This window comes from Bidens hawaiensis, unplaced genomic scaffold (genome assembly GCF_021521415.1).
Source record: "Bidens hawaiensis isolate Kalapana, Puna unplaced genomic scaffold, B.hawaiensis_p1.1 tig00030670_1, whole genome shotgun sequence".
In the NCBI taxonomy this organism is placed as follows: domain Eukaryota; kingdom Viridiplantae; phylum Streptophyta; class Magnoliopsida; order Asterales; family Asteraceae; genus Bidens; species Bidens hawaiensis.
This window is the reverse complement of record NW_027495123.1, coordinates 3,757-75,845: the sequence shown is the minus strand read 5'-3', so window position 1 is coordinate 75,845 and position 72,089 is coordinate 3,757. Positions and strand designations below refer to the sequence as shown.

At 35.7% G+C, this 72,089-nt stretch overlaps 4 protein-coding genes and 1 pseudogene across 4 annotated transcripts; 3 read left to right on the top strand and 2 right to left on the bottom strand.

Annotated features, from left to right (window-relative positions):
- The first annotated feature begins 3,852 nt into the window (after positions 1-3,852).
- Positions 3,853-6,938, top strand: LOC143580839 (endoglucanase 1-like). Its single transcript, XM_077063770.1, has 5 exons — positions 3,853-4,063; positions 4,671-4,880; positions 5,321-5,521; positions 5,612-5,704; positions 6,204-6,938. Exons 1-5 carry the CDS (start codon positions 3,857-3,859, stop codon positions 6,936-6,938), a joined length of 1,446 nt encoding a protein of 481 aa, XP_076919885.1. The 5' UTR covers positions 3,853-3,856.
- A 9,675-nt stretch (positions 6,939-16,613) lies between these two features.
- On the top strand, positions 16,614-18,655 carry LOC143580830 (uncharacterized). The gene is made up of 4 exons (XM_077063763.1): positions 16,614-16,761; positions 16,847-16,990; positions 17,850-18,093; positions 18,202-18,655. The coding sequence occupies exons 1-4, from the start codon at positions 16,614-16,616 to the stop codon at positions 18,653-18,655; spliced, it is 990 nt and encodes a 329-aa protein (XP_076919878.1).
- Positions 18,656-18,818: 163 nt separating this feature from the next.
- Positions 18,819-25,790, bottom strand: LOC143580838 (protein IQ-DOMAIN 17-like). The gene is made up of 4 exons (XM_077063769.1): positions 25,440-25,790; positions 20,354-20,605; positions 19,654-19,740; positions 18,819-19,600 (listed from the first exon to the last, which is right to left on the bottom strand). Exons 1-4 carry the CDS (start codon positions 25,788-25,790, stop codon positions 18,908-18,910), a joined length of 1,383 nt encoding a protein of 460 aa, XP_076919884.1. The 3' UTR covers positions 18,819-18,907.
- Positions 25,791-32,930: 7,140 nt separating this feature from the next.
- LOC143580837 (NAC domain-containing protein 12-like) lies at positions 32,931-34,698 on the bottom strand. The gene is made up of 3 exons (XM_077063768.1): positions 34,202-34,698; positions 33,834-34,111; positions 32,931-33,473 (listed from the first exon to the last, which is right to left on the bottom strand). The coding sequence occupies exons 1-3, from the start codon at positions 34,449-34,451 to the stop codon at positions 32,931-32,933; spliced, it is 1,071 nt and encodes a 356-aa protein (XP_076919883.1). The 5' UTR covers positions 34,452-34,698.
- A 15,982-nt stretch (positions 34,699-50,680) lies between these two features.
- Positions 50,681-64,314, top strand: LOC143580836 (metal tolerance protein A2 pseudogene; annotated as a pseudogene).
- The last annotated feature ends 7,775 nt before the right edge of the window (positions 64,315-72,089 follow it).

Below are 72,089 nucleotides of genomic sequence, written 5' to 3'. Positions count from 1 at the left end.
TGAATATATGGTAAAAAAGAATTTGAAATACCCTTAAAATTCTATTCTAGACCCGTCACTGTTTACTGTTTCGGTTTTTTATATTGTTATTTTGAATTTTATTAATTTCAGGGCATATTTCTTGTTTAGGTTTCTAAACTTTGTTCATACAATGATAAAAACGAGAGTCCAATTTTAATAGTTTTTATGTCAAATCATAATTCAAATTGTTTGACATGTGATTTCAGTTGAATTCTATAATTTACAGTTGAGTCAGTTGATTATACAAGACACAAACTTATTGCCATTTTCAAAGTAATTCCAACAATTACGCCACCCAACATTCCTTCTTCAACGTAAATCATGTCCATTTTAACACAATAGAATGAAGTTAGAAAATTACAATTACAATATTAATATTATCATAATATATTTATATAAATTTTTTAAACGTCAGAGGTCTTATGTGTAAACGTATTCTTTTCGGGGCTATGTCTAAGGTCGACTCCTAGCTGTGAGACCATACCCGTCTGATGTGCGGAAACCAGATGGAATCTGTAAACTCTCACCCACCCCTTATCGGGTTCGAACCCGGGATTAAAACCATGATTCGTCCCTGCATCCGGATGCCCATAGTAATGGTTGAAGTGGGAATCGGACCTGCATCTTCACTGAGGCGGGCAGACCAACTAACCACTAGACCAAATTCGCAAGATTAATAAAGAGACGTTCATCTCAAAATTAAAAAATAAATATTTAGATTACCACAAGATCGTGAGATACAATAACTAAAGTAATTGTATTGATATTATAATAATTATTATTACTATACAGTTTTTCTATTAGAATAACTAGTTTTAGAGTCCGTGTCACACATGTGATTATTCAAATTATAAAATTACAAGTAAAACAAATAACTACATAACGTTTTTGAAAAAATATATTACATCTATGTCCGAATCTATAATATTTGTACATAAATTAATTTTATTTATATCATAAAATGATTTTTTTTTAAATTAACTTAATAAAAAAAATGCACGTACAAATTCTAACTTTCATCTGTTTGACATTTTTAAGACAACACTTTGAACCCATAACAAATTTGATGATAAATCTATTTGCATTCTCAAACTTTTAAAAATACTCAGATTTCTCATTTGTTACCTGTAACAAATTTTGATCCTAACTGTAGTTAACATGTACCAAACAATTTATTTACCAACTTTTGACCTATAAAAATCAAATTTAAGTTTCACAAAAAACCCGGAACAATCCCAGATAGAAATACTAAGAAATAAAATATAATAAACCTTGTTATGTCTGAAAGTGATTGGTACATACTTTCTTTACGTTTTAACATATATATAGTTTACTAAATTAACAAAAAAATAAATGAATAGATTTAAAGTATAGATTTATAATTTATAAATTTATATGACAATTTATAATAATAATAATAATAGATAAATTGATTGATTTAAAAAAAAATAGATCGACTTTTAAGCATATATTTACAATTTAATGATTAAAAAATAACTTTGAAAAATGAAAGCATATTCGAGTTTTATTTTTCTTTACAATCTTCCACAATATACATAGTACAATATATTAATGATAACATTTAAAATTATATGATTTTTCAATCTTTGACAAACATTGTTTATTGTTGTTTTTTTAATTCACCAACTATTTTGGAATATACAGTAAAAAAATATTTTAATATTTATTTTTATAAAAAGATAAATATAAATAGAGTATAAAAGGAAAGTGAATAATTATTGATCTATTACATACTAGATTTAGATCCCGTGTGATGCACGGGAATCTCAAAAGAAATACAATTAAATTATAGAAATTAAAAAAACCTATATTTTATCAAATTAAATAATTTAATAAGTTCAAATTATATTTTCTATGTAATATTTATACGAATATGTGATGCATTCTCACACAATTTATTCATAATCACGAAAAGATTAACCTAGTGATTTTATAAGCTGTAATTATATTTTTTAATTGAATAGCGAATTCTAAAAGAGATGATAAGATATATCATTATAAATGACATAAAAAGAGAACATATATAAAATTAGCATGATTAAAACACGTTTTTGCTACAGATTTGAAAGATATGGATGAAAACTCCATTGATCCATGGAGGTTGAATGAATAAGTGAAAATAAAATTATTATTCATTCATAATTTGTTCTTGTTTTTATCTTCTTAGACCTATAAATATCGTTTATTAATTTTTCCACAGTCATCTTCTACCCTGAAAAGTTTTTATAAATTGATTTAATAAAAAAAGATAGATATGATTTCATTAAAGATATAAATATTTTTATTATACTGAAATAAATATCCACATATTTTTAATTTCTATAATTTAGGTAATTAGTTATTTGATTAAATGATTAATTGATATGTTTTGATTACACTGACATAAACAAAATTAATTAAAAATAGAAAAATAGTTTTAGTGGGAAAATTTGGCTAAGAGTGAATCTCCCAGTGACATATGTCCCAGTTATTTTAATTTATTAGAATAGGTAGATATTAGGAAGTTAGTTTTGGAGGGAAAAGAAGGGTGAGAATTAACCAAAACATGAAAAATATCCACAATTATTTTAAATTATTAGAATAGACAGATTAAAATTCTAGTTATTTGTATATTTAGTAAGTTAATTTTATTTGTACCAGATAGTCGGATGCCACCTCATTATACCGATTATTGAACTCGAAATATAGAACTCGTTACTTTCTCTAAATTTGAAGAATTCTTTTTGGGTTTAGAACTGGTTGGTCCGTTCCTATGAATTAACAATAAATAAATTTATTTTAGGTTTGTATATTATTTTCCTTTATTAGCATTAAATTAATTTATTTTAAGTGTATATTACTATCCTTTATTAGCAATAAGTAAGTAAATTTATTTTGGGTGTATATTCTTATCCTTTATTAGCAATAATAAATTTATTTATTGCTAAAAATATTAGGGATGGACCCATGGGCAGGTCAAATGCAGCATGGAACCCGTGCTTACTTGTAGGCTTACAATTCTTCTAAAAGTAGTAAATTCCCTAAAGTTATGGGCAAAATTATGGCACCATATTTATAAAACTTGGCACAAACGGTCATAATTCATTCTTCTTATTGAAACTTTGAAAGTAAAAACAAGCCACCGAAAAACAGTCCATAACGTAAGAAACAAATTATTAACTTAAGAAGAAATTAACTAACGGTACGCATGAAACTGAAAAACTGATCCAAAACACATACAAAAATAAAAAAAAGGACCAAACCGTAACATTTTTTTTCCGAAAGGAAACATAAACTATGGATTTGGTTTATGTTTTTTGAAAAACCGAATTTACGCCACGCTTTAGGTTTTACATGCAATAAAAACCACAAAAATTGAGCCGAACCAAATTTTTAGATTTTTTTATTTTATAAATATTTAACTCAAAATATTATTATATCCAGTAGTATAATAACCAATGAACTATTAATTAACAAAATAATTTAGTACAAAATTCATTATTTTTGGCCAAACTGTTTTTACACCTTGAAATTTTTTTTAACACAAATGGCAAAACCAAAATCTAACAGTTAAAAAAATTCAAAAACAAAAATTTCTATTTTATTCTAAAACCAAACCAAACTATGCTAACCCTAAAATCGAGAATCATCGTGAATTGACTTATTGACTTATATATCCATAATTCAAACTAGTCACGCTTGTTTCTTAAATTGAATTCTTTTTGTATGTTAACTCCGTGATTTCATCTAATTACAACCACCCATCATCAACTCTATAAAATAAACACACTCACAAACATATTATTCACACAATCAAAATTCACAACCAACCAAAATGGTTCAGTCATACATTTGTGTCACATTGTTCATCATTTCCACCTTAACATGTTCTTTTATATCCGCTTTCACTTCCCAACAATACTCGGATGCCCTCACTAAATCGATCATGTTCTTCGAGGGCCAACGGTCCGGAAAGTTACCCGCTAACCAACGTCTTAAATGGCGTGCTGATTCGGCATTACACGACGGTTCTTCTGACAATGTACCTTTGCATTTACACTTATTTTGATATTTTGTTATTGTACACTTCGGTTCCTCATTGGCCTATAAATTGTGAACGAATTAAAAACAGTGAATTGTTTATGAACCATTTGGCAGGACGTTTGTTTATATGTTCACTCATTTACTAAACTGAGAAACATCAACATAAAGTTTTAGTTCATTTAATTAAACGAATGAATATGAACACACGTTCATAGATATTCGTTTATGTTTGTTTACGTTTGTTCATGTATGTTTGTTAAACCAGCAGCGAATTGTTTATTAACCATTTGGCTAGAAGTTTGTTTCTGTTCGCTCATTTACTAAAACGAGGAACATCAACTTAAAGTTTGTGTTCATTTAATTAAACGAATTAATATGAACACACGTTCATATATATTTGTTTACTTTTGTTCATGCATGTTCATTTATCTTTATATGGTTAAATTCATTTATGTTAGTTCTTTATATGAAAAAATATGAATACATCAGTTGTTTGATTAAGTGTTTATGTTCATTTTATTCGTTATTATAGATGGTCCTATGGACCCTAATTTGATTATGCATTCCAATAGTTTTTTATGTTATAACTTTTTTGTTGTTTTTAGGTGGATCTAGTTGGAGGTTATTATGATGCAGGAGATAATGTGAAGTTTGGGCTGCCTATGGCTTTCACTACTACAATGCTTGCATGGAGCATTATCGAGTTCGGTGAGAAGATGAAATCGGAATTAGGGAATGCGAAAGAAGCTCTTCGTTGGGGTTCCGATTATCTCTTGAAAGCGGCCATGGCCAAGCCTGGTACCTTATATGTCCAGGTGCGAGTTCTAATATTCAAACTAGAGATGAAATAATGATATCTTATGCATAACTTACAAATTTATGATAGCTTTTGGCCGAGGCTGGTTGTTATTAGTTTTTCAAACTCAAGTTAAGCTTACTTATTTATAATTTATAGACATATACTTTAAACTACTATAGTTTATAACTTTTTAATATTATTAAAACCGTATCGTAATTCTATATTTGATGATTACTATTTAAATATATTTAATATATTAATCGTAATTCTATATTTGATGATTATTATATAAATATATTTAATATATTAATATATTAAATAAAATTTATATAAACAATATTTTTTTAAGTTTCATAAGTCAGTTCAAGCATAATAAGTAAAGCTTGGGTTTCGGACTTGTTTGTGTAACAAACTTGTTTTTAGGCAGACTTAGTCATTTAAGCTCGGTTTTGACAGGTGGGTGAGCCTTATTCGGATCATCGTTGCTGGGAGAGGCCGGAGGATATGGACACACCACGTAACGTATACAAGGTGTCGTCCAAGAACCCGGGATCTGATGTGGCAGCTGAGACCGCAGCGGCACTAGCTGCCGCTTCAATTGTGTTTCAAGACTCTGACTCTTCATACTCACATAAACTACTACAAACAGCAAAGAATGTATGAACTTTGTCATCATGATCATTACTACATTCTTTTATAAAATTAACATTTAATAATATGTACTAATTATTTAATCAAATGTATCAGGTGTTTGAGTTGGCAAACCAGTATAGAGGCTCATATAGTGACTCCCTTAGCTCTGTTATCTGCCCTTTTTATTGCTCGTACTCCGGATACAATGTAAGACTCGGGGTTTGATTTTCTGACATGACTAGAACACATGACACGAATGTAACATTTTATTTTTTTTGGTGTCAATGTGTTTTGGTTAGTTTTTGTGAGTTTGCGGGTTGACTTGTTTAATCCGTGTGTTTTTAAAAAATATATTTTGTAAAATAAATTAAAATTTTGGGTGTTAAATTTAATTTATACAATAAATTTAATTTAAGCTAGGATTTAAAACTAAAAAAAGAACTAAAAAAGTAATTAACATAAGATTTTATGAATAAAATGTGTTTGTTTTATTAAAATTTGAATTTTTATTCTTTAAAAAGGTAAATTAAAGAATTAAATTGTGAAAAAAATTGGAAGAACAAAAACTTTCTGGTCAAACGTGTTGTGTTTGGGTCAACCTGCGAATATGCATGTTGTGTCTCGATTCACTTGTTTGACACAATTTTGGGTTAGCGTCAGGTTCATGTTCGTGTTAAATTTAATATCTAACGATTAACGAATTTAGGATGAATTGTTGTGGGGAGCTTCATGGATCCACAAAGCTTCCAAGGATGCTTCATATTTATCATACATTCAATCAAATGGTCCCTCAATGGGCTCGGACGAAGATGATTTCTCCTTTAGTTGGGACGATAAACGAGCCGCAACCAAAGTTCTTCTCGCAAAAGACCAATTTCAGACATACAAACAACACTCAGATAATTACATTTGTTCACTTATCCCAGGATCATCAAACGCGCAACACTTCACACACGGCGGGTTGTTTTATAAACAAGGCGAGAGCAACCTCCAATATGTGACAACCTCGACGTTCTTGTTATTAACTTATGCAAAGTATCTTAGCTCGAATGGTGGGCACGCTTCGTGCGGGGTGTCAACCGTGCCATCAGAGGCACTTATAGTGCAAGCCAAGAAGCAGATTGATTATATTTTGGGGGATAATCCGATGAAAATGTCGTATATGGTTGGATTCGGTGACAAGTACCCGACGCGTGTCCACCATAGGGGATCATCTATACCATCGGTTCGTGATCATCCTGATCGCATATCTTGTGATGCGGGGCATCAGTATTTTAATTCTGGGTCGCCTAACCCGAATGCACTTGTGGGTGCGATTGTGGGGGGTCCGGATAGTAACGATAGTTATGGTGACGAACGGGGTAATTATAGTGAGTCCGAACCGGCTACGTATATTAACGCTCCGTTTGTGGGGGCCGTGGCGTTCTTTTCGGGGCATTGAGTTATGGTTTGATGATAAGTTTGTTGATCATGGGATGTTTTGAGGATTGAAAGATGTTAGTTGTGACATGTATGATCCCAGATCCTTGGGTAGTTAAGGTTTTGTTGTTTTGTATTCTCATCTTATTTAACTGTTGGTTGGTGAATTAATCAAGTGGCTTGTTAATTGTTATGATGAAATGGCTACTTTGTTGTCATATTGCATTGAATTAAGCTAACTAATTAAGACCTTTCAAAGGCCCAATAAGCCATCTACTGACTAAGAGTTTCAAAAGCCCACTGTGAGTGTAAGCGTGTTAAAGTTGGTTAGAATGTGAGACTTGAGGGTAGAGTGTGCAAACAGCAAAAGGTGTATATCAAATTTGGGTTCGTTTTTGGACCCAATATTCTTCTAATTCAAATGAACTCTTAAAATTCTTTAAATTAACGAGTTTTTCGCATTCGAATATCCAACCGTCCTATTAATTCTTTACAGCGGGCTCTATTTTGTTTCGACCTAAGTGTATTGTATATGAAGTAGTTACATTGGCTATGAAGTCCATGATTAAAAGACAGTATCGTCATACGTCCTAGGTATCATCGTAAAATAATGACGATAAATATTGAACTAGATGATGGGATTTCGAAAAATTCATGATATATAATTTAGGTTGAAATTGATAGAAATATTTAAGATTGGGGAAGAAAATTGAGCCTTTAAAATTTGAAAGTAGCTAATGGCAAAAAGATAAATAAAAGAAAAAATGACCTAGTTTAGTATGTTTATAAATTGTGCTAAAAAAAGATAGAAAAAAATAACATAAAAAACAAAAAGAGTCTAGTAACAAGTGAAATTGGGCCAATATAGCCTAATTTTGTCCCCCCTTTTATATAAGATCCATTTTTTATATACGTCTAGGCAATGATTTAAAAACCGGTTTTTTACTCATACAGGACTGGACTAAAAAATGATGCAACCGATTGAACCGGGTTGTACCAGAAGGTTCAACCGGGTTATGTAGTTTACCTTGTAATTTGATATAATTACAACTTCAACTCAAAAAATAACTCAAAAAACATATGATTCCATAATAAAATATAATCCATAATTAAAAAATAATACAACACTAGTCGTTTTTTAAAAAATAATCCAAAAGTATACTCATTTCAATGTTAATCGCTAGGTTAAAAGTAGTTTTTTAAAAATACAGGCCACAAAATATCAAAAATCTCTTGGGCTTTAAACCGGTTTGCTGGTTTAAACCGGTATTTTAGAAAAAAACCACCGGTTCGATGTTCTAGCAAACCGTCCAAAAATATCGGGCTCAAAATACCGGTTTGATATGTGAAACCCGGTATTACCGGTTCAACCGGCCGGTATGAACCGGTATTTAAAACACTACGTCTTGGCCACTCAAAGTCTCGAAGACAACCCTGACTGAATCCCTAAGCTATAAACGTAAAACCTTAAAAGTAATTAAGGATGAATTATGAAAACCATATTGATTACAAATACATAATTAATATTTTTTGAATATAGCTTAAGATCTAAAATTAAAATAAAAAATAATACAGGTGACCAAAGATAGATCTGAAAAAACTAAAAGGGTATGTATATATGAGGATGTCAGTAGTGAAAAATGGTAGATGTGAAGGTCTAAATAGTAAATGGCTGACAAGTTAATAATATTGAGGTCCCTGAAAACGCACCGGGCCTCTTCCCGACGTCCAAAATAGCAAACCGGTCAGCACCACTGATAGTGACTAATCTTCACAAAACAGCCACGCTCTTGTCAGAAACAAACACCTTCTTCTCCTTTAATTTAAATAAATACTAAACACACAGCTTTTGTCACCATATAATCTCACAGCCAATCAATAACATAACTTGTGTCTAAACTAAATAAGAAATAAAAGGGAATTGATGTTTGAAATACATCCCAAATTTGTTATCCGTACGAGTTGTATAGATTAGTATGATCTTTATAGACGTTATGAAGGCCTTAGAGCATTCTCATCCCACATCCTATTTCCAAAGCAAAATTATACTAAGACTCATTTTATTTTTTCTCTCTATTTTAATTAAATAATATTTTTTATACCTTTTATCATTACATTTTTTCTTTTCTTCATTCACAACCACTTTCAAAATATATTAAAAAATTATATGGGATGAAAAGTAATTTTTCAAACATACAGAAAAATCACTACTTTTTCAAAAATATAAAAACTCTTCAATCACAACACCCTGAATCACTCTCTAAATTATAAAAACACCCATCACATAACATAAGGGGTTGGATGAGAATGCTCTAACAAGTCAGTAAGTGTGGTAGGCTAATAATATAGGCATGATAATGTAAAAATGTTACATAACCTATACAAATAATAAGGGCCGTCTCTAAGAATTTAAATGACTATGCCGGACTGAAATGAAAAGGCCCTTAGACTCTAACAAGTAACGAAATAAAAAGACCTATAGGCCCAATATCTTAAATGAGTTATGGGTAAAAAAATTGTGCCTTATATCTAATAAAATGATTAAGATTTGTACCTATTTAAAAGAATATTTTAAATATATATATATGTGTGTGTGTGTGTGTGTGTGTGTGTGTATATAGGCAAAGTATAGAATGAAAACCCACTTGAGTTGTGAAAACCCTATGTAACATTGTTTTTTTTTGTTACATGTAATATGTGTTGTAACATTTAATACAAAACATCGAAATATCAAAAAAAAAAATGTTTTGCTACTTTTTAACATTTTTTTACTAATTTTTATATATGTTTTCAGGAGAGAGAAAAAGTTATATTTATATTTACATTTTTTATTCACTTTAATTGTGGACCACAAGATTTAAACTTTAATTAAAAACATGTGGTTGAGAATGAGTTTCTAGAGCTTTCACAACTCAAGTGGGCTTTCATTTTAACCTTACCCTATATATATATATATATATATATATATATATATATATATTGTGCCCCCAAAAGTTAAGTATCCCGACCAGTCGCCCGAGTTACCCAACCCAAGAGTCGGCTCTGCAAATAATGATTTGTATAGACTTAAACGATGTCAAATGATGCATGGATAATATACTATGGTGTCTGAATATCATATACGTGTAAAAACGTACTATATTATATATATATATATATATATATATATATATATATAGGGGATGATTCATGAGAAAAATGTAAATACTGAGAAATGTGAGAAATGAATATGGGTCACTAATTTTAACTTAAGTTTTAAATAGTTAATGATAAATGAGGAAAGTATTAATGCATGCTCTCTCGTCAATTAATGTAACTAATAAATATAATAGTTATCTATTTAATTAATATAACTAATCAAATTATTATAATTTAAAAACATTAAAAATTCACTTATTTTTATAACTTATTTTTCTCTCTCTTGAGTTTTTATACTACACAAATACAATTTATTCATACATTAAAATTTCTTAATATCCAAAATCAATTTCTTCCAACTCAAGATATTAATATCCATCAATACATATTTACATTGTGATGAATAGTACAAAAAACTATCTTACACGTGTTTACATTAAATATCAACAAAAAAAGTAAACAACCTACACAAAAACATAAAACCTACACTTGTTCTAAGAATAAGAAAACATATAACCTACACACGAAAAATCAATTTCTTCCAACTCAATATATTAATATTCATCAACACATATTTACATTGTGATGAATAGTACAAAAAACTATTTTACACGTGTTTACATTAAATATCAACAAAAAATTACACAACCTACACAAAAACATAAAACCTACAGTTGTTCTAAGAATAAGAAAACATATAATCTACACACGAAAAACATATAACCGACACACAAAATTCAACATCAATAAACTACACACGCACATAAAAACGTATAACCTACACACGAAAAACATATAACCTAAACTCGAAAATTTTATCCTACACATTTAAATACAATTTATTCATACATTAAATATTTTTTCTATCCGAAACCAATTTCTTCCAACTCAATATATCAATATACATCAACACGTAGGTACATTGTGATGAATAATACAAAAACTATCTTACATATGTTAGCATTAAATGTCAATAAAAAATATAGAACCTACACAAAAACATGTAACATACACTTGTTTTAAGAATAAGAAAACATATTACCTACACACGAAAAACATATAACCTACACACGTATAGGATGTGTATATCTTTTTCTAGTTTATATAATTGTTGATGTCGAATTACATATGTAAGTTGTATAATTTTTTGTATGTTAGTACGTTTTTATTGCTCAAAACAAGTGTAGGTTATATAATTTTTTGTATGTTGTATATTTATTGTTTATATTCAATGAACACATTTGTATGATATTTTTTTTATTATTATTTATAACAATAATTTTTCTAAGTATATCAATTGAAAAAAAATTATATTTTGATATTTATTAATTTGAGAGGATTTATTTTGGTTATATTAGTTGTATTAATTGAAAAAAGAGGGATTTATTATGGTTATATTAGTGGTGTTAATTGAAGAGAGAGAATGCATTTATTGTTGCATTTATATTTTTTTCATTTATTTTTAAACATTTAAAACATAAAATAAAACTAGTGATCCATATTCATTTATCACAGTAATCTCATTTCTCTCCTAAACTTAAACATATATATATATGTGTGTATGTACGCGTACGTGTGTGTTTGTGGAAGAGGTGTCACAATCGACATATAAAGTATTTTGTTACGTTCTTAATTTGATCAACAATATAATAGCATTAAAATTCAAACGAATAAGTTAACAACCAATAAAACATTAATGTTAAAAAAAGAGTTTTTTAGACCTGCCAACAAATAATTTAAATTAGCTACTGATTAAATTTATTATATCGGGATAAACTCGTCTTTTGATCCAGAGAAAACTCTTACGTAAGGCCAACGCCCGTTAATACTCACTCGAATGCACGACAGTGCGGTGAGATAAAACTCGTTCAGTTCAATGATATAACTAGTGAAAGCCACATACTCGTCTAGTCTCTTATCATCAACCTGGTGCCGCTAAAACTAAATAAATGCTGGTGGCAGGAATCGAACCGGGGTCACATGAAACACCAAGTCTATTTCTTACCACTTCCTTACAAGCTCATTAGCATAATAATAATAATAATAATAAATAACATCTAGCCTTACGTGTATAATTAATGATAATATTGAAAAAAAAAATTAGCACTCATAAAAATAATAATAAAACTAAGAAAAGAGTGAAAAGAGATAAACCTTGCCGACTTGCGAGCTATAAGCTGAATGGAGGCGGCAGACGGACAATAGTGGTGGTTGGCAACTAGATAACGATTTGCTGCAGCAGGCGGCACAACAGAATCTTAGCACCAGCAGCCGATAAAGCGATGTTCTTTGGACTGTTAATTATTATTTTTGGCTTAACATAAAAAAAATTCAACGTCTTATTTAAACTTTTAAACAAAATATATATATATATATATTTGAATTAGATACTTGACAACACGACCTTCAGTTGGCTACTATCTGACGTGACATGATGAGTTGGATAAAAGAGACGTCATCTACACCTAAGGCTGAGGGGTGTGGGGGGCTCTAACGGGGACGCGAGTGGGGGCTCCAGCCAATAATATTGTGACGTGTGGTAGAGAGAGAAACTGGATAAGATGGGTGTTGGAGCCCCCGCTGGAGCCCCTGGCCCTGGTGTGGAGGGGCTCCAGCAGGGGCTCCAGCGGATTTTTTTTTATTTTTTTATAAATATATTCAAAAAACGTATTATTAAAAAAACTCATAAATTATTAAAAAAACACACATTAAAAAAACACCTTAATATCTAAAAATAAAATAAAAATTAAAGTACTAAAAAAACATTATTCTTATTCTTCGGCTTGGTCTTCTTCGATCAACCTCTTTCGGATACGTTCCTTTTGTTTTTCCATCAGCATTTGATCGACAGGATTTAGGTTACTGAAGTCTCTTGTAAGGAAGTCCAAATCTCTCATTCGACTTTTTTTCCTTTTTGTCATTAGAGACCACCTCCATGGTTTTGTTGAATTTATTGAGGGATTCAACAAGATCGACGATGTTTACGGCTCCCCCCTCAGCCGGTTTTTTCCCCTTGGCGTCCTGTCCCAATGGCCGCCTCCTCGGCGGTGAAGACGTTTCCTCCCCCGCAATGTTTAGGTCGAATCCAACGCGGCAATCCGACCCGGCAGAAGTGCTATACGCTCCAGACGAACTAGTTTTAGTCCGTTTCGGCCCTACTTCCGCATCATGGTCCGGCGCCACAAGCTCAACCCACTTGGAACACCTTTTCAACCTCTCCCACAACTTTAAATCGTCCCACGTCTTCACCGTCCCATACCTCCGCAAACACTCCTGCCTCCACTCTTCGACAGTGAAATTGTAAACCGCCAAATCATCACTGCCACTTGGTCTCATACGACCGGCGTTCCTGTTGAAAAGATTAGTAAACAAGCCGACAAATTTTCTGATTTCGGACCACCGACCCGAAATCATATCGGCGTTTCGCTCTGTACTCCCAACGAGCGTATAGAACGTCTCCCTAACCTTTGTCCAAAAAACCTTGCTTTTTTGGTAGTCGGCTGCAAAATGAATAATTAAATTAGATTTCCAGTTAACTTTTTTATTAAAAATCATTTTTAAAAACGTTAAAACAATTACCGCAACGCCGATCCTCAGAAATGGCTATCCAAGCCCGACACAAGGCTTCCTTCTCATCCGATGACCACGGAGTGGTTTTCCGTTTCGTCCTCGGAGTCGAAGCCGGTCCCGGCCCGTCCGTTGCAGGTTGTTTTTTCCGGTGGACGCGTCTTCTTGCTCCGGTAGCATCACCGTGTGATTCTTGTGTCTCTGGAACAACAAAGTTAGGAGACGGTTGTATGTTGGATGGTTGAAAGCCGGATGTTTCTTGCGGCCCCGTATAAAACATCGATTGGTCTGGTGACGACCATAAATCGTCGTAACTATAATCCGAATCTAGGTTTGGGTACCAATTTCCAGACATTTTTGGGTATTATATAGGAGTTTGGGATATTATATATGAGTTTGGAGATTGAAGTTGTGTTTGATATGGTTGAAATGGGTTGATTTTGGGGTATTATATAGGAGTTTTTAAAGGTTTTTTTTAAAAAAAAACCGAGCTCAACGACTCTTTTGGGCGGGCCCACCAGCTTTTCCTCTCTCTTCTCCCGCGACTACACTCACGCCTGCCTGGATTTCCGCGCTCGCGCCCCGCTCGCGCCCCGGTGGTGTGGGGTTAGCGCCTGGGGGCGCGAGCGGAGGGGCTCACGCGCCCAGGTTAGCGCCCCACACCCCTCAGCCTAACTAAAAGTGTGTAGTAAATGAGAGAGATTGTGATTGTGAGAGTGAGATGTTGGCCATCGCTTGCGCCCACGTTGCGGAGGTGGGGGAGGACGGACGAGAAAGATGAGGTGGCACCAGGCTAGGGGAGAAGAGTTCTCATAGACAAGCAAGATGAGGTGGAAAGTGAGATTTGAATTTGTGATTAGAACCATTATTACCGACACTTTTCTAGACATTTGTTTATTGATTATTTACGAAGCTTAGTATTCGAAGTTAAATATAGCTCTAATTTGTATTTCTTGCAATTCCACATGTTGCTATTAGTTTGATATGTAACTTCCTAGGAATTTGCAAGTTTTAATGCGAAGAGCATTAAACGCCATAAGTTCAACAAAATAAATATACCATTATAACTTGACTGGTGTTTTCATAATTTTATGCCCCCCCCCCCCCCCCCCCCCTATCATTTAATCCATTTAAGAAATAAATATATAATCCATCAAGAAATACTATTATAGTTTGAATTGTCTTTTAAACGCCATAAGTTCAACAAAAGAAATATACCATTACAACTTGGCTGATGTTTTCAACAACCATGGCTTAATCTCACATATAGCAAAACTATTGATAGAATTGCGAAGGCTAAGAGCATTCACAACTTGTCCTCCTTATCTATGTGAGTTAGTTATCTATATTATAAATGGTTACGAACAGAGAGACAAAAGATAATATATAAAAAAATATTATTTAATTAAAAATAAGAGAGAAAGATAATGTTTGTTAGTAGTGTAATTATAGAGACGTAGATAGAGTAAATCTTAAGTAAAATGTATGTAGAAATATCTTTATCCTAGAGAATAAAGATGTTGATTCTAGGGAGGGACTCTAGTTTCAAAACGGCATATGAACATGAAAAGTATATTAGAAACATAGGGTGTATACCTAAACAACAATTACAATATACGCATGGAGTATACTAAAATTATAGGAGTAGTAAGTGAACAATAATGGTAAATAAAAAAACTATGGTATTGACAAATCTAACTATACATTAAAGTAACATGATTTTTTCACATGGCATCATTCTAGGGTTTCCATATAGAATACCACATAGATGTCGTGAGCAGTTTTCTGTTTTATCATCTATTCTTCCAAATACAATATGAAGCATGTTCTCTTCAAATACAACCATCTTCATATGAAGATAACATTTTGTAAACTTTTGAAAAATAAATTTTTGTGTGATACAAGTCTTGAACCCAAAACATCATGTTTCAAACTAAAGATGCTTGCCAACTCCACTTAAGTAGTTATTATGTTAAATTTCTTGACATCTAAATGATATATTGTTAATTCAATTATAATTAATGTATTACATAACAATTTTTTATTTTTATTATATTTTTCACCCATATAAAACACGAGCTCTAACCTAGTTAAGCATCATAGGAAGTCCAAAAAAGGAAGATAGCTTTCAAAATAAGATACCAACAATTAAGAAAAACTAAGGGCTATTTGGTAGCCTCATGATCATTAATAAGCTACCAAACAGCCCTAAGTCCTCAAGACAAAGCTAAGAAAAGTAGTAACCCTTCCCCTAAATGTCTTTAACGACTTAACACTCTCTACTACCTCCTAAAACTCTTAATCTTAATCTCACATCTTCACGAAATCTTATCCTCAACATATCTTTGTAGAGATGAAAGTCTAACAAATCCTCACTAATCCCGACTTCCATGACAACATACAATTTAAAACCGCAAAGTGACAAATAGACTCCTCAACCAAGAGCATCTATATAAAAAACTGTCAAAAATCCATACAAACTATATACAAGCTTAAAACCAAAGTCAAACCGACTGCTAAACCCATAGCTAGTACCCTAGGATCACAAGGGTGGGCAGATCTAGATCTACACTACCTCTTTCTTGCGTTGACTGCTTACATACACCAATTGGAGCTTGATTAACAATGGGGTGACTGTCAATTATTTATCCTTTACACACATTTGAGCACACTCCTCATAAAAGAAAACCAACAACCTTTTTCAAATGAAAACTTCCAAATCACCTCTATCTTTCATGATTTCCTCCTAAAAAGTTTATAGAGAGAGAAACATTAGTGGGGACCAAGATTTCAACACTTTTGTTTCCATTGTTTGTCTCTTGCTCTTGTTCTTGTTCCTGTTCTTGTTCTTTAATGAGGGTGAATGTAGGCACCATGGGAACCATCAAACCTTTTTAATTCATTCATAATAATCCTAGGGTAAGATACAAAGATATATCATATATATCTAGGGTTTGCATTTGTATTTCTTGGAAATCATAATAATAATAATATGGGTTATGGGGACACAACCAATGGAGGGTTTTTTTACAACCATAACCATGATCATCCTCGTATTCAACAACCTTTGGCAGAAGTTGGTGGTGAAACAAGTTTCATCAACTATGTTTCATCTAGGGTTTCTTTGGAACACAGTTCAGGTTTTTATATAAAATCTTGTTCTCTCTTTTGTGTCAGAATTGTTTTTTCTTTTTTTTTTTAATGTATGAAATGTTGTTGTAATAGGGTTATTAGATACTGGTGGGAAAGTGCTTTTCACAGCAACTCAGTGGCAAGAACTTGAGATGCAGATGACGATCTACAAGTACATCATGGCTTCTATACCTGTTCCTCCTCATCTCCTCAAACCTTTATCCACTCAATCCAACAGTACTTTCTATTCTTTATTATTTTATTATTATTATTGTTATCGTAAGGTTTTTTAATTAATATTTTAATCACATTCTTTATTCCTTCTGTCCTTAAATAATTTGTTTATTTGTAACAACATTCTTCAAGAAAGTATATAGTATTGTAAAGTTTTCATACCCATTTTGGGTATATAATGTACCGCATCTAATCTCACATCATTCGAAACGGATCGAAACAGCTGTGTTCGGATAGAAGTAGGAGGACCGTTTTGACAAAAAAAAAAAGGAAATATTCAAAGTTTGACCGTTTACTGTTAGACTGGTTGTCCGGATATTAGTCAAATGGTCATTCTGAGTAGGGGTGTAAACGAGTCGAGCGACTTGGGATTAGCTCGTTAGAAGCTTGAATCGAGCCGATTTGTTTATTTGTAACATTCTTTAATTTCATTTTTTATTGCCTATGTCCTAGAACCATTTGTTTATTTGTAATATTCTTTAAGAAAGTATATAATATTTGGAACCCATTTCGGGGCATTGTCTGGCATCTAATCCCATACCGTTTCAATGGTTATACCGATAGAAGTCGGACGGCCGTTTTGACTAAAAAATTTTATAAGTTTAACCGTCTATGGTCAGAAGCCATCCGGACTCCCGATATTTGCCAAAAAGCCGTCCTGACAAAAAATTTCTAATGTTAACCGTCCATGGTCCCAACAACAGTCATGATATTGTTCTAACTGGCGTTCTGATAAATAATTTTCAAAGTTTGACTTTTTTTTCGGTCAAAACAGCTGTCTTAATATTTTATTTTGTGGATGGCCGCTTGATAGTTTGATCAATACTATGACCCTAATATTTTTTTTTGTTGGTAATTGTAGAAGGGGGAATGGACTTGAGGTTCTCAAGCGGGTCGGATCCGGAGCCATGGCGGTGCAGGAGAACAGATGGTAAGAAATGGAGGTGTTCACGCGATGTGGCACCCGACCAAAAGTACTGCGAGCGCCATGCACACAAGAACAGACCTCGTTCAAGAAAGCCTGTGGAATTCCAGTCACATAACAATAATATTATAACTTCTACTGGTCTTAATATTACTCCTGCTTCTTCATATCAACATCCCAGGTACCATTATTGGATATCACATTATCACATATTAATATATTATTATTCAATGCTAAGTTAATAATTTTGATGTGTTATGTTTTATACTTTTATGTGTTATGAATAAAGGTGCACTGAATGGTTTAGTGGCACAGCATCCAACCAACAATTTCAACAATCAATGAGTTCAGATTCACATATACATTCACCTAGAGTTGGATCTAAAAGGACCCACATTTTCCCACAGAATCTTGAAGAGAATCTTGAAGAGAATCTTCAGATAGATTCTGCGGGTGCTCGACGACAGCATTTCATCGACGCGTGGTCAAAAACCGGAGGAGGAGACAATTGCTCCTTAACTTTGTCGATGCAATGTAGCGGTGGGATCGATGCTAATGATAGTTTAGATTTAGGAAGTGGCGATGTTTTGAAAATGAATAGCAACCAGTGGTTGAGCCAGGGCTCGTGGATGGGTTCACCGCCTGGTGGACCGTTGGGTGAAGCGTTGGGGTTAAGAATGGCTAGAAATGTGAACCGGCCTTCGAATGAGCCGTCTAATCAACAATTTGGGTCAAATCATTAGATCTTGTTTTATGTTGAGAATTTGATTTTGATTGTTGGTTTTAAGATAATATTAATGGTAATGAATTTGTGGAATGAAGTGTTAATTTTCTTGATGTTGATAATGCATTAATTGTCTGACAATGAACAGAATACATTCAATACTTGTTTAATGACTTGCTGCTATTTCTGATCACTCAACAACTAACTAGATATGATAACTCTTAGTTATTCTGAGCCGGGTTCGGTTCGGGTCAGGTCGGGTCATTTCGACTTACCTAAGCCATCTTCTTAAATCAGTAGTGGAACAAGGTGAGATTTCACCACCAGTGGTGCTATCTGCATAAGACAATTGTTGGCCCATACAGACACGACCGACTTGAACACTCTTTAAACTCGGGCTTCTAAGGTTATGACCATTGTCACAATAACAATAATGTGTATTGCCGCATGGGTCATGGACAGGGTACGCGAGTCTTTTCTTGACTGACATGACTCGGTCCCTCTCGGGTGTCGATAGTCTTTGTCTAGGTGTGCTTTGTGAGCGTATTCTTGCTTTAGCCGACTCGGTTGCAGCCATGTAGTTGGGTACGGTCATGTCGTTTGCACAAGTGCTGTACCGACACATGGATCCCATGACTCGTGGGCTTGCGGACCGTATCTGTAATGGTATTGACTTAACTGGAGATGGTGTGATTGGTTGACCAGTTGAAGGACTGTAGTTTGACCTTCGGTTTGGGGATGGCGGTTTGTGAATGCCTGAACGAGAACTCGGCCTTGAGCTATCGATTTCGATGGTTTTTATAGAATCTCTTCTGTCAAATGATGCTCTGCTGGTTCTTTGGTTTTCCCATTGCTTTGCTCTTATCCATCTATCTAACCAAGTAGTGGTTTCTTCCAATTCTTTTTCATCCAAAGTAGACTGGTTTCTGTTAGACATCTGTAAATCGATTCGGTTTTGGTTAGTCTAATAAAACGCGAGTGTAAAGATTAGAACTTGATGGTAAAGAATCCAAGTACCTTTCGGTTTTGCAATATGGCATCAAGCTCATCAAGATTATGTGGTCTGTCACTCCAGTCATCCGGGATACAAGTTCCATCTCTCGACTGCAATACAAGATTATATTAAATGGTAAAATTATACGTACACCACAAACATACTATCTACACATTACTGATGGTATGTCAGTGGTGTGCGTATAGTCTGACCATTTAATATAATTTAGTATTTAATAATTTACTATCTTATGTCAGTGGTGTGCGTATAGTCTGACCATTTAATATAATCTAGTATTTAATAATTTACTATCTATAAATATGTACATTTCACTATTTAATAATTTACTATCCATAAATATGTACATTTCACTGACATACTATCCACAAGCCACACGCCAGTGAAATGTACATATTATTAAATACAAGTTTATGTTAAATGGTCAGACTATACGTGTAGTCGCATACCACTAAATACTATTTGCACAATATTGGCATACTGCTTACACACCACTATGACAGAGGTCCATATAAAAAAAGGTTTTATGTAATTATTATAAAAAAAAATATGGTTTGTAAAAGTTATATGGCACGTATCCTATGGCTATAGCAAACTGACTGATGTGACACTTATGTGTTATATGAAGAAATTATACATATAATATAACTTATACCGTATAATTTTATATGACTATGGATGATTTGACGAGGGACGAGTTGTTACCATTACCATAGACTTCCTTCGTCTAATCTCTTGAACGTACTTTGACTCACAAAAAGACGCACTTTCAGACACCACTGATTTTCTACTTCCATCATGTGAGAGCCTTGATTGTTGATCGTGTACTCGCGATTGAACCCGAAGAAGTGCTTGCATGCATCTCAACGTTATGATAGTTTGCCTTCTTACATTTTGTCCTCGAATCACCGCCTGAAGCATCACTATCCCCTTCAAAGCTCGTGACGCTCTTCTCGCCTTCAAGCATAATAATACACATGATCAAAACTTAAGTTTCATGTATGTCATATGACTGAATATCTTTAAACCGTTAAACAACTATAAACACAAAAGAAAAAACACCAATGATATGAAACATGTCTTGTTACATAGTTACAAAAGCTAAAATATATTATTGTTGTCATGAACTGACCACCACACGGCTGCAACATGGATTAAATACCATGTTACTTTGATATTAGGCTGAGGGGTGTGGGGCTTCAGCGGGGGCGCGAGAGCGGGCGCGAGCACCACACAACCGCGAGAGGGGCGCGAGCGCGGAAAACAAGGCGGGCGCAAGGTGGGTCGCGGGAGAAAGGTGGCGTAAAGGAGCATTGGGAGACGTGACATAGCCGTTGGATCATTTAATTGAGCCGTTGGGCTCATAATTTAATAAAAAAAAAAAGTTTTTTCTTCCTATATATAACCAATTTCATATAAATAAATTACCACAACTTCAAAAAAAAACCCAAAATCAACCCATCTTCCCAATTTTTTTTTTAAAAATAATGTCGTCGTACTCGTCTGATTCCGACTCCTCCGAAGAGGATGATTTGCTTCTTATACTTGAGGCGGCGGTGTCACAGGATCTTTGGTTTTGGCATGTTTTTTTTGGTGTTGCTGGGTCAAATAACGATCTTAATGTTATCGATCAGTCAAATTTGATCAACGACCTTATCGACGGGGTTGAACCACCTCAATCTTTTGTTGCAAATGGAAAACTCTTCAAGTACGGGTACTATCTGGTCGATGGTATTTACAACGAATGGGCTTTGTTAGTTCAAGCTTTTACAGATCCAATCGCCGACAAACGGAAGTATTTTACGAAGAAGCAAGAGTCTGCTAGAAAAGATATTGAAAGAGCTTTTGGAGCTATAAAAAAACAATATTATGTTCTGGCGAACCCGATACGTTATTGGACTCGGGAGAGGATAACGGACGTCGTCTACACGTGTCTGATCCTACACAACATGACGTTAGAAGACGAGGGCAAAGCTATTTGCCAAAACTACCAAGGTGACATTCCGCCACAACCGTCCACAATCAGTGATCAACAAAAACTTCACAACATAGCAAATATCAAGAGCCGTGAGATACACGGGGAGCTTCGACATGAGTTGATTGAACATTTGTGGGAGAGGCGACCCGATGATCTTGTATTAGATTAGTGTTATTATTAAGTATTATTGTTTGTTTAAATAATAGTATGTTTTTTTTGTAATTTGAATTTTAAAAAAAAATGTGTGTTTTTTTTAATAATTTATGAGTTTATTTAATAATACGTTTTTTGAATATATTTATAAAAAAATAAAAAAAAATTCCGCTCGAGCCCCTGCTCGCGCCCCTCCACACCAGGGCCAGGGGCTCCAGCGGGGGCTCCAACACCCATCTTATCCAGTTTCTCTCTCTGCCACACGTCACAATAATATTGGCTGTAGCCCCCACTCGCGCCCCCGTTATTGCCCCCCACACCCCTCAGCCTTAATATTATTGATATGAACAGTATCATCTGCAAGCTATCAGTCTTGTTTGTTTATCTTTTCAAAATGGAATCTTTACTATTATAATTACTTGTGCAATGCCACGTGAGTTTCTGCTCACAACAACCAGTAAATGATTAATGCTAATTAATTCTTAATAAATAATTAAACATGATTAGTTACTAAATGTAGGTAGATTAAGGTTTTGTATTCACAAGATAGATCTATTACGCTGAGGGGTGTGGAGGGCTCTAATGGGGGCTTTAGTGGGGGCTCCAACCAATAATATTATGACGTGTGGCAGAGAGACAAACTAGATAAGGGGGTTATTGGAGCCCCCGTTGGAGCCCTTGGCCCCTGGTGTGGAGGGGCTCCAACAGGGGCTCCAGCGAAATTTTTTTTTTATTTTTTTATAAATATATTCAAACAACGTATTATTAAAAAAAAACACATTAACATCTAAAATTCAAATTACCAAAAAAAACATACTAAAAATTAAACAAACAATAATACTTAATAATAACACTAATCTAATACAAGATCATCGGGTCACCTCGCCCACAAATGTTCAACCAACTCATGTCGAAGATTCCCGTGTATCTCACGGCTCTTGATATTTGCTATGTTATGAAGTCTTTGTTGATCACTGATTGTGGACGGTTGTGGCGGAATGTCACCTTGGTAGTTTTGACAGATAGCTTTGCCCTCGTCTTCTAACGTCATGTTGTGTAGGATCAGACACGTGTAGACGACTTCCGTTATCCTCTCCCGAGTCCAATAACGTATCGGGTTCGCCAGTACATAATATTGTTTTTTCAGAGCTCCAAAAGCTCTTTCAATATCTTTTCTAGCAGACTCTTGCTTCTTCGTAAAATACTTCCGTTTGTCGGCGATTGAGTCTGTAAAAGCTTGAACTAACAAAGCCCATTCGTTGTAAATACCATCGACCAGATAGTACCCGTACTTGAAGAGTTCTCCATTTGCAACAAAAGATTGAGGTGGTTCAACCCCGTCGATAAGGTCGTTGATCAAATGTGACTGATCGATAACATTAAGGTCGTTATTTGACCCAGCAACACCAAAAAAAGCATGCCAAAACCAAAGATCCTGTGACACCGCCGCCTCAAGTATAAGGGTCGGCCCTTCATGATCACCACGGTGGAACTGACCTCGCCAGGCCGTTGGACACATAGCCCATCCAACATGCGTACAATCGATGCTACCTAGCATCCTAGGAAAACCATGTTTTTCTGCGTGCACCTCATATATGCGTTGGATGTCATACATTGTAGGTTTACGCAGATATCTCCGAGAGTAAATCGATATGACTCCTACGTATATAAAATAATCTATAAACATATAATATATATTACAAAATGTAATAAATATTTAATAAAAACTAAAATTAATGTTTTTTACCTTGGCAGAAAAAATGAAGGGATTCACGTGCAACCCTTTTCGACATCTGTAAATACTCATCCAAAGCGTCCGACGAGATGCCGTACGCTAATTGACGGATAGCAGCCGTGCATTTTTGAAGAGGGGTAAAACCGGGGAGACCCCTAGCATCCTCCCTTTGTTGAAAAAAGGGATACCGTGCCTCTAAATCACTTTCTATACGCATGAACAATTGTCTACTCATTCGGAAACGAGTTCGAAAATCCGACTCCTCGTATACCGGTTGAGGGCTAAAATAATGCCTAATCAAAGTATCGTTAGCACCCGATCGATCACGATCACGAGGTGGTGCTCTAACTCTCGGGACTCGAGGTTGATGGGCTTGATTTTGCAAGAGATCCACCACGGTTGCGGTCAAAACTCCCCCTACATGAAGAAGCAAATCATCCTCTTCGGAGGAGTCGGAATCAGACGAGTACCACGACATTTTTTTTAAAAAAAGTTGAGAAGATGAACTGATTTTGGGTGAAGGTTTGAAGTTGTGGTATAAAAATGGGATGAAATGGGGTATTATATAGGAAAAAATATTTTTTTTAAATTAAATAAGAGCCCAACGGCTCTTTTCCATTACCAAGACACCTTTATCTCCCTCTTCTGCCGCTAACCCCATCACGCCTGCATGTTTTTTTGCGCTAGCGCCCCGTTAGCGCCCCCGCTAGCGCCCCGGTGGTGTGGTGTTAGCGCCTGGGGGCGCGAGCGGAGGGGCTCTAGCTCCCCCGTTGAAGCCCCACACCCCTCAGCCTTAGGCTGAGGGGTGTGGGGGGCTTTAATGGGGGCTTTAGTGGGGGCTCCAACCAATAATATTATGACGTGTGGCAGAGAGAGAAATTGGATAAGGGGGTTGTTGGAGCCCCCGTTGGAGCCCTGGCCCCTGGTGTGGAGGGGCTCCAGCAGGGGCTCAAGCGAAAAAATTTTTTTTTATTTTTTTATAAATATATTCAAACAACGACATTTTTTTTGTGTTAGTTTTGAGAGGATTTTAGGAGGAAAGGTGTATAATTGTGAAATGAAGTATATTTTATAAAGGTATATATTTATAGTTTAAGAAAATATTTTTTTTTAATTTAATATGAGCTCAACGGCTCTTTTCCGTAAACCTATATAGAAAATATTTTTTTTTTGTTTTTTTCGGCTCCCAACGATCCAAAATACCTCAAAAGGTGTGTTCCTCTCTCTCTTCTCCCGCTAACCAGCTCACGCCTGCATTGTTTTTCGCGTTAGCGCCCCGGTGGTGTGGTGTTAGCGCCTGGGGGCGCGAGCGGAGGGGCTCTAACGCCCCCATTGAAGCCCCACACCCCTCAGCCTTAGCAAATGAAAGTTTGTGTACGGAATTAGCATAGATTTAGTTATGAAATTATGCATCCACCTTAATATTGTACGGATGACTAGGAAATTATGTATTAAGATTTCAAGGTTGTCAAACAATAGAGTAAAAAATTAATTTATGTATGTGGTTTGGGAGAGACAAATGTTTTCATGACCGGTCTAGTTAATTAAGCCTCTTTGACGGTTGAACCGAATGGAAGTTGGGACAGTTGGGACCGAATTTAAACTTTATTTTCCGTTAAAAATCCCATTTACTGATTCATTTGGTTTTCGAAGCTACATATTTTATTTACTTAAAACTTTATATTTTATTAAAACCGTAAAGTTATTCCAAAACATAAAGTATTTTCATATTTTGTAAAGTATTAGATGCATATACGTATATATAGTTTTAATTATTATACTATCATGAAATAATTCTGTTTTTAAATCTGGTCCGACTAGTAAACCACTAAGATGACCAATTTGTTGTTCGATTCTAAAAACATTCGAAAAGACAAAAAAAAAAAAAAAAAAAAAAACCAACAACAACAACAAAAAAGAATTACCAAGTAACCGCGGAAAGACGTTTGAATAATAGTGGCAGCAAAATGATGCTTGACAGAACCCGAAGAAGTTCTCGCGGTGAGACGAACAATTTCCTCCGCTGCATGGGCAATTATGGGAGCCGCTTCCACGGCTTTCACCATGGCATGGTTTTCCTTTTCCTTTTCTTCAACCGCCTTAACCGGTTCATGCTTGATGTTTACATTAGTAGTTGATGATGTTTTCCTAAACAACCATCTTGATCTCTTCTCCCTCTTGTCATCATTTTGACCTTGTGTTCTGGTAGATTTGTAAGGACTAAAGGCTCTCTTGAATGGTGTAAACCATGAACCATGATTTGATTTCTTTCCCATTATGCTAAACAAAATAATAATAATTTATTATTATTATGAAGATGGTGTGTAGAGGGTGATATTATAGTGCACAAGCCATAATTTAATAATAACAATCCAATACGTGACAATAAAATTAAGCCTGACTCATTTCACGTGGTCATGTGTACAAATGTACAATACAGACCTTGATGGCCAATGGCTATGTGGGTCTTGGTCTGGTCTGGGTTTGGGTCATATACTCTCTCTCTTACTCAAATGGTTGCTGGTTGGGAGGTTGACTCGGTCAAATGAATATTTTGTTTAGTTTGACCATTGTCTTATCCTTTTCATGGGTTGGGCTTTTCAGTTTAGATGCCAACATGAATCAAAATTTTCATTTCCTATGTCACCACAATCTAATTGGAAGTACACGTCCGGTTTAGGTCGGTTTTGTGTTAAACTGAACCAAACACCGAAACTTCGGTTTTTGAATTTTTGAAAGCCATTCAATTTCAGTTTTTTTGTTTTCCGGTTTTGGTTTGGTTTTACCATTTGAGCTTATAAATATTGGGCTGAAAAAAATGTGGCCCAGAATAATAAACTTGGTCGTAGGCTGATCAAAAGCTCAAAGCTTGGGCTTGTGGCTCGCTCGATAAAAGCTCGAGTAAAAGCAGATAAAAAAAACTTGGTTTGAAACAACCTGAACTGAGTTGGTTCATTTTTATAACCACACAAAACCCGACCCAAGCTCGGCTCGTTGGCTCGATCTTAGGCTCGTTTAACTTCAAAATCGAGACCGAGACTAGCTGAGCTACCTCGTTTAATTTTGAGCTCGAGCTCGAACCCACCCTGGCTCGACTTGTGAACAGCGTCATGGGCCTAGCTCATTCTGTTTTAATAAGCAATTGGTTATTATATATTTGGGCTAAAATACTTGAGTTACATACTTAATGAATTATTATAAACTAATTAAGATATAAAAAAGTCTATAAAATTAGTTTGCTTTTATTACATGCAAAACCAAAACGAAACAGAAAGTTCGGCTTTTAGAAAAACATAAAACCAAACTGTCAATTTTTATCTCAATTGAGTTTATTCGGGTTTTCAGTTTGGATCATTTTCCGGTTTCATGCACACCCCTACTACAAGTCACTCATTTAGGTACACTTGATGTTTAAAAGTCTCATGAGATTTATATTAATATGATGCAAAAATGTATATAATTTATTTTGTATGAAATATATGAGTTGATACACTTTTATTTAAAGTTCATAGTAGATACAGAAGCCTTGATGTATACACTTGATGGTACGCTCTTGGCAGGAGTATTGATCTTGCTTGACGGCTAAATAAATATGAGTAAGGTGGTTGCACATAGGGGTGTGTTTTTTAACCGTACCTGAATAACGAACCCGAATTGAAGCGACCCGAGACCCGAATAACCTGAATCGAATTCACCCGAACTGATTAAGCTCCTAACCGAATCCGAGACAAAATATTCTGGTCGGTATTTGGGTTGAAATACCCAAATTTGGGTTGACCCGAATAACCCGAAGTATAATACATCGATGCATGTATCCCTAATTTTTATAGGGTAATTTAGCGGTGAAGTAACATAGTGACCTATGTATTCTTGTTCGATTGTTCTCAAGACTCTGATTAATTTTGGATTTATCACATCTCAATGCATTAATTACTATAAAGCATGTTGAGAATGTATATTCAATTCAAAAAGTTAAATAGTATAGTATTTAAACCAATATGTATTGAGCATGTTTCTTCAATCTACACAAGTATTGATCCGCAGGCTACGACACTACTTCATCCGATCTAATACATGCTTGTACGATAAATTTCCTGTTTTGCTAAATAATATATGCTATTGTTGAATATAGCTGTATATTATGGTTTTATAACGACTTGGAATACGGTTTTTTAATTTATGATATTGTCAAAGGTGGATATATTTTTTTAATTTGTTAAACCTGAAACCCAACCCAAATTAACCCGACCCGTTCAACCCGAAACCCGGACAAACCGAACTTATTTGGGTCGGTTCTTGGGTCAATTTTTTTTGAGCTCAAACCTGAACAACCCGATCCAAACAATCCGAAACCCAAATAAATAACCTGAAGAACACCCCTAGTTGCACCAACCAACTTTGGTTTTCTAGGCCTGGCCTACACACATGCATTGCTTCCTAGTATTTCGATGCTAGCCATGATTAATTTGTCAAATTAAGAAAATGATTGTAGTTGTTGGGAAACGTATATGCATTATCGGTACTCTTAACGAGTAACGAGAGTTTCGTAGCGAGACGTAATAGTTGAGTATCTGTTATCTAGACATTACATAACGATGTTGTCATGTTAGATTTACCAAATATGTCACAAACACGCTCTTGAGACTCACCGTCTTCCTTCAACATCTTAAATAATAATAAAAAAATACATTAATCCATAGTGGTTTCTTCCTCACGAGGAGCTTCACATTTATTTCTTCTTATGAAAACACGATTTAGGAGGTTGCCCGTTATAGTTTGCTTTCATTCAATCACATTTAACTGTAGAGTTCTTTTATCTATAGCCAATGCACCCAAACGCATCGATTGAGGTGGGACAATCCTTATAGCATTAATTATTCACGATGTATGATTTGTCTAAGATATATCTTAACACCCTTAAATTTGTATTGAGTTCAAATCTCATTAAGAAAAAAAAAATGGAATGCAAGTATATCAAAAAATAATGGGATAACCGAAACAAAGATCCTTAAACAAACTTGTAAATTGGCTAATCGGATACTACAGACAAATATATAATAGGTTATAACACCGTATCTATATAAGTAGAGGTGCATAAACCGGTTTAAAGCTCAAAAGGTTTGAGTTGAACCGGTTCGGTTTGTGTAGTATTAATCACGCATCATCAGAAGTCAGAAGTATAGGGGTCATATTGTAAATAGTCAAAACTATGTTAGTTATGTTTTAATAGATGTTGTAAAGTCTAAGGTCTAGAAGTGTCAAATGAAAAGTTTATAACTTCCATGTACACATGTCATTTTATGATTGGTTCATATAATCTATAAATAGGGCAACAATCAGGATGTTTAATTCATTCAATACAAGTTCAAGTTTGAATCAAAGTGTTGTTCATATCATCTTGTTCATCATATTATCATATCAATTCTTTTGTTATCAAAGATCATCAAGTCTGGGCCAACATTGGTATCAGAGCGTCAGGGTTTTGTGATTTGATAATCAGTTTGAACAATTAAAGTTCGACGGTGGTGTTTCCGGCGACGTGGTGACCAGCAAATCAAGGAAAAATTAGTTTGTTGTTATGTGTTTTTCTATCAAGTAGAAAACGATATTACAAAACAAGGAAAAATTTAGTTAAAGAAGGAAAACAACGGTTCAGAGTTTTTGGTTAGGGGATTAAAGATCAACGCAGAGAAGGCGAGATTGATTGTCAACGTAGGAGCGGGATTGACTATCAACACAACGAGATTGATCAAGATCAACGCAGAGAAGGTGAGATTGATTGTTAACGAAGGAAAGAGGGATTGATTGTCAACGCAAGATGCGAGATTTACTTTCAACGCGAGCGGGATTGACTTTCAACGCAAGGTGGGATTGATCAAAACCAATGGATCAAAGAACCAGGTTTTGTTTTCGAAAGGACTGTACAAGTATAATCAGTGGGGTTATTTTATTTGGGTTAAATAAAAGTTAACCAGATTAGTACTCGAGGGAAGAAAAGTTTGCCAGAATAGGGAAGAAGACACGGAAGATGGTTCAGTCGAAAGATAAGGAAGTTGCAACAACGAAGGATGGAGGGACATCAATGACTTTCCTGTGCCCGATCCCTAACAAGACAAATTATACCAGTTGGGCGGTAAAAATTATAAGTGCTTTTTAATGTCCATGGAATATGGGAGACGATTGAACCAAAAGCAGGGACTGAAATCGATGAGAAAAAGAATAACACAATAATTGCATCACTATACCAAGCAATTCCTGAAAATTTGGTATTGCAAATTGCTAATCTTACTTCAGCGGAAGAAATTTGAGAAGCATTAAAGGTTCGACGTGTTGGAGTCGATAGGGTTAAGGAGGCGCGTATTGAGACACTCGAGTCGGAGTTTGAATCTCTGAAGATGAATATTGGTGATTCACTCGATGTCTATGTAGGAAAGATCAGTCAGGTTGCAACACAAGCAAGCAGTCTTGGGCATACAATGAATGAGAAAATATTGGTTCGAAAACTTTTGGGTTCTGTACCAGAAAAGTTTGTTCAAATTGTTGCATCAATTGAACAGTTTGTGGATCTTAATACTATGCCATTTCAAGAAGCGTTGGGAGATTAAAGGCTTTCAAGGAACGTACAAAGAAGAAGATTGAGGAGGAAGATGTGTCTAGTAAGTTACTATTCAGTGGGGTAAACGGAAAATGGAAGGGTAAACACCAGAAGTGTGAGCATTGCGGTTGTAGAAACTCAAATCGAGAGGACTTTGGACATGGACGACTGAAAGGTCGGATGTCAGGGAAAAGTCGAGGCGATAGTGGAATGCAGCAGGACAATGGCCACGTAAGGTGTTACAAATGCAATAAACTTGGGCATTACATGAGTGAATGTCCAAACTTGGAAGAAAGAGAAAAAGTGAATTTGGTTCGGGATGAAGACGAGGAACCAGCGTTCCTGTATGCAGATCTTGAAGAAGATGATCATAATTAAGGTGGTGAATGTAGTATTAATCACGCGTCATCAGAAGTCAGAAGTATAGAGCATATTGTAAATAGTCAAAACTATGTTTAGTCATGTTTTAATAGATGTTGTAGAGTCTGGGATCTAGAATTATCAAATGGAAAGTTTATAACTTCCATGTACACATGTCATTTTATGGCTGGTTCATGTAATCTACAAATAGAGCAACAATCAGGATGTTTCATTCATTCAATACAAGTTCAAGTTTGAATTAAAGTGTCATTCATATCATCTTGTTCATCATATTATCATATTAATTCTTTTGTTATCAAAGATCATCAAGTCTGAGCCAACAGTTTGGTCAACCAAAATCAAAACCAGTTTCTGATTGGTTTTGGTTTGAGTTAAAACCGGTTTCTTGACCAGGTTATGATTGGTTTCGATTCGGGTTTTGATCGGTTTTGGTTCGGGTTTTGACCGTTTTTTGTCGGTTTCGATACGGTTAACTGGTTTGGAACCGGTTTTGGTGGATAAAATTACAAACCAGTTTCTAACATATGGTTTCAATCGGTTCCAACCCGGTTTCTACATAATCGGGTTTCAAACTCGTTCGGTTTCGATTCAAATTTCGGGTTAGTTCGCTTAACCGGTTTATTTGCCCACCTCTATATACAAGCACACTGATGTAATCTTAGTCTTTACACAAAAATCTAATTACACAACAAATATTACAAGGCTTAATTGATACATGTAAAAAGGGATGGGGTGATTCAATTTAAGATGAGCATAAAGTTGTCATAGACTTCATTGAATGTTGTTGAAAACTTCTTAATAAGTTGGATGTCTTAACCATTAATATTCAAAGATTATTCGGTTGACTTCGGAACCCTTTTCACGCTTTTATTTTAACTAGGATAATAACCCGTGTTACACACGGATGGAAAACATATCAACAAACAATATAAAATATAAACTACGCATTCAGTCAACACAAATATTTGACATAAATTTTTTACCCTCAGATGTTACAAAAGATGTTAAACTATATCTATAACATAAAAAGAAAATACTTTATAAATAAACAATGCAATGAATAAGAAATAATATAGTATAAATGAACCATTAGACCTGAAAAAAATAAAAAAACACATATTAGTAAAAGATTTTGTAATATTAATTGAAAACTAAGTTTACAAATACATACCAACTTTAAACTGTATCACATTAAGTTTTCGAAAATCTCTTTGTAAACAACTTTATTTTTTTTTTAAATGTTCTTAATTGTTCTAAAGAAGTTTTTTTCTTTTTTCTTTTAGAGTGTTTTTTATAAATAATTTTCAGAGATATCTATATTTTTATAGCATTTTTCATGTCATTTCTTAATAAATAAATAAAACTTAAAGAACATTCGGCTTGATCACCATTTATCGGCTCTTCTTTTTTCCTCAAGAGTAAATTAAATCATTGAAAAGGTGGTTATTAATTAGAATAAATAGACTTAATCATGGAGTTAATTGTATTAATTTGAATAAATAGATTTAATTGTAGAATTAATTGAATTAAATTGGAATGCTTATTTTAATTTAGTGGATTAAAAATAATTGTGAATATGTGGAAATTATTGATATGGAAATGTGATTACATGAAATTTTATGTGGATAAGCTAGAATAAGGACATGTAGAGAGAATTATGTTGCTTTAATATATTAGTAAGATTATAAAACTTGCATGTGATCGATTGTCTATTTGTTTATTTCAACTACTCATTTTTTTGTGTAGCTGTCCAATTTAATATTAGTTGTTTCTATTTTAAATCGCATTAACGTTTACTCGTCCAGTTTAGAACCACCCTTTTCAACATATTCATTTATGTTTTCCATAACATGTATACATGTGCATATACACATATATGTATGGATACTTGTTTCTAAAAGACTTATTTTTGTCACAAAAGAATTGATTACACAGTTGTTACCCGTTTGCGTTTTATATTAATGTAAATGATTGCAATCTTAATTGATTAAATAAACATTACATTTCTCAGTTCTATCTTTATTCAATCCTAAACCGCTACTTACAATATCTCAAGCCATCTCTTTCTTCAATTTACATTTACAGGAAATTAAAAGGGAGTCCCTAAATATGTGAAAACTTAAATCTCTATCTTTATGTCAAATTATATGAAAAGATTAAAACTCTAAATTTTTCCTCCAATTAAAAGGATGTTATGATACAAGTAATAAGATGTGATTACCCTAACTACAAGATGCTTTTAGCTAATAAATGACACATCACAGTTACATACAAATCTAGATGATGTGGTTATTACTTATTAGTTATTACTCACTCCTCCCCTAGCTTCCTTAATCAAGTCCTTGAAATTTATGATTTCAATTCCAGCAACTTAAACATATATAACTTATGCTTTTGTATGCAAGGATATAGATGGTAGCATCCTTAAAACATATAAACATTATACCGATAATTGATAGAGCGGATCAAGCGATGATCCACTAGCTAGGCTCCAAATATCTACCTCGTTAAGCCCCGAAGGATCTGCCACATCATTGTCAACCGAGAAACACAAGTTCTCATCGTGTTTGGCTTCCTCCATCTGGCCATCGAGCTGGGACGCGACAAACTTGTCTACATCCGCCCAATTACTACACTGATCATATGTGGTTGAGCTCACAGGAGGGGATTTAGTCATTGTGGGACTGTTAAGCGCAGGGAGGTTAACAAATAGGTCGTTGACAGGGTTCATAAGTTGTTGCATATCTTCTTGGATACAAATGGAACTCTCAGTTTCTTGCTTGCAAGACCGGCTGTTATCCATGTACGCGAGTAATTGTTCAAGAACACCATCTTTGGTTAAGGATTGAAACTGTGCTCTTGTGTCCGTTGTGCCACATGATGATCTATGCAGAATCTCGAAGGATTTGTGGTAGTTTTTCTTCTTGAACACTCGGCATACAACCCATCCTTCATCATGTGCACAATCACACAAGCTAGAATCCTGAATAATAAGCATATGTTCTAACACAAATTAAACGTCATTTCTTGATCACAAACACATCACTAACTAAAGTAAGTTTATGATGTTTGATAATGGGTCGTTTTAAATGACCGTCAGGATAGAGTTTGGACCGTTTTGACAATTTTTTTTCCAAACTTTGACTGTCTATGATCAGAAACTGTTTGGATATTGGTCAAAATAGTCATTCCGACTAATAATATTCAAAGTTTGAACCCCCCCCCCCCCCCCCGATTGACTGAAAACCCGTCTGTTATTGTTCAAACAGCCGTTTTAACCAATAATTTTCCGAGTTTGACTATTTTTGGTTAAATTGATTGTCTTGGTATTTTGGGAACTTACAGTTGAATCTTGGGCGGGAATAATATTATCATCAAGCCTATATTCATGCATAATCCAATCAGATTTCTGGCCATGAGGTGCTCTCCCTTTGTAAAACACCAAGGTCTTCCTCATACCGATTCTTTGAAGACTACTATGTATAACCTTATCCCGCCCCGTGGCTTTCCAGAAACCAGCAGTAGTGGCACGATTTGTTCTGGTCCCTGTCGGATATTTCTTGTCTTTGTGACTGAAAAAGTACCAATCATTTTGTGGAGTGGAGCCAATGTTGCATTTATCTACATAAACAAAATTTAACCTCAATTTGATTCCCTAAAAAATTATCAAAATCTTGATAATAAGTTTTACATAATGAAGAAATTAAATACCTTGGATGTCCCAGGGTTCAAGCTTATTAAGATCAACCTCTCGAATAACATCAAGATCGATTTTTTCGTACGCAAGCTTCTTCCTTAAGTAATAATCAAGAAGCTCCTCTTCTGTCGGGTGGAACCGAAACCCTGGAGGCACTTTCGACTGACCATTTACGTTCATAGATAGATTGATTCCTTCTTTTGACATAGATATTAATCGCTTAGAGATATGATTAATCAAACTAATTATAAGATGTGTGTGCATGAAGATAGTTGTAATGACATGAATATATATATGTAGACAAAAGGGTTAAAAGAGGATGTTATGGGATAGTGCCATGATAACCACCATTTGGAAATTGCAAATAGTAAATGACCATTAGTTTTGATTTATGGGGTGTTGTGAGAACACTATCACTAACAAGAAAGAGTTGATAAATGATAACCATGTAGGGTCGATCTCTAGTTTGAAAACAACAAATGAACTAAACACAACAGCATGCACCACACATAAATAATTATAAGTATGTGGGAAATGCTTATATCTAGACAATGACTTTGGACCTCAAAATCCCTCACAACTCTATAGTTTTCATCTTTTTTACGTATGGCATGAGGATGACGGTTAAGGCTTGGCATCCTTGCAATCTCATGATCGAAACTTGCTCAATTTGGTTTTCTCACATTGGTGTGTTTCCTCCTTGATGGTGTTCCTAAGTGAGTCAGATCTAGAGCATCAAAATATGTATTAGGGGTGTTCTTCTGGTTAGTTTTTAGGGTTTCGGGTTTTTCGGGTCGGGTTATTCGTGTCTCAAAGTTATTCGTGTTTCAAAGTTCAAATTCTAGATCCGAAACCCAAATCAAATCTCTCATGGTTTTTTCGAGTTTGGGAGTTCGGGTTAGGTTAATCGAGTTTCGAACATTTTGTAAAACAAACAAAGATTAAAAAAACTTCAACACTATAACAAAAGCTAACATGTTCTTTTTCACTCGTGACGTAAATAGCCCATAACAAAACAAAAATAACATGATAAAACAATCTAAAAAAGAGTAAATTTTACAAAGTTTAGCCATAATAAAATAAAAAATACTAATATAATCGTCTTCGATATGTCATGATTAGAGTGTTCGATTATAGTTGCTTTTAGTTATAAAGCGAAAACATTAATAAACAATAAATGGTATATCCATAATAGTTGAAACGACAACATTCGATATAGGCTTATTATTATTTGGTTTTAAAACTAAAAGTTTATTCGGGTTGACCCGAAACCCAGAATTCGGACCCAAGAACCAACCCGAATTACTTCGATTCGGGTTCGGATTTGTCTTTTCTTGGGTTCAGGTTTGTCGGGTTGGCTTAGTTCGGGTTCGGGCATGGGTTTTCTCGAGTTGAATTTCGGGTTTGGATAGAAGTAACAGCCATAATCTATATAGACGGTTGAAATCCCGTCCCAGAAAAACTTATTTAAATACAACGAATATTTCCAAATGCTGTTAGAAGAAACCAAGAGGAGAGAGAGAAACAATATAGTAATTAAGGTCAAATTAAAGTGAAGATATAATTACTTTGAAGATGAAAATGATGATGGGGTTTGAAGAAATATCCTGCTTTCATCATTCAGTAACAACTAGATGAACGACGGCAAATCATAACCAAACTTTACAACTAATTTTACCACTAAAGTCGTCACAAATTATCAACAGTTGACCTTTCATTGTCCATCTTGTTTTATTAATTCGAACATATACAGTACCGGCCATCTAACGAAGTCAAGAAAAAGTATTTTAAAAAATAGTAACTTAAAATAGTTTAAAAAATCCATAGTAAAACCAAATTAACAAAATCCTTAGTAAGAAATTCGGATAAAAGATCATAACAAAATTAGAACAAAATTTGTAACAACATAGAAAAATTTTCTTATCAAAATTCGTACCTAAACCCATTGCAAAAGCGATATACGATGAATTGGTTTGTTACAAACAAATAATGCAACAAATGGACAGAGAAAAGTATATGATATGAATTTGACCGTGAAATACGTATTTTTGAAGTTGTGAAGGGCGGACAGGGTTTGGGTAATTAGCTAGCGGGTTAAAACCATTTTTTTTAAATCGTATATCTCAAATCGAGTAATTTCAAGTTGACTGACATTCATATACAAAAAAGTTTCGAACAAAGTTTTTAAAAGATTGTATAATATTGTTGTTGTCAACTTTTAATTGTTGATTAAATAATTCCAGAATACTAATTAACTAGAAAATAAAGCACGTGATCTTTAATCCTAATAACGTGAAAGGTCATCAAGTTAAGTACAATGCTCACTCAAAGAATCAAATATTGAACCAGTATTGAAAAGGTAGGTCCCAGCAGAGCCCAGTTGGACCCGCAAGACTCACCTTGAAGAGGGACGTCTGCGCAAAGACCAACTGGTTCCGCAGGACCCACCACGCTCAGAGAGATGAAGACCTTACGCGCAGTACGCCAGCTGTTCCCGCAGGAAAAGCCTCCCAACGGTGAAGTAGCCCGCCTGTTCCCGCAGCTGCGGATACAAGCCATCAGGGAAGGCTACCCGCACTAATAGCAAGGCTACACGCACAAGGCACTAACTCTCAATAATTCAGTAATGTCACCTGAAGAAGGAATGAGCAAGCCGGGAATACTCCCGCCCAAATGAGCCAGTCCGTACGCTTCTGGAGGATCTTTTGTACTATACCTGCCAAGGTATGGACAAAATAGACAAGATCTGACCAAAGCAGCGACAGCTCACTGACAACAGTACGACGAGGAGCACGCTCTAGTACTTAATGTCACTATCAGCCGCTGCCTACTCACCAACCCTTGTCGTGGCACGTACATAGCCTGCAGTAGGTGGAAAAGGAATAGTACACAGCCGGCCATGTCACTATCAGCCGCTGCCTACCCACCAACCACCAGCATGGCACGTGCGTAGCCCACAGTTGGTAGAAAATGAATATTATACAGCTGGCTGTACCTGCTTGGAAACCTACATTCGGCTATAAATACTCCAACACCTTGGAACGGTATCATATCTTATCTTATACCATCACATATTTTATCTGCTATAGCTATTTCTCTTAATACACACTTATATTCAGAGCAATCTAGTCTGATTCTCACGCCGGAGGGTGGTCACAAGGAGGTACCCCCCTTCTCAGTGACGAGCTCACGGTGTCTGTTTTGCAGGTCATCAGAAGAATAACCATCTTTGCCGGACCTAACCCTCGTGGGAAACATCTACTTGACCCTAAGATTATCCGTAATCTGCCGGGGTCACTTAGTGTTTCTTCATTGGCGCCATCCGTGCATAAAAACTAGAACTACTTTTTAGTTTTTTCAATACCTCTGGAAAGATAGTTAAGGTTACTCCGTTGCCAAGGCCAACGAGTGACCAAGAAACTCCGGTAACCACAACCCCAGCTACTGGGGGGAACACCGGCGATTACACAATTTTTACGAACACTACCCCGGTTACCCAAGCCGGGGCAAGTGCAGTAAACAATCCTTCACTGGGATTCACCGATACCCAGTTGGAGAGACAACAGACGAGGCTTCCCCGCCAAACACTTGATCAGGTTAAAGCGTGGGCGGAAGCACGTCAGAAGGAATTCCAAGCTGAGTTGGATGAACGCTTACGTTCACTCCAACAGGCTGACGAATTCGGAAGCACTCGACAACAGCTCAACATGAGTAATGAGTGCGAGTATGATGAAGATTGGGAAAAATCTGACAGTGACGCAAACCCGCCCCATAGGGCGAAAGGGAAGCGTAAACAAGCGGATTTCCACAGAAGGAATTTTGGAGAAACCTTTAAACCAAAAAACGCGGGGGGAAACCCTCTTGACTTCTCTAAAACCTTCAGACCAACTGTTGCAAATGCGGGAACGTCCAAGTTTGCAAGGGACATTGCGGAAGCAATTGCCCCGAAAAGTGCCAAACAAATGTCCAACATAGGCACATATGATGGTATATCTGACCCAGACGATCATTTGAACAGATTCATAGCGGGGGCAACCGTCAGCAATTGGACGGAACCCACGTGGTGTTACATGTTCCAAATGACGTTTGTTGGGGCAGCCAGAGCGTGGTTTGACCGTCTATCGGTCCACCACATCTACGATTGGGCAGACTTCCAACAGAAGTTCAGCCAACACTTCAGTCAACAAAGAAAGTATACCGAAGAGCAATGGACGATCCTCAACTGCATCCGAGAGGAAGATGAGTCTTTACTAGACTTCATCACTCGCTTCAACTCAAAGAAGCTGAGTCTGGGCACCATAAGCGAGGATCTTGTTCGCGCAGCTTTCATCCAAGGAGCCGAATACCCAGAGCTTATCCGCGCATTGACGGGTAAAGACGGCATGCCATCCACATGGGATGCCATCATGACAGCAGCTAAACGCTTCGCGGAAACGGAAAAGCAACTGGGTAGAGATCTTCCCCAGAGCACAAACCTCTACACTCAAAAAACAAGAGAAAACAACGTCCTTACCGCCCGACAAAACAAAAGGAGGAAGCTTGGTATTTGGCAGTCAAGGGTAAACTTTGACACCTCATCCGGCTCGCACCATCGGTTAGGCGGAAGGGATAACATGCAGTCGTCGAACCGGAACTCCAGATGGACGCCACTCACCAAAAGCGTCACCGAAATATTTGCCACCGAGAGGCTCCCATGGCCAAAGGCTCCAATAATCCGACAGCGTCACAACACTGATCAGAGCAAATCCTGTGACTTCCACAGGACAAAAGGCCATACCACGGAGGAATGCGTAGCCTTGAAGGACGTCGTCGAAGCATTTGTCAAAGATGGGAAACTCACACACCTCGTGGCGTAATGAACGCTAAGCAGGCTATTGCGTGTAGAACCCCAGTTGGGGAAAACACGAATGAAACTGCAGCTTCAATGTTGGAGACTACATACTGCGTAAACAACGAGATTCCGAACCAGGTGCATATCGGCTCGAAAGGCTCGATGGCACCCCCATCCAAAGAACATGGAAGGGAGCTCAATTACACAGGCTGCATGTAGATCAATTCCAAACTTGTAAAGAAAAGGCCTAGAGCCACTTCTAATGGAAATGATTCTCCTTATCACATTGACGCTGATGGTCTTACATTTATACTTATGATCTGACCACACTGATATGCCGGTATTCACCGCATAAATAAGTGGGGAAGTAAGTCGTTGCGTGTGGACGGCGGCAAAACCCACATAAACACAAAAAACGGCAGAAATTTCTAAGGAAAAGATGAGGAAAACCTTCACGCAGGTCAGTTATAGGTAAAGTTTGGTCATCCCACTAAATGAAAGTAACGGTCCTACCCGCACAATCATGATAGAGGAAACTGAATATTAACCTATTGACAACCGCGCGTCGAAAGGTTAACTTATTCAAAACACTGATATGCCAGTATTCACCGCATAAATAAGTGGGGAAGTCGTTGCGTGTGGACGGCGGCAAAACCCGCATAAACACAAAAAACGGCAGAAATTTCTAAGGAAAAGATGAGGAAAACCTTCACGCAGGTCAGTTATAGGTGAAGATTGGTCATCCCACTAAATGAAAGTGACGGTCCTACCCGCACAATCATGATAGAGGAAACTGAACATTAACTTATTGACAACCACGCGTAGAAAGGTTAACTTATTCAAAACACTTGGAAAATTGCTAAGTTAAACTAAAGTATGCACGAGCGAATTGTTTATGAGGCAAAACAAGTGCCAAATTAAACTATAATATGCATGAGCAAGTCATATAACGTTTATAAAGCAAGTCATAAAGTGAAAGTGACGGTCCTACCCGCACAAACATTTCAAACATTACAAGAATGGTCAGGTATCTACCCGCCTACAGAAATGTAAATATATCCTAACGGTGGGAATGGATCTCAAGGTTCAAACTTCAGGACCACTCCCTCCAAACCCACTCGAACCCGCACCCTCAGTTGGCTGTGGCGGTTCAAGGAAAGCCTTGAGAATAGTTAGCCCATCATCAGCAGCAGCAATTTCGTTCACCTTCTCCACCACCGGATGCAGGAAGGCAGCATACTGGTTCACTGCTTGGTCGTAAGCAGCTTCAGTGTCCACGTCATAAAGAGGGAAGTTGGAAGGCGGGATGCCCTTCTCAACAAACCCAGACCAAGCAGGAAACCAGCCTTTTCCCCATCCTCATGGGAAGCGTTGAGGGCTTCGCTCATGGCATCGTCATAAGATGTGTTCGTGAAGATCCGATGCACAACCTACAAAAAAAATATATATGTATCAAAAACTTTTCTAAGTATAAAGAAAAGAGTAAAGATATTATGAAGCTACGCATACCTGCGACAACGCTTCTCGTAGAAGCCATTCCTTGGTGATCAGAGCTTCCTGGAGGGCAGCTTGAGCTTGGTCACGGGCGCGTTCGGCTTCATTTTTGTTAAGGTTGGCAAGCAACACTTCCTTAGCAGCAGCCTCTTCAACGCCCTTCAGCTTACGCTCAGTGTGGTCAAGCATACCCCTCTGGTCCAAGATCTCTTGGAGCTTCTTGGCGTCTTCCATGGCCAAGGCATCATGAGCCTGCTGGAGCCTCTCTAGTTTGGCTTTAAGCTCCTCATTCTCGGCGCGCAGAGGCTCAGCAATGGCTTCAGCTTTGGTGGCCCTCTCGGCCGCGTTCCGCGCAGTTTCCTTAGCCAACCGAAGCTGTTCGTTAACAGCTTGGGTAGCCTTGGAACGGGCCTCGAGCCGGGCCTGAACTTCAACCTCGAGGGTCTTGAAGGCCTTTTCCTTCTCCGCAGCAATGGCGGCAAGTCTCCTGTTCTCCTCCCGAATAGCCCGCGCCTTAGCCACTTCCTGGCTACGCGCCGCCTTTAACTTGTCGTTTTCACGACAAAGCAACTCGACGCGTGGCTGCATCCGGGCAAAGAGAATCCGAAGCTCATTCGTCAGCCTACCCTCCTGGTAGCTAGGCATGGCTTCCCCCAACGCACCACTTGGGGCTGCGTGACGCGCCCACTCGACGCAGTCCACAGCCGTTCGAAGGGTTGTTCCCCGGCGGATGTTCCACTGTGGAACATACACCTCATTGGAATCCGAAACTGCAAAAACAAAAAGCGGTTAGAAAAAGATGATATATAAAGAAAAAAAAAGATAATAGGCCAAAATAACCCTACGCACCTGTAGGGTCGACAACAGGCCGGTAGCCGCCAAACCCATCACCCGAACCTAAGGGATATCCATCCAAGAGGTCAGGCAGATGGGAATGAGGCAGAGATTGGCTAGAAGCCCCAACCCTGAACATACCTGATGAATCGGCCTGGGACGAGGTAGTCGCCGGTGCCGGAGGCACGGTGGAAGCCGCCGCGGTAGAGACCATTGGAGGTGAACTCACAACCGAGGCCGCCGCTGCGGAGGAGCCCGCAGAAAAAATCACCGCCGGCTCAGTGAAGGATGCAGTAAAGATGGCACTGACAGCCGGCGGAGATGACGTCACAATTGGAACAGTTGCCTCAACGGGATGAGCAACTGAACCAACACTGCAAACAGGCGCAGCCGCCTGGGTCATCGTCTCGGGTAGATTGACCAAACCTACCGTCATGGGTCCAGAGATGCTCCTTCCCGCTCCACTCTGGAATGCGGTTGCATCCACGCCTGCACGAAGACAATATTAAAAACAATGGCGGAAAGAATCGCGGGTAAGATTAATTTATACTTACGAGTTTTCTTGAGCTTGAAGGTTCTGACAGGCGGGGACGAACCCGATGGATCCGGCCTCTTCACGCCGGTCACCGTCGTCGTACTGGGCTGCTCGGAGGTGACAGCTGTCTCAACCTCCGGAACAGTGGTCTCACCATCACCAGGGTTCCCCACTGCCTCCTCGCTTTCGGTCTCCGAGTCGGACCGATTTCCCTGATCGGCGGTGGAGGCGACCTTCGCCTTGCCCTTCACGCCGGCAGCTTTCTTTTTCCTCACGAAGAAAGGCCCATCTGCGGATCCCTCATCAGAAGATGATAAAATTAGGGAAACTCCAGCAGAGGTTTGAGCATGAAGAGGGCGAGGGTTAAAGAATCCCTTACCTGGCCGCGTGGCGCTCAAAATCTCGTGGCCCGGCGGGTAGACCTCCACGAACCTATCCGCCGTTTGTTCCAGGATGGGCAACTCGTTCTCATCAAGAGCACGAGTACCCAGCCGAGCGGGACCACCGCTCTCATGCGGTTGCAGAAGAGATTGCAAGTTGTTTCCCTCTGAAAATAAACAGAAAAACAGTTAGAAGAAAAACCCTAAATCAGCAAAAAAGACGGAGCATACCGTAGGGAGTAGAATTCAAACCGTATTCGAGGATGATAGGTACTTGCGGCGTCCTAGAACCGGCATCCTTCCATACCCGGCTCATCCCAAGCATCACCATCCCAGACTCCGCAAAGCGGTAAACCGGAGTCTGGATCCGGGAGATCTTGGTAAACCATTCCGCCTCCTGGTAGTTGGAGGCGTGAAGGTTCGGGAGTGCCCTCCCGTTCTTGAATGTCATCGCAATAGGGACGACACGAGCAGAGATATAGAAGAACTCCCGCTTCCAAGACCGAAGACTGCGCTCGGTAGCACAGATCTTCAAACCCTTGATCCGAGTGATCAAGGTGTACCAGCCCTGGATGCACCTCCAGGAATAGAAGGTCATCAGGCGGTCGACGCGGGGCTCAACGCCCAGAATGTGGCACACCCATTCAAAGTGGCGAACCTTTGCGATCGCCATTGGGTGTACCTCCGTAAAATGTATACCGTGTTTCTCCAAAACACGGTACACAAACTTCGTCAATGGGAACCTGAGATTCCCATAGATGAAGAATGCAGCATACACCCATATCTTGCCCTTGGGGGCATCATACACCGTCTGGTGAGGCTCAGGAAACTCAGGCTCGAAAGGCTCGAGCATGAACTTCTTGACGATGTACTGATAAAGGTCGACGGAAAGAGCACACTGGCACTCGCCAGCAGTACTCTTATCGTCCTTGTCAGACGCGGACATCGGATTCTCAGGGTATACGTCGGACTCCTCGGCAGTAGCCTCAGGATCACGAATGGAAGACATGTTTTGAAGGTATGAAAGAGAACGATTTCAGGAGAATGCTCGGCAGAAAAGTTAGAGTATTCGCCAGAAATCGTTTAGAAGAAGAAGAGTGAAGGTGTAAGTTGAGATGCATCCTCTTCCCCCTTTATATACCCATCACAATGAATGCGATGAATTTAATGCGGGGGAGAGGGAAAAGCGCAGGCACAATGAGACAACGACACGTGGAAAGCAAGCTGGCAACAGCTGTCGACAGGACGCGTGCCGTAAAATTCGCGCCCACGCGCCCGAAAACTCACGCTCACGCGCCTGAAAAAGCCTCTGGAATGACCATATACTGTCACGTCGCCATAACTGCCTGCACGTCCTGAAACTGTCAGAAGAAACCGTCGGACGACGCTAACGTCCCTTCAACAGTTTGGACTGTTCTTATCCTTTCACCAACTCTTCGAATTTCAAAAAGATTCAAAGATTCAAAAGTAAGAGGGAATATACCCCCTTACCTTGGTAACCAAGAAACCGTAAGACAAGTGCGGGTACAGTGTCAAGGCGAAACCCTTCACATACTTAGCACATGCAGGGAATTGAAGCCAAGAATACCTTGGTAACCAAGAAACCGTAAGACAAGTGCGGGTACAGTGTCAAGGCGAAACCCTTCACATACTTAGCACCTGCAGGGAATTGAAGCCAAGAATACCTTGGTAACCAAGAAACCGTAAGACAAGTGCGGGTACAGTGTCAAGGCGAAACCCTTCACATACTTAGCACCTGCAGGGAATTGAAGCCAAGAATACCTTGGAAGTCAAGTAACTATAAGACGAGTGCGGGTACAGTGTCAAGGCGAAACCCTTCACATACTTAGCACTCGCAGGGAATTAAAACCAAGAAGGATCTTCTGGGCCATGCTTGTGGAAAGAGAAATAACATCCCCGCATAGCGGGAACGTTGAGAACTAGATTGTTTGAAGCTCCAAGATGGAATTGGTTGTTTAACATAATTGATCACTATGTCAAGCTACCAAAACCTCGTGGAGAATCTACACAAGTGAAACTCAACGCTCCTGACTTGCGAGGAGGTTACACACCTACCCGCATCATACCCAAAGATCAAGCAGAAAAGTCGGGAATTTCTGCACGTGACATTAGGAAACCCGCGGGAAGAATCCCCACGGAGAACCTTAAAACTAAAAACCCTTTTCAAAACCCCTTGCTTAAGTCCAAAAGTTCACCTCACTTATTAACAATTCATGAGAAGAACATTGGACTGGGGGGACTTGAAGAGGTAGGTCCCAGCAGAGCCCAGTTGGACCCGCAAGACTCACCTTGAAGAGGGACGTCTGCGCAAAGACCAACTGGTTCCACAGGACCCACCACGCTCAGTGAGATGAAGACCTTACGCGCAGTACGCCAGCTGTTCCCGCAGGAAAAGCCTTTCAATGGTGAAGTAGCCCACCTGTTCCCGCAGCTGCGGATACAAGCCATCAGGGAAGGCTACCCGCACTAATAGCAAGGCTACACGCACAAGGCACTAACTCTCAATAATTCAGTAATGTCACCTGAAGAAGGAATGAGCAAGCCGGGAATACTCCCGCCCAAATGAGCCAGTCCGTACGCTTCTAGAGGATATTTTGTACTATACCTGCCAAGGTATGGACAAAATAGACAAGATCTGACCAAAGCAGCGACAGCTCACTGACAACAGTATGACGAGGAGCACGCTCTAGTACTTAATGTCACTATCAGCCGCTGCCTACTCACCAACCCTTGTCGTGGCACGTACATAGCCTGCATAGTACACAGCCGGCCATGTCACTATCAGCCGCTGCCTACCCACCAACCACCAGCATGGCACGTGCGTAGCCCACAGTTGGTAGAAAAGGAATATTATACAGCTGGCTGTACCTGCTTGGAAACCTACCTTCGGCTATAAATACTCCAACACCTTGGAACGGTATCATATCTTATCATATACCATCACATATTTTATCTGCTCTAGCTATTTCTCTTAATATACACTTATATTCAGAGCAATCTAGTCTGATTCTCACGCCGGAGGGTGGTCACAAGGAGGTACCCCCCCCTTCTCAGTGACGAGCTCACGGTGTCTGTTTTGCAGGTCATCAGAAGAACAACCATCTTTGCCGGACCTAACCCTCGTGGGAAACATCTACTTGACCCTAAGATTATCCGTAATCTGCCGGGGTCACTTGGTGTTTCTTCAAGTATGGTTTAGTCTAGTGTTACTTTCATATCGTACAAAAAAAATTCTAAAAGATCTAATATATGGTGAAACTAATAAATCGATTAGTTAGAGAAAGTTGAATACTAAAACACACCAACCAAATGAAATTGAAATTAGTACACATGCAATGTAACATATATTTAGTGGTGGTTAGTTACACCTTACATCGATAAATAAAGACTAAAGAGGAGCAATTAGAGCATGATTGCTTTGTCAAATCAATTTCATAATCATTATATCATAAGTAGGTAATTATAACGAAATATATACTATTTATGTAATTTGATGTGAGAAGTGATAAAGTCACTACCGTTTTTAGTTTTCCCGTTTAAGGGTTGAATTCAAATACATATTCTTCTAAAATAAGAAAGCGTATAAAGAGTATTAAACAGACTCAAATTGAACTCAAGCATGTGGCATTGAAATCGTTGCGTCGAACTCTACGATATTAGATTTTATATTTTCGCTTTTTGATTTCTTCTTGTAGATTTTAGAATTTTTGTTCAGATTATTGTGCTTTTTTATTTATTATTACGTTTTTTGTTTATATTCATTATTGTGTCTTTTTTCTTTGACATTGTGTTATATTACTCAGTATTGTGTTATTTTGCTCGGTATTGTTTTATATTTTGCGACCCAATTGTCTCTTTGTACCCTTCATAGATTTAGGAGAATGTGTAGAACAACGTAACCCACTGATTTAACGTATATATTTCTATGTTTATTCAAATGCACTTTTTTAAGTAGTTTAAAAAATATAAAAGAGGCTTTTCAAGAACAGTTATCTATATCTTATACTTTTATTTTGTTTATTTTGATACAAATTAGGAATTCTACATTTGTTATCTTGAAATGATTGTATGTTTCAACCTTTTTATGACAACAATTGTAGATTATAATATTATATATATAATATTAAATATTCTTTAAACAAACCACCCACCTACCTACCTCTCATTTTAAATCACATTTTTTTGTTCTTTTGTATTTCAAACCACATTTAAATCACATTTTTTTGTTCTTTTGAAATACAAAAACCACCCACCTACCTACCTCTCATTTTTCTAGATTTACTCGCTAGAGACAAGCTAGTGGCGTTGATAAAGATAGTAATGGACAGGATATCAAAACGTATTTAGTAATTTCAGTGTTATATCTTCATTGCAAACTCATGTGTTATATCTAGTCTTAATACATTTTGGGTATTGTACTAGCAAGTGACCAACTCACGGGTGTCGCTAGATTTCGATACTAGGATATCTATTAACCTGATTACATAGTTTTTGGTTGGGTCGGGTTAGTTCAGACTACTTTGGAAACTCAAAACCTAGCATGTATTTATAGACAGATTTCATCCATAGAAGAGAGTGTTTTGTAACATGTATTTGTAAGATGTAGGTAGGTAGCGTTAGGATAAAATAATGCCAAACTTAATTGAGTTGAGAAAACTCTAGCCAATACCATTCATTGGTATCAGTATCGTCAAACCAGTATCAATATTCATTTTTATGGTTTTCAATCAATGTAAACATAGGTTGATATCCTCTTGGGTATGCTACAACCTTATTTCTTGGATTTTATCATTTGGTTGTTATTACAAGTGTTGTTGTCGTACAGGTACCGTAAGGAAGTGAATCGTTATCAAAAGTTTATTATTAGGCTTTCACATTTTAGTTGTTATGTTGAGTGTCGGTATCATATGTGTACCTGTGAGTAATTAAACAGATACCAATGGCATGTCCGTTGTAGGGATGTTAGTCTGGCAGCTTTCTCACTGCCACCACCGCAAGAGCCTTGATTATGCATGCTAGATTTCAGGGTATGTACAAACTTGTGATAATTTATTATAATGGTTGTGTTTGTGTTACCACATGTTACATTGTATGCGGTAATGCTATTTTGTGAGTGTGTGAGACGTAGCATAATTAAGAAGGACCCAACATAGGTCGTGGCATTGCAGCATCCGGACTTCAACCACATTACCATGCACCGCTAATGATCTGGAGAGTTCTTCAATTCTCTTTTTCCTTGCATTGCGTCTTATTTTGTGCATTAGCGATAACGCATATTTAAATGTGGAGATGAGAATTCAAAAATAATTGGAAACGTAACAAAACTTGAAAAAGAAAATTGAACATCAAAACAAAAAACCCTCAATTTTGTAACTTTGTAACGTAAACCACTTCTGCGGACTCTCAATTACACTTGGTAACACCTAGACTCGAGGGATAACTGGTTTTCAAGCCTAAGGATAAAGTTTTCCCAAACGAGTTTGTTTTATAATAAAACTGGTATGGAATATCTAAAAGAACAAAAATGAACCAGAAGGTTTTTAGATATGTAAATTCACATTGGTAACATTTTATCTCACTATTTTCTAGTGAGCTTTTGTGTCTTGCAACATATAGTTAGCTTATTAGTTTTGTTTGTCGGATTGATCTAACCACTAACATGAATATATCCGTGGTTAGAACTTGTGCATGCTATACAACTTGCGTAATGCAACATCCGAGGATTGCTCATTCATCAAATTCTATAGTTATCTTGATACGCGTGCTCAATTGTTTTCCATTAAAAACCTATCTTATTGAGTTAGGTTAAATCACAACTGATAAGATAGTAGTTGAGTGGATGAGACAATTCGAGGTGGGTAAAGACACAATGATGGTAACTTAGCATGTCATTGAAAATATGAGTTTACAACAACACAATGGAAAATTTTAAAAGTTAAAAACCTTATCTTACTATTATGTATGAAAATTACGGTTTAAGAGACAAAATGGGGACCCGTTAACCATAGATTCCTGTTATGATTGACTTAGTGACAGTATTGTTAGATTAATCATGTATGTAGGAAGAAAAATGAATTTAGGTAGTAGGAAAAGTTGCATAAATTATCCACAAATTTTATTTAATTTTAAAGTAGAAATACTATTTTTGTCAAATTTTTAACCTTAAGTGTCTGTAATAAAGTTCAATTTTTATGTTAAAAGTTATATAAAAAAAATTCAAGATTTTATACTTTTTTAAAAAAATTGATTGAGACTTAATTTGTTAATGAGTTTTGGGACACTATTGATTATAACCGGACATTAAAAACCAATGCATTGAGGTATCAAACTCGAAACACTTTGTATTTTAACAACGTTTCGTTAAATATCTAAAACGGCATGTCTATATTAATACAGCAGTGCGTTAATGAGATAAAATGGTTAACCGGGGACGAATAAAACAAAATAAAATTAGTTTTTATGTCGTCTTAATCAAAACAACATACTTTTTATGGTTTCACATCTAACGTTAGATGTTTAAGAATGCCCTGCTATTTATGTTGATTTTAAAACCAATAATAGGTTGAAAACCGCATTAAAGTTCGTATTGCTCATGGAAAAAAATTGAATTCTTTAATTAAGGGTTCGTAGTCATTTATATACTTATTACTAGACAAAAACACATTTTTAATGGTTTGTATGCTGAGGAAAAAACAAAAAGAACTTGAGTCATGTGGCGAACTCAGTCGCTAAACTTTCTTATGTGAGAGAAAGTTCGGGGTGCAGGGCCGTCTATAAGAACCCTTAAAAATTTTGGGGCCTATGACAAGTAAAACAAACGGGCCTCTAAAAACCGATTTCTTAATTATAAAATAGATAATTTGACAATTTTATCAATGACACTACCTTTCAAACACCCAAAACAAACAAATAATAATAAACATATTACTAAAATGACTCGTATGAAACAAATGAAAGTTTTTTTCTATTAAGCAAATAATAAGTATCATTCTATCACAGCATCATGTATCAGAAAATATGAAATTATTTAACAATAAAACTTATAATAAAAGTCAACAAATAAGAAATTAACAACTAAAACTTACATTATTTAACAACTAAAACTTTAATAAAAGTTAAGAAAGGCTTGGACATAGCTTTACGCCTGTTGCTTTGGTATTATTTAGTGAATTAGTGCTTTAGGTAACCTGTATACAGTAGCCGCTAATAGTTAGAATCACTACTGCCAAACCCTCGCCAGTCGACAGCCGCTTGCTGGATAGTCCGCATGTCTTACGGTGTTCGTTGTTTGGAAGTCTGATGGTTGAACTGTCTACTGTTACGTTCAATTTCAAACCCTGGGGCTGCTACCGTGCTACGTTACTTTGTTTTTTGTTAACAAAGTGGGATGTGGGCCTAGAATATATGCATATATAATAAAGTTCATGGACCCTAAAAGAGGAGTGGGACTGGGGCCTGAGCCCTCCCTGCCCTCCCTTTGGGCCGGGCCTGTCGGGGTGCATGGATGAGAGCTCTAGAATCAAAAGTCTCTACTCGTATTACCAAAATTAAATGCGTGAGCGGTAGACCCTCACAAACATTCATAAAAAGGTATCATCCTAGAATGCTCATAAAATGTTGTATTTTAGTAATATGTCAAATTGCTCAAGTTCATCCAAGATTTTAACACAAAGGATTGAAATATCTAAGAGGGGGCACACAAGTTCTTGAGACCCAAAGGAATAGCGCTGTGGAACCCTACAACATTAAATCAAATGGCCAAAGTGGTCCATTTGTGTCACCCTCTCCTCAGGTAAATTAAGGGTTAGGGATGAGCTCGGTATCATACCAGACTACCGGTATCGAAAATCCCAATCTCGAAAATCTCAATCTCGAAAATCGTAAATTCTTGGTACTGGTACCAGTACGGTACTGGTATTGAAGGTACAAATTTAAGAAATACCAGTACCATACCGATCCCAAAACTCAAAACTTTGGTACCGTTTCGGTGCCAAATTGGTACCGATTTCGGTACCGGTACCAATCAGTACCAATGCTGAATTTGCTCATCCCTATTAGGATACTAATTAAATTAAACTCGACACAGTATCCTCTCTCTATTCATTAAGCAATATCGTTGGAAACAACTACCATGTGTTATTTATACGCAATAAATAAATAATAATAAAAAAAACCCGGTTGATTCCATAAAACTTGGATTAAGCCTTCCAATTGCGCCCTCATGATAAAAAGCTATTGGGCCCACCATTACTCGCCCTTGACTTTATTTTTTTGGTGTTCTTTATATGCACAAAACCTGAATGCCCATTTAAAATTTTGATTAGCCTCCCAATCGCCCGTCATGAAAAAAACATAAAAAAATCATGGGTCTACCACTGCACAACCGGATCGAGAAGAGATGTATTTGCTTAAAGCCGTAAAGTTAAGTCATATGCATATGCTCGAAGATCTTTGGAGAGTTGTGGATGAATTCGCGTATGTCATCATGGATTGGGTGATGGTGGCCCAAAAGTAAGCCCAAGCCCAGTTTCCACGTCAACTATTTTTGGCATTAGGTGATCAAGATTCAAGGGCTTGTTTAGGGATGAGCAAAAATCGTTATGGTACCAATTGGTACCGGTACTGATACCAGTACCGGTATTAAAATCGGTATCAAGTTTTTGAGTTTTCGGGACCGGTACGGTTCTGGTATCGGTACGGTACGGTATTTCTTGAATTTTACCTTAAATACCGGTACCGGTACCGAACCGAACATTTCGGTATCGGTACCGGTACAAAAAATTTGCGATTTTCAGGATCGGGTTTTTCGGTATCGGTACCAGTACGGTACCGAGCTCATCCCTAGGCTTGTTTGCAACTTAAAGCAAATACTTAACTAATTAAATCGAATTCAAACTGCATCAACGAGGAAGGAGGTAAAGGCTCACTAATGTTTAACCAGAAAACTTAATAAGACCCAAGCAAAACTGACATTACGTTTTAGTATAAGTGTATGTTTGGTAGGGAGCTTTTAGCTTCAATCTTTTAAGAAGAAGCTCATGTGTTAATAAATTTTTTTATTTGATTGAAAGAGTTTAAAGCTTTTAGGTTAGAAGAAAAAGCTTGAAGCTAAAAGCATAGCGTTTAAAAAAAGCTACAAGTTTTTAGTATTAAAATTTTACAACTTTGTTTCTTAAAATTCCATCAACTTTTGTTAATTTATATAATAGTTATATATTTAACCCTTACTCAAAACCAACCACCCCGCGACTTTTTAAAATGTCATAACTTTTTCAAACGTTAATATATTTTTTAAAAAGGTTATATCATAAAAACGAGCATTTTATTCTCTTTAATTTGAGTATGGTATTGTTATACTTCTTTAACTTTAACAAACATCAGCATATTATGTGATTCCCGGTTAGGATCGGCAACAAGTCAAGTCAGGCGAGCTCAAGTCATGTGTAAGACTAAATTAGGGTCGGAGCGAGTCGATGCAAAAAGGGTTAATTTAGTTCAGTTCGCGTTGGTACGGTTTTAAGTCAAAAGGGGCCAGGTCAGAACATGTTCAGATTAGAACAGTGTCGGGTCGGAACGGGATTCATATCAAAACAAGTTGGTTTAAAAAATTATTTATTTGAAATTAATGTATATTTCAGCTTTGCTTCTTGATTTACGCCACTGGTTACATGCATACTGTCTTTGCACGAATTACACGTCTACATTCGGGTTATGTGTGCACTGTCATCAGGTAAATCATGTACCAACACTGATTATGTGGTTGATGTCAGGTTGCGCGCCCACCCCACTGCTCCGCACGGGCCCCAACTAGTTTTTATTAAAAGCTCCAGGTACTCTGCCAAACACCTAAATATTTCTAAAAAACTACAACTAACAGCTATCAGCTTCCGGCCTCCAGCCAACAGCCACGAGCTAGTTTTGCCAAACATACCCTAAATCAAAATTTCGGTTCAATTTTGCATCTAACTAGAAAACGGGGGGAAAAAACAAACCGAACTTATAATGTTCATTTTTAATTTGATTTTTAAGCGAAGAAGTTTTGTTACCCATACATTTTAGTCCAAATGTTTAATTATTAATTAACATAATTAGTTCAAAATTCATTATTTTAGAGACAAACTTTTTGGTTTAAAAACTTCTAGTCTAAATGTAAAACCAATTAACTTTAAAAAAAATAAAAAAACCAAAATAATAGTTTTCAAAAACTCAAAATCTGCCTTTAGGTTTTTGTATTGGTTTGAACCCAAAACTGACACAAATAAAGTCATGCACACCCCTAGTTTGGAATGCTCCTTAATTTCTTTTTGATTTATTAATGTTCACTTTTATATTGAAATATTGCAATATTAATCGTAAATCTAAACCAGATATCCTACTTCTGATGGGTGAAGCGATTTCAACTCCATGTACGTGGATACAAAGTTCCCACCCATATGGATGGTATTGCTTCCCCTACCAAGGACGACATAGAGTATACTTGCTGGTCTGAAATGGATCTTAATATTGTTCTATGGTTTATCTGCAGGAAACTGCTAGATGGCATTATGGTTTGTGTTTTTTAACCTGAGTCAACTTCGTGTGGCGGTAGGTGGTGGGGAGCGCATCAGGTGCGACATTGGAGTGGTGGGAGCAGCGGTGGGCACAAAGGTGGTGGAGTGGTGACATGTGGTGGCAAAGGTGCCAATAACATTGAGTAGGTGGTTGAGACGAAAAAAAGTCTTGATGGTGCTAACCATTTAGACCTTTAAGTCAACGAGTCTTGTAGCAGTTATTTATTTTGACTTGTTTCTTAGTGACCCACTGACTATTTTATAGTCATTCGTTTTGAACATGGTTTGTTTCGTTGTGAAGCTCTCACATACTACAATAGAACTGCTACATTTCATATATGATTTGTTACGTCTAAATCTTTCTGAAAATGAGGTTTACCAAATACATGTTAGAACATAATATTTATTTGTCTATAAAAGGTAACTAAAAGGGGAAATTCCCAAAAGGGTCATTTTCTAGAAAGAAAAACACAAAAGAGCCCTTAAATTTAAAAAATTCCAGAAATATCATGGGAAATTTGGATGGGGGGCAAAACTTTGGGAAGCGTTCAGACCGGTTTCATGGTCCACTATAAAGGTGCTACGTGTAGAAATTATGACAATTCCGAAAAATATGAAGAGAACTCGTCGGCTCCGTCTGTCTTTGAGGAAACATCAAAACTCGTTGGATCATACTGTTTTTAAATTGTGCATGGTTAATTTGGAGGGATTTTTTAGAATTTTAAAATAAAAGTGGTTAATTCATATTTCTCTCTTCTAATTTGAGCTATTTTAAAAATATTCCCTAAATAAAATATACCTGAATCTTATAGGTTTTTGTTGGGTAAAAGTCCATGGCATTGGGAGGTGATACAGTCTGAATATGCCCTGTGCATACGGTCTCCTTGCTTGTGCTATTTTCCCTTGGAAATGACATTAAACATTTTTCCCACATCAAATAACTGATTAAGTATGATACAAAAATACAATGTAGATTACATGTAAAAGAAAACAAAAGAGTCAAAAGTCAAAACACTATTCCGTTTTACCAACTTATTCAATATCATTTTGCTGTTGTTTCCCTTAATCGGTTAAAATGTTGTTTTTATTTATACTATATATAATACATAAGACATTGGTAATTTAAGACACCTACATTTTAAGTAATTTACAAGTTGTAAAGCATAAAGTACACCTTTTATAACATGTAAGGTAGGGTCAAACTTGTCTATTACAAAATATATGCATAGAAATAGTTACAGCATTGCCCCCTCAACTTTACTCAACTTTTATAAATTTAAAAAATTGTTACAACTTTAAACCTTCAACTTTACCCATGTATTCCTTTTAATTTTAATTGTAAACCAACTTCCCACCAACAATTTTCCAATGGTCGTAACTTTTTCATACGCTAATATATTTTTTAAAAAATTACACCATAAAAATGAATATTTTGTTGTCTTTAATTTGGGTATGGTATTGTTATAGTTTTTTTCAATTAAAAAAAATTAACACGCTACATATGAGCGTTCACAATTCGATTTTAACGTTTTCCAAGTTAAACAATGAGCCAAAGCGTTGGTTTGATTTTTTATCATTGAAAGCCGAAACTGAACCGTTGAAAATTTAAACTGAATCGCTACTAATGGTTTGGGTTCATGCATTGAGCTTCAATAATAAGTTTACAGTCCTATCCGGTTTTATATGGCCGATTTTCAGTATAAACCGTTAACCAAATTGTTTGCTATGGTTGAACATTCAAAAACCGGCTCACCAAAAGTGGTGATCAGTTTAAATGTTTTCAAGGTTTCAAACAAACATTGACATCCATAATTGTTACATAATTACTAGGTTTTTTGTTTCCCGCCGCATCACGGGGAGACCTTTCTAGTAGTTTAAATATATTTGAAAACAAAAATGCTAAATAAAATGATATGAAACCACCTTTTCACATGGAGTATTTATATTTTTTACGGTATTGCCTCAATAGTTAGGAGATGAGAATGTATTGTAATTCAAAATTTTGTTGGGTTATCAAATACATGGTTTTAGTACCATATATAACTATCAAACACATGGTTTCTTATACCAATTTTCAAAAATTTAAAACAAAAGGTCAAAAGTATCATGTCTTCGGTTTGGTGGTCATGCAATTTTCCTTTAGGGTTTCCTCATGTGAAGATTTTAGGTTTAAATCTTTAGAGCGTCATATTTTTCATATACGGTTAAAACTTTATATTCAAACTCGGGTATTAGTGATTGTAGATTTGATGGCTTACCATAGAGTCAAACACTTTTAAAAAGAGGGGAAAAAAAAGAACAAAAACACAAAGATGAAGACATAAAATAAATTTAGGAGGTGTGTAGATCTCAATCTTCTTAATGAGTTTTACTAAGTTTGATCAGTTCCATTTTACTTTTGATTTTATGAAATTTTTGCAATAAATATTCTATTTCTACTATCCACTATCACAATCTAACCCAAATCGACTATTTATTAAAAAACTAATTTCTATTTCTTCCACCTAACAACCCAACCCAGTCTAATATTTTACTTACTATCACAACCCAACCTAAACCAATATTTTATTAAATAAAAATGCTTCATTTTTTATAAAATTTATATCAAAATGTTCAATATTTTTTATTAATAAAATCGTGTCATTGCATTGTTTTAAAAAAATGTTAAAAGTTGTACTTTTCATGAAAAAACCAAGTTATATAAAAGTTTGGTTGCAAACTTAGGTTGCAGGAACAACCTAGGTTGCAACCGGTCGTGAACAAAAAAGAATTTTTAATTTTTTAATTAAAATATTTTTTTGTCTTTTTATGTCATCTTACAACCGGTTGTGATAAATAGTCACCATAATAGATGGTGTTAAAAGCAGACAATGAGTTGATGCAACATGACCACCTTGAATTTAATATTGTTGTGAAAAATTAAGTTTGTTGTAACTGAAAATTTTCATGTATTTTCTTGAAACAAGAAGTTTTTTATTAAATTGGAACTTTACTAAAACAGAAATTTCCAAACTAAGATGTGACAACAGATAATTAAAAAATGAATTTATACATAGGGTTAGGTTCAAAGAAGAAGTTTGATTTTTTAAAGAAAGATAGGAAGAGGGGGTATTTTAGTCTAACACTTTAATATCAAAACCCATTTACTTTAATCTCAAAACCCACTTAAATTAATTTCAAAAACCCACTTACATAAAACCCAATTACATCTTCACTCATCTCCTACAACCACCACCACTCCACCGCCCACCGCTACCACAACCGTCACACACACCACCACCTCGCCGGAAAAGTTCGAAAAAACACAATGAAAAACACAATAGAAAAGAACACTATGAAAAAAAAACACAATGATAAAAACACAATAAAAAATTCAATTGTATGACACAATACAAAAAAACACAATGAAAAGAAAACACAATGAAAAATTCTATTGTATAACACAATTTTGTAAAATACAATTTGGTAAAACACAATTTGTAAAAAACCCACTATTTTTTTTTAATTTTTATATTACAATATGGTACTCATATAAAAGATAAAAAGACACTCATTATTATGGTGAATTTGTTTTTCAATAAAAACGTCGTAAAAAAAGTTATGAACGTTTTAAAATGATGGGGGAATTTAGCATGTGCCTTGCATGTTGTGAGAGAAAGTCAACAAATGTGTTATTCCTTTTATGTCCTCTCCCTTCTTTCACACTTGATTTCCCCTAAACTAATCTCAACCCTCCATGTTCAAAATAAATGGATAAGACTACTTCTTATCATTCCTAAAAAAACTATATTTCCTATTATTAACCTAATAATAGTATTTGTTCATAATCTTAACAGCCAAACACAGCATATTTTCTATCGTATAATTATTTAATAATAGTTCCCTCATTAACATTTTTTATCCTATATAAATGATTATAAAATCACATTTAAAATCTTTATATAATTCAGAAAAATCCTAAAATAAGCTGATATAAAGCTATTGTTAATTTGTTTCTATTGATTACATAAATAATTTTCGGATGCAAACGAGCTGAGCCCAAGCTCGACTATGCTCGATCTCTGCTTGTTTTGACTTACGAGGGTGTGACATTTGTCAATTTCGGGTTATTTTATACTTGTATATTTAATGTAAACCCGACCCGTTTTTTATCCCGAACCTTTCGATATTGTCAAAATGAAGAATTTTATGTTATATATTTGTTTTATAGTTGTCGGATCTAAAAAAAACACCCTTTTCGGTTCTTAAAATGCCCCGAAAACGCTCAAAACAAACTCCAGGGACTAAAACTACCAAAATCAAGACTTTAAAGAACCATTTGTAATTTGTGCTTTCTTGGGTCATTTTCATGAAACAACCTTTATGAAAGACCCATTCAACTTACCCTACATATGCACACCCATCTTCTTCATTTTTGCTTGCTCATTTCCTCATTTCTCTCTCAAATTCTTGAATTCTAAGGTTGTTCTTCATAGTTTGACTCTCAAGGTCAAACTAAGCTAATCTTTCATTTTAACTAACTTCTCGATACTTAAAGCTTGATGTTACAACATATATATAATATACACTCCTTGTTTACCTTCGGTCTTTCATTTCTCCGGTCTCGGCCGGTTGAAATGTCGGGCTAGTAAGGCAAGGTTACATGGAGGACTTTGTAGTCCTTGTTTATATATTTAACAAATCTAACCATATAACTTGGTATACTTGCTTAACTTCTGCATATTTTAGTTTAATGTTCATATTTGTCAAGTTCCATGGTATTGGGTATGTGGTGACTAGCCTCGGTTTCATCCCGAGTTGAGAACCGAACCAAAAACCGAACTTTCGTTTAAAAACTTTATTGTTAACTTTTTGAATGTAAAACTTGAGTATTATTATTTATAAGTTATTTTACAAGTTCCATGGTAATTGGGTATGTGGTAACCATCCTCGGTCTTATTCCGAGTCAAGGACCGAACAAAAAACCGAACTAAACCGAGTTCACTCGCTTAAGACACACAGATGTGTTTTTAGCCACTAAAACTCGTATTTTTCTTCAAGATTATATTTTTAATCAATTTTAGTTAATTTCTAAACATACTTGGCATGTCAGTAACCAACTTGATCTTATAACAAGTTCGGACCGATAAAGTCGTATACTCGTTTAGCGAACGTTAAGGTTCTTCACAATAGAACTACATACTTGGTTAAGTCTATTTTGATTTTGTTGACTTATCTCATAACATTTATTATTTGGGAAGTTAACTTTGAGCTTGGTCAATTATCAAGTCTCGAACCGACAAATCCGAACACTCGTTTACACCTCGTTTTGGTATTCTTATAACCAATGGTTTTACAATATTGCATTTTAATCCACATTATTACTTAACATAGGTTGAGTAAGAAAAAAAGAAAAAAAAACTAATGAATAGAATACCGAGACCCGGTTTCGAGTAAACTTATTTTACAAAACTCGTTTCTTTAATTTCTCAAATATTTACATTTTAAATCCTAAACTTTATTTATTTACTTTATTTGTCGTGTATTTTATTTTAAACCCTTCAAAGACTACCTACTAACACAAGATCCGTTTAATATAGGTCTTGCTCGTTAAACCGATCTCTCTGATTATTCACGACACTATCTTTCAAGTAACTTGTTAATTTGAGTACTTTTTCATCCCCCGTTTTTCATCTTTCGTTTTGGAGGTGGCATTGCATACTTATTTAAATTCAAATGATTTATACTTGAGTATTAAACCACAACACTTGTTGTATATGTTTACTTAAATAAATGTTCGATTTGGTGTTATATGCTTTACATGATTATGTGCAAATTCTTGAATGCTAAGGCGGGTAGCCTCATCAAAGTATGATCATACATTAATTCCGAGTATATATGGTATCCCCATATAAAAAGGTGTCGTCAATGTATTCTTATTGACGATTTCATTATTGTCATCAATGTATTCTTATTGACGGTTCGTCAATGTATTCTTATTGACGGTTTTATTATCTAAATTGTTGCTATTAATTATTGTTTTCATATACTAGTTGTGGATTTCATACTATATACTTATTGTCAAAAACTATGAAAATTGCTCACCAACCTTTGTGTTGACAAACTCTATTTTATGCAATGTTACAGGTTTGATTTTAGCTTGATTGGATTATTTGAAGAAACTTATCATCTTGGCTTTAGGATATTAGAAAATGAAAGAACAAGTTATTTGTTTATCTATCTATTTGGCGTTTTGTATGAACAATTGTTGTGTTATTTATGATGATATGGATTTAAATGAGTTGTTTAAATATTGTAACTTTATAGTGTCGTTATGCAATGAGCAATCATGTCGCGCCTCGACGTTTCCGCCTTCATTGGTCGGGGTGTGACAGAGGGCTCGGGAACTGCTCGTTCCGAACCCATTTTTTAAAGCTCAAGCTTGGCTAGTGAATTGTTTTTAAACCTCGGGCTCGACTAATTCACATATTTTTAGTAATTTATATATTTTGAGAAAAACCTTAAATGTGCCTAAGCTCGGTTTGAACTCCTTTAGTACCTTAAGCGAGCAAAAGCTTAATACATTAAAGTCTTAAACAGGTAAAACTTGAAAATACACAAAGCTCGGGCTCGATAACTATGTGAGTTGTATTTGAGGCTCGATTTTGAAAGGGTTTGGCTCATTTTGAGTTTTTAATCGATTCAAGCTCGAGTAGTTTGTGAACAGCTCTGCTCGTTTGCTCCCCGCTTCCCCCAGTTGTCATGTTATATATAAGGAATTTATCCTGGCATATACATGACTATAAAGAAAATATCTAAACATTCAACTCTTCAAATTATCCATTGTATAATTCTACCGACTTTAACTACAAAATTATGTTGTCGATTTACCTTCACAATTGTAGTGTGGGTTTGAATTGATTCAATGTTATATTTACAAGTAAAAAAATTATTGTTGAAAAAAAATATATATGAGAGGGATTTTTAATTGTTTGCGATTCACTCTTTCTCTCTCACGGCAAAGTTAATTAGTTTGTATAATCTTGTCAATTTAAATTGTCTTTACATACAAATGTTCGTATAAGGGCTTCATAGCCGTTGTACAACGTTCACCATCCACACCTTTCATGAATATCACAATCTGAAAATATGCTTTTCAACGTGTAAACGCAATGGTAGCAGCGCTGTGCCCGCTTGGCTAACACTAACCGTGACGGCGCCCCTTCCCCTCTTAAAAAAATAAAATTGTTTATAAACTATTCAAAAATTTATAACATCTAATAATAAGTTACTTTTGTCTCCTCTCACTCTAACATCAAACCTCACCTTTTTAATACCCACTTTCAATTTGAATTATAATCATAGATACAGATTATAGCAAAATAGATATACTATTATATTTTGTTTACTTCTCAATTATTTTATTATGTTTATGTGTTTCTTACATTGTTACTTCATAATATCTTGTAGCATTCATATTTTGTTTCCTATCATATATATATATATATATATACCCACTTTCATTTTGTTCTCAATTATTTTATTATGTTTATGTATTTCTTACATTGTTACTTCATAATATCTTGTAGCATTCCCATTTTGTTCCCTATCACATATATATATATATATATATATATAATTATACAAAAAATCATTACATTTTTTCTTTAATTTTTAATTAAATAATATAATTTTATACTTTATCATTATCATTTTTCTCTCCTTCAATCACAACTGCTTTTAGAAAATCCTAAAATATAATACGGTGTGAACAGTGAAACCCCAGATTTAACTTTTCCGTATAACATTTTCTTTCTTCATCACTCAGAACAACTTCCAACAACATCTTCTAATTTACAGAACCCCTCATATATTTTTAAGGTACGAATTGTGAATGCTCTTATAATATGTGTTGGATATGAATAAAGTTTAAACCGAATTAAAGTGCAAATAAATTCTTATTTATAGAACTTTTCCAAAAAAAAAACAAAATCTTATTTATAGAATACTCATATTCAGGATAAGGCAAAGATATCAGGATAACATATATTTTAAGGCTAAACATTTGACTTTTTATAATTATGCCCATATAAATATAAACATTTTTATTTATAGAATATTTTCAAACAATTAGATTTGTGATTTCACTTTATAATTTATTTTTAAAGCATATATCGCATATCAATTATTATTTATTTATGTAGTGTAATGATAGAAAGCATGAGCTTTTTAATGAATACTTAAGTTCAATCCCCACTTATAACACTTTGGGAGGAAGACTATAATCTTTATGATTTCCAGTTAGATCCTGAGAGAGTCTGACTTTAACCAGTGGGCTTTCGGCAGGTAAGTTTTTCCCGGAATTGTGAAGATAACTTGGAGGTGTTTAATGACTCCGTAGAGTTGGGTTGGGCCAGCTGGCGGTGAGCTGGTGACCTTTTTTCATTAAGTCACCACATACAAAATACCTAGGTGTTTTATACTTGTTGGCAGCTGTATGTTTGGATTAAGTCACCCCGTATAAAATACCTAGATGACCTTTTTCCATTAAGTCCCCCCGTACAAAATACCTTTTTCCATTAAGTCACCCCGTACGTCCTTTATGTTTGGACGCTTTTTTAATAGACGTCCTTTCGCGAAACAAATGGCAGAAAGCATATTGTATGTTTCAAATTTCTTTCACGTTATGTCCTTTGACCCTAACCCAGTTAAATTTTCTCGTTAAATATGGTCATGTACAAGGCACATGTGAGTAGTTTCGTAAATATACATAATTATTAACCAAGAAAATAAAGAAAAATCCCTCTTTTCAATATTCACCATCACCATCCACCCCGTCTTCAATCTCTCTCTATAAAATTAACCACCCCTACCATCACCACCACCCGCTATCTACAGCCACCACCACCGGCCACCTGTTGACGCCTCTAGTTTCCGGGTTGTCCTACACCAAATGGACTCACCGCTTCGGCAGCCGCTGCAGATCTATCAAGATCAAGCGCTGAGCGTGCCGGACCAATATCCGACGAACATGTGGTCACTCCATGACCTACTCCGACCACATAGACTCAAGATATCAAGATTAAATAGCTCAATTGTCAATTTTATATATTTCTCCTAAATCAAGCAAAAAAATACAAGCCCTAGATACATTTAACAAATAAATTTGGGGGATGTTGAAAATTAACTTGAAATTGAACATACAAGATTCATCTGCCGTTGAACACTCGATCTCCCACCGTCCTAGCCACCACCACCTACCACCGCACCTGAGCCTTACTTACCTACCGCCTCCACTTCTCTATCTCCTCTATAGGTAAAGATTGCTCCAATTATATTGAATTGTTGTTGTAGGTTAATTAGATCTGGTTGATTTAGAGAGAGAGAAAGAGTATGGTGGCGGCTGGATATGATTTAGAGAGAGAGAGAGTATGGTGGCGGATGGAGATGATTTTTAGAGAGAGAGAGGATGGTGGATGGTTATGGCAATGGTGCAGAGAGAGAGAGAGAGAGGAATGAAGTTGCAGGTTTTTAGAGAGAGAGAGAGAGGGAGCTATCTTTATATATTTTCATTTTAGCTAAAAGGTTGAGTTATCCAGATAAATAATCCCTCAAGGAGCAAAAGACGAACTTACCCTCATGTCATGACCAGATTTAACGAAAAAATTTAACTGGTTAGTGCGAAAGGACGTAATGTGATAGAGTTTTTAAGCATAAAGGATGCTTTCTGCCATTTCTTTCGTCCAAGGACGTCCAATAAAAAACGTGCAAACATAAAGGACTAGTTTTGCTGTTTTATCCAAAATTTATTATATACGGTAAATAGACCTTTTAGAATATTCTCCCCTCATAAAAGATTCAAATTCTTTTGAAAATAAAATAATAATAATATATTATTATTATTATTATTAACTGTGTACAGCCAAACCCAAACAAAACAAAACAAAACCCTGAATCTCTATAAAGCCACCACTGATGATAATAATAATAATAATAATAATAATAATAATAATAATAATAGTAATCCCTGCTTCACTTCAAAGTTCAAACACACTGCCTTCCAGTTCTATCTCTGATCATCAAACACAGGTAAACCCTTGTTCTGTCTTTTTATCTTTATAACAACGTTCGATTCTTCGAATAACGGCCTATCTTTGTACTAGAATCTTGTTCTTGGGAACCACATAGCTTTTATTTATATTCTTGTTCTCTGTGTGTGTATTTAAAAAGCAAAGAGTATATAACCTATATATAGGTAATCAGTTATCTTTCTAGTGATCCTTTAAGAGTATAATTGATATTATTATATTGTTATCAGGGTTTTGTTACAGGAAGTAGTATACATGGATGCACATACTGTTGATATATCTTCAGATGTGCCATCTACCGAGGTGGTGCACCGTGCGGGTTCTCAGACGCACGAACCAGCTCTCGGGAAGCGAACGAGCGGTCGGCTTCGATGTGGAAGCTTTGGGGTGGGGTTATATTGTGTTTTGTTTTTATGGGTGTGGAAGTGTTTGGTGGGATTAAGGCCAATAGTCTTGCGATTTTGACTGACGCGGCTCATTTGTTGTCGGATGTTGCTGCGTTTGCGATCTCGTTGTTTGCGGTTTGGGCTTCGGGGTGGGAAGCTACGCCGAGACAGTCGTATGGGTTTTTTAGGGTTGAGATACTTGGGACGCTTGTGTCGATTCAAATAATATGGTTGATTACGGGTATTCTTGTTTATGAAGCGATTGATAGACTTATTAATGGCGCTGTTGAAATTGAGGGCGGTCTTATGTTTGGGATCGCGTCTTTTGGCTTAGTTGTTAACATCCTTATAATGTTTATACTGGGCCATGACCATGGTCACAGCCATTATGGTCATGGCCACAGTCATGCTCATGATGACCATGAGCATGAGCATGAGCATGACCATGGTGTTTGTGTTACAACACACCAACACCAGCATCATGGTCATGCTAATGATCATCATGATGACCATGGTGATCATGATCACGAGGAGCATAGCCAGCCTTTGTTAAAAACTTACTATACAGATGACACAAAAGAGAAAAAGAGGGGAAATATTAATGTTCAAGGCACGTATCTTCATGTATTAGGTGATTTGATTCAGAGTATTGGTGTAATGATTGGTGCCGCGGTCATATGGTATAACCCCAAGTTGAAAATTATTGATCCCATTTGCACATTGTTGTTCTCCATTATTGTTTTGTATACAACCATCAACATGTTGCGCGACATTTTGGGGGTTTTGATGGAAAGCACACCGAGAGAAATAGACACAACGAGTCTAGAACGGGGCCTGTGTGATATACATGAGGTGGTTGCAATTCATGAATTGCATATATGGGCTATTACTGTCGGGAAGGTGTTGTTGGCGTGTCATGTGAGAATCAGGCCAGAAGCCGATGCTGATTTAGTGCTCGATAAAGTGGTCGACTACATTAACCGGGAGTATAATATCAGTCATGTTACAATTCAGATCGAGTGCGAATAAATAAGTTGTATTTTGGAGACATGATATTCTTTTTAGTGTTTCTGGTTAGCACTCTGTGTAGGAATTGTGGTTTAAGAGTTCTATTGTGAAAATGTGGTTATGATGTTTATTACTTCTACTCTTGTTTACTTAATAATTTTTATTTTTGATTAACATTTACATAACATGATTATAGGTTTTTAGGATTTTTTGGATTCATTTGGCGTGCTTTGGCTTTCGTCTTGTTGAAATAAGACTTCACTGCAACTTTGTATATAAGGGTTTAGAAAAGTTGAGCCGAGCTGAGCTCGACTAGACTCGAGCTCTTTTTCTAAAACTCAAGTTCGGCATATTTATTATTTATTAATAGTTTATATATGTTTTTAACTGCTTTTTATATATTTTGAGAAAACCTTAAACGAGTCTAAGCTCGGCTCGAGCTTGTATAATACATACATAAAAGTCCAATGAGGTAAGAGTTTAAAAATACACAAGACTTGAGTTTGGTTTGATAGCTAAATAAGCTTTATTTAAAGCTTAGGCTCGACTCGAGTTCGAAAATGCTCGAATTATTTTGAGTTTTTTATTAATCTGAGTTTGAGTAGTTTGGCTCGTTTGTACCTTTGTTTCTATATTTCAATGTCTATGTATGTATTGATTCTTTAAGAGCCCATCTGGTCAATTAAATTTTTATCCATTAGTATGTTAAAAGTAACTTATTGTGATTTCTAAATACCATTATAATTATTTTATATATTTTTATTACTCAGAACGTTAGAAATTTAAAAGCTAATTAATGAATTTCTAGTTAACCCAATGAAAAATGAAAACAAAGAAAAAAAATGTTATTCGTCGAATAAATGGTTTGGGTGTCAGCTACTACCTTACACATTACACATTACACATTACATGAGGTGGGATTCGACACACATAAAATTAACATACTAAGCATACAAATAACTAGAGTAATTATAGCTTTGATTCCTTTAAACTAGAGTAATTATGTTATAAAAAATAGGGTTAGGCTTTAATAGGAAGTATAGTTTTTATAGGAAGAATAGGAAGTAATCTTGTCCATTGATTTTGAATATGGAGGGTTGAGATTAGTTTAGATGGAAATCATGTGTTAAAATAAGAGAAATGACATAAAAGGAATAACATATTTGTTGATTTTATCTCTCCACATGTAAGACACATTTCAAATTCCTCCATTATTTTAAAACGTCAATAACTTTTTTTTACGACGTTTTTATTGAAAAACAAATTCACCATAATAACGAATGTCTTTTTATCTTTTATATGAGTACCATATTGTTATATCAAAATTAAAAAAAAATTTGTGGGTTTTTTACGAATTGTGTTTTACAAAATTGTGTTATACAATTGTATTTATTATTGTGTGTTTTTTCCATTGTGTTTTTTACATTATGCCATACAATTGTGTTTTTATTGTGTCTTTATCATTTTGCCTTTTTTTTCATAGTGTTTTTTTCCATTGTGTTTTTTTCGGCGCCCGTTTTCCGGTGTTTTTTGGTGACTTTTCGGTGAATTTTCCGGCGATTTTTCTCGGGGATTGTTTTCCGGTGACTTTCCGACGACTTTTCTGGTGAAATTTTCCGGCAAATTTTCCATAGACTTTTCTGGCGAGGTGGCGGCGGTGGGTGACAGTTGTGGTGGCAGTGGACGGTGGAGTGGTGGTGGTTGTAGGAGATGAGTGAAGATGTAAGTGGGTTTTTGAAATTAATTTAAGTGGGTTTTGAGATTAAAGTAAGTGAGTTTTGATATTAAAGTGTTAAGACTAAAATACCTTTCTTCCTAGCCTTTTTGAGAAAATGAAACTTCTTACTTGAACTTAACCCATAAAAAATAATATAATGTAATAATAGTTACGCTATTTCAAAAGTTATAGTGTAATAATAATTAATTTAATGTTAACCTAATTACTCTATTATTTATACACTTCTCGTCACAAAAGCCATATATTGGGATTTTTACATATTTTTCCTTCCTAAACCTTTGAAATTACATATTTTCCTAAAATACAAGTTTTTAATGCAAAATGTACAATACTCTTTAAGCATGGCTTGAAGAAATATGTAATTTCAATGTTTAGGAAGGAAAAATATGTAAATGTTCCAATATTTTATACAAACCCCTCATCGAATACCCAAAAAATCTTTAAATTAATCTTGTACTCAAATAACCGTGTCAAATGTTTCTGATTGACATGCCGAATTTCCTTTACCATCCATACCAGAGCGACAGAGAGTCACACAACACATGAATGATGAATCTCAACAGTAAATGGATTTTGTATCTTGTCGGATTTGTAAGCCTAAAGGCCCCATCTTTAATTAACCGACTTTATGTTTTTTTGGCTCTTCTTTCTTCGGGTACAGTAAAGGTTTTACACCTTTTTTTTTACTATTTCTTTTTGGTACAAAATGTGGTCACTTAAAGCATTTATACATGCTTCTCATAACTTTATAAGGGCTACATGATGTTCATTAAAAAGTGATGATTAAAAGGGATGACGATGATACAAGTTTTTTTCTTGATTGTGATTAGGACCTATTTTTAACATTAGGATATCATTAACCACATATGTCTCGTTCATGCGACTATATTATAATGCCTTGGTCGCTTGGAGCGATATAAACTACTTGAAACATGTCAGTAGAGGTTCACATAATACCCAGTTCGGACCCGACTCGGAACCGGTTCTACCCGTACCGACCTGGTATTGGATTTCTCCTAGAACCAGAACCGACCCGGACCTGCCGGAACCGAAACTGGAAATACTTGAAAAAAACCCGACCCTACCGAAAAAAACCCGATAAAATACCCGAATTTACCAGGAAATGGTTCCTAACCGACCCGGTTTTGACTTTTATTGATTATACCCGGAACTAGTTCCTACTCGGTTTTGGTTCTTAAAAATACCCGGTTTGTACACATGTGGTCCTCTACATGTCATCATTATGTCTATTTATTGAGGATAACCTCAACCATTTTTGTTGAAAAAACCAAGAAAAGCATATAATTGTTACTAATGTTGTGTAAAACACAAAAGTTTCATATTCTATTTGTTGAAAGGAGAAAGTGAATACGGTGCTGTTAGACGTGCAATCTTACACGTAAAACCAATCAAAACTACGTAGTTTTGATTAAAACCTCCTCATATGTTTTAAATCCTTTCCATTCTTATAAAAATCTTACTTTGTTAATCTTGAATATGGAAAACGTTTAGTTGTACCTTCTCTCCAAATTCCACAAAAGAACAAAAGTTAGGTTTTTAGCCTTTGCACGTACGTAGTCGCCTGCGATTTCTTTAATTATTTTGTTTTTCTTTTGATCTTTAATTTAAGTAGTAATATCAATTACTGTAAATTCTTTCATAAGTGACTTGTAATTGCATAGATTATTTTATTATTTTCTTATGGATTTTAAGTTCTGTAATAATATCAATAAGATTATATATACTATTTAAATATTAGATAAATGAAGCACTATCCAATTCAAACACATGAGCCGCATATTAAAAAACCTGCAAAACCTTTTAACCTTTTACTCTGTAAAACCATAATAGCAAAATTATATTACTCTCTAAAAATTGAAGGCTTTGAATTTTGGGACGGAAATCTCTTTAAACAAACATTCCAATCAAAGAGTTGACAAGGAATTATAGAAAGCACGGAAAGAATTTAAAACATATGACCTAACAGCACCGTATTCACTTTTCCCTTGTTGAAATCCAACTTTTTAGTTTATTGATACAAATACAAGAACGAATGAATAAAACTATCAATAAGAACTCAGACTAACAATATGATGATCGGGAACATAATCAACTAGAAAATAATCAAGAACCATAAGGAAGAATATAGAATTATCAAAAAAGACGATTAGAGTCTATTCGGATCCTAGAAACGGATTGTGTTAAGCCCACACAATGCCACGCATAGCCTTCTAATTTTAAACCATAGCTTCTATCCTTCTAACTTTAATCATCAGCTAGTAAACCAACTTCAAGCCCGGTTGTTAAATATCCAACCCTTGTTAATAACACAAGAGCAAAGAATTAAAACTACAACATACAATATTTTAATTATACGTATTGAACACAGATATACTTCAAAAAATTCATTCGCATTTCGTTTAAAGTGTGACACATTATCTTCCATCTCTAAAATGATTTGAAGTGACAAAATTTTACCAATTGAAGAAAAGTTGAGATTTTTTTTAATGCAAATATCAAAGTTAACTTAATCATAAATATAAGGGAAAATTCTCAAAATAAGCATTTATGAAAACAAAATTCTAGTTTTAGATACCATTTGTAAAAAATTTTAAAAGTAAGTATTATAAACTAGTCGTGACGAGTAGTTTGTAGAAACCAATTCGAAATTGCCACGTGTCCTTAAACTAACGGCCGTAACGAGCACGTTCACTATCAATTACTCGTCACGACTAAATAAGTTTCATGCCTTGTAATCAACGCCCACGAGTAATTCATAAGTCCTTTAGTCGCGATGAGTAGAATATAAGGTTAAACTAGTCGTGACGAGTAGATTATAAGGTTAAACTAGTCGCGACAAGTTAACTACTAATAAACTATTCGTGTAGGGAATGTAAACCAGGTAAACTAGTCGTTGCGACTAAAGGATTATAAATAACTCATGGGCGTTGATAATGAGGCATGAAACTTATTTAGTCGTGACGAGTAAATGATTAGTGAACATGCTCGTTACGGTTAATTTAAGGACACGTGGCAATTTTTAATTGGTTCTACAAACTACTCGTTACAGCTAAATTATAATACCTATTTCTGAAATATTTTTTACAAATGATACCTAAAACTAGAACTTTGTTTTCACAAATACTTATTTTGGGAATTTTTCGTAAATATAAAGTTAATTCTGTGATGAAATGTTATATTCCATTAGGCACATAATATGTCATTAGGCTTTAAACTTGATCGTACTTTACTTGGTAATATATTAAGGGAAAATGAATTAAATGTGCATTTGACCAATCTAAATCAACAGCATGTCTATTTTGACCAAGATTTTTCAAAAGTTTCAATTCAAAACCGACGTTCCACCACCTTTTAATTATTAATCCGACAGCTTTTTAGAGCCAATTAAAACCTGCGACGTATCCTGATACTGGCAACCCACTAGTTTATTTTTCTAATATTGGCGGAAACTAGTTTTGTATTGATGGAAGCTAGTGTAATATTGGCAAAACTACAGAAGCTAGTTTTATATTGACGTAAATTAGTGTTTTATCGGTGACAGCTAGTTTTAGATTGGCTGAAGCTAGTTTTATATTGGCGGTTCGTCGTTATTTAGTAACTAGTGGCTCATGATTTTTTTTAAGGAAAAAAAAAACAATTCAGAACTGAAAACCCTTGAATTAGAAAACGTGAAAGAATATAGCTGGCTCTAAAAACTGTCGGATTAATAATTAAAAGTGATGTGTCACCGGTTTTAGAATGAACATATTTGAAATTTCTTGGTGAAATAGACAAAAATTTGATTTTGATGAATCAAATGCACATTTTTACAAACTTTTTAGTCCTGCATTTTTGTAGAAAAGATTTACATCGGGTTTATATATCTGGGCTTCTTAAGTAAAACTAGAAAATAGAAAGAAAAAAGAAAGTAGATACTTGGGCCACTTGGCCATTATTTTGATTAATTGGATATGTAATATGTTTTGGGCCACATTTATATCTGAAGTCTGAAGTCTGAAGTCACGCTAAGCAATTAGTTTGTTTGTTGATTGATTTCTTGAGAAAAGCAATAAGTAGTTATTTATTTTAACGCTCTTGTGGTTTATTTTCTATTAGATCTTTCAGCCTAAAATGAAACTTTTGGACGAATGAATTTCAGTTAGTTTGCGGTTTGGCCCCTTAGCAAAATACTAAAAACAAATTCTTATGTTGCACTAAATTTGTTGTGATTATGACCAAAATACCCTTATGCAATGTGTTGTTACTTTAATTTAATTCAAATTATGCAATGTGTTGTTACTTTAATTTAATTCAAAGTTTCTGAACCAATTACAGACAGTTTCAAAATTATCATGTAAACGAACCAAACGTCAATGAACAGTTTGTGAACCGTTCGGCACGATGTCCATTCGTTCAATAAATGAACGAGCACGGACACGAAATTTTGTTCGTTTAGTTAAATGAACGAACATAAACAGGGGTTTTGTTCATGAATGTTCGGTAATATGTGTACATGTATGCTCGTTTAAGTTCGTTTGTTTATATTCGTTAGTTGAAGGTTTTTAATATGTTTATAATATGTTATTTGTAATAACCAACTTAACATTTAAATTTTATAATTTTGTTGTCTATATATGTTCAGTTCATTTCGTTAACTGTTAGCTTTATAAAATCCCGCTTTAACTAACAACAAATCTAACTTGTGCTCCGTTGAAATTATCAGAATAAAACCACCGATCAGGGGAGGATTATGTTTATGATTATAATTATCTCATGTGCTTAATTTTATAAGATATTGTTGCTTTTTTTCCTTATATAATACATGTTCGTTTAAGTTCGTGAAACATTCGTGAATAAGTTCAAGTCCGTAACGAACGAATACGAACAAGACTGTTTGTTCGGTTAATTCATGATCTGTTTGTGAACAAGTTTAAAGCTAAACGAACAAACATGAACAAGACTTCGCTCGATTCGATTCAATATATTTACAACCCTAATTTGACCCGACCATACCAAAATTAGTTGTGATTGACCGTATTCAGATCTGAAATAGACGAAACAGTTTTTCCAAAATTCAGTTAACTTTTGCATAGGTTCCTTAGCCTTAATGAAAAAGCTTCTAAACCCAAAACTAGTGACAATGCCATCATGGAACAATTCAAACGTCACTTTGTAGTAGCAAGCTTTCGAACATTTTCCACGCCAAATTCCACCTATGGTATGTCACAAAGCAATGGAATATATCCGTGGCTACACAACTTTCTAAATCTTGTTTATGTATCTCTGCTATCCTAAAATCGTCACGTAACATATTCCTAAAAGCTTCACAAAAACTTTTTATTTGAGAAACAACGAGCCCGTCTTTCATAATCAAGTTAATATATGATGTGCGCAACATATAGACTATGGAAAAATAACTTGGGATACATATGGAATTGGTACACTCAAATTATAGAGTTGCCATATGCATTGACTAAATGCAAAGATTTGAAGATTTTTATATTTAAAAGTTTTCAAATTAATCCAACAGTGTTTAATCATATAGAGCTTCAGTGAAAATAATTTAATAATGAATGCAAATAGTGCTATTATGTAAATACTAACGTTCCAATGCCATCATTTAATTTTCCACTAAGAAAATTGCATTAATAAATTAATAAGGTTCCAATACATGAAAGCAGAATATTTATATCGTGCGACATGTAGTCAACAAAAACTGCCAATAACACAACTAATTGAGATGTTGAAAATGGAAAACTGCATATGCAGACCTGAAGAAGGAAATTTTGAAGAAATAAAACTTATGATAGTAAATAAATCTCCACCGACAATTTCAAAGTGTATAGTACGTGACAGAAATGACAATTTCAGGAGCATGAAATGTATAAGATATGATATGTATCAAGTCACTAATTGACTTTTACCGACGAACGGAAATCCTTAAGGTGAAAGTGATTATCCTCGATAATTTGTAGGTGATATGTAATGCGCTTTTCAATGGACGATGACTATTATCGAGGGATCACCGGCATGATATTCAGTGGGGGAATTATAGGGA

Coding starts and splice junctions, on each gene's coding strand:
- LOC143580837 (XM_077063768.1), bottom strand. CDS start 34,451: ATGCACACACATCTTATAATTAGTTTGATTAATCATATCTCTAAGCGA. Junction 34,112..34,201: donor TGAACCCTGGGACATCCAAG/GTATTTAATTTC, acceptor TTGTTTATGTAG/ATAAATGCAACATTGGCTCC. Junction 33,474..33,833: donor TTCCCGCCCAAGATTCAACT/GTAAGTTCCCAA, acceptor CTTATTATTCAG/GATTCTAGCTTGTGTGATTG.
- LOC143580830 (XM_077063763.1), top strand. CDS start 16,614: ATGGGTTATGGGGACACAACCAATGGAGGGTTTTTTTACAACCATAAC. Junction 16,762..16,846: donor TTCTTTGGAACACAGTTCAG/GTTTTTATATAA, acceptor TTGTTGTAATAG/GGTTATTAGATACTGGTGGG. Junction 18,094..18,201: donor TCTTCATATCAACATCCCAG/GTACCATTATTG, acceptor TTATGAATAAAG/GTGCACTGAATGGTTTAGTG.
- LOC143580838 (XM_077063769.1), bottom strand. CDS start 25,790: ATGGGAAAGAAATCAAATCATGGTTCATGGTTTACACCATTCAAGAGA. Junction 19,741..20,353: donor GAAGGAAGTCTATGGTAATG/GTAACAACTCGT, acceptor CTTGTATTGCAG/TCGAGAGATGGAACTTGTAT. Junction 19,601..19,653: donor CCATATTGCAAAACCGAAAG/GTACTTGGATTC, acceptor GCGTTTTATTAG/ACTAACCAAAACCGAATCGA.
- LOC143580839 (XM_077063770.1), top strand. CDS start 3,857: ATGGTTCAGTCATACATTTGTGTCACATTGTTCATCATTTCCACCTTA. Junction 4,064..4,670: donor ACGACGGTTCTTCTGACAAT/GTACCTTTGCAT, acceptor TGTTGTTTTTAG/GTGGATCTAGTTGGAGGTTA. Junction 4,881..5,320: donor CTGGTACCTTATATGTCCAG/GTGCGAGTTCTA, acceptor CGGTTTTGACAG/GTGGGTGAGCCTTATTCGGA.